Source organism: Epargyreus clarus, unplaced genomic scaffold, assembly GCF_041222505.1.
Source record: "Epargyreus clarus isolate Ecla_fem2 unplaced genomic scaffold, WU_Ecla_fem_2.2 ptg000007l, whole genome shotgun sequence".
Taxonomy (NCBI): Eukaryota; Metazoa; Arthropoda; class Insecta; order Lepidoptera; family Hesperiidae; genus Epargyreus; species Epargyreus clarus.
Genome location: NW_027332215.1, coordinates 2,081,148 through 2,153,236, shown reverse-complemented (window position 1 = coordinate 2,153,236; position 72,089 = coordinate 2,081,148). Strand labels below are relative to the sequence as shown.

The 72,089-nt window shown below is 34.6% G+C and overlaps 2 protein-coding genes and 1 non-coding gene across 3 annotated transcripts; all 3 read right to left on the bottom strand.

The window, feature by feature from the left end:
• Window positions 1-33,189: 33,189 nt before the first annotated feature.
• On the bottom strand, window positions 33,190-42,772 carry LOC140743181 (uncharacterized). The gene is made up of 6 exons (XM_073074236.1): window positions 42,765-42,772; window positions 40,653-40,728; window positions 39,968-40,292; window positions 39,195-39,399; window positions 38,313-38,463; window positions 33,190-33,414 (listed from the first exon to the last, which is right to left on the bottom strand). The coding sequence occupies exons 1-6, from the start codon at window positions 42,770-42,772 to the stop codon at window positions 33,190-33,192; spliced, it is 990 nt and encodes a 329-aa protein (XP_072930337.1).
• A 1,759-nt stretch (window positions 42,773-44,531) lies between these two features.
• Window positions 44,532-65,667, bottom strand: LOC140743227 (uncharacterized). The gene is made up of 5 exons (XM_073074346.1): window positions 65,531-65,667; window positions 55,648-56,348; window positions 54,349-54,553; window positions 53,995-54,148; window positions 44,532-48,436 (listed from the first exon to the last, which is right to left on the bottom strand). The coding sequence occupies exons 2-5, from the start codon at window positions 56,099-56,101 to the stop codon at window positions 48,233-48,235; spliced, it is 1,017 nt and encodes a 338-aa protein (XP_072930447.1). The 5' UTR covers window positions 56,102-56,348; window positions 65,531-65,667; the 3' UTR covers window positions 44,532-48,232.
• Window positions 65,668-66,863: 1,196 nt separating this feature from the next.
• Window positions 66,864-66,937, bottom strand: TRNAL-GAG (transfer RNA leucine (anticodon GAG)). The gene has a single exon. It is a non-coding gene; the product is annotated as a tRNA-Leu (tRNA).
• Between the last annotated feature and the right edge of the window lie 5,152 nt (window positions 66,938-72,089).

Here is a 72,089-nt window from a genome sequence, read left to right as displayed (position 1 = left end):
CACGTGTGCTGAGTGACTCACAAAGAATCAACAAGTGTTCAAGAAGTTTAGGGTCGCGACCTACCCCAATCTGTAAGAGGCATCGTAGGTCAGGATTAGGTCACGAATTGAGTTTCTTAGTTGTAATTCTTTGGGGATATACTAGCAATGACAGCGTAGTAGTAAGAAATTCGGACTCTCATTTGAAAACCGAAGTCTAAAACACGCTGTTATTTTATAAATACTTAGTTGATGTGTGTATTAAATATTAATTTGCTCAAGCGATGAAGTAAAACATCGTGAAGAAACCACCTGAGAGTTCTTAAAAAAACATATCACAATCGGTCGGTATTTCAAGCAGTGGAACAGTAATGTCTTGATGACAACCGCTCAATTTGAGATCTACATGTGAAATTCGATACGGTACCACATTCTCTCGATATATAGAAAATTGCAAAATAGAGCATAGCGTTTGTGTGTGTGTAAGATTTATTGTATGCGTTGTATGAGGGAATCAGTGTCAATCATCATGTTTCTTGTTTATTACTGTTAACTTGAAATTATTATTGGGCAAGATAATTAGATTTATTATTACCGATAAAGCTTTGTGTAGGCAAACGTAATGAACCATGTGCTTCTCTAACTGGTTTAGGATGGTGTACACACGTTCGTGTACCTGTGCCAGACCATGTTAACCAAAACCATTCTTTATTTTTAGTATCAGGGGTCGATAACGTGAATGAATAGGACGATATCCATGAGGAGATACGTCGTTCATTCTCCATCGAGTCTATGGGGGTTTCTCCAAACCTCGCGAAAACTCTGAGGATATGCTTGCGGAAACTCGTCTGGAACAAACGGCTACGCTTATCGACGGGAAGTGGTTTGTTGGTTTGCCGTGGAACGATGAAAAATTATAAGATGCCTGATTCTTACTCCAACTCTATTATCAGGTTAAAGAAGAAAATACAGAGTAACAGTGTATTGGTCAGAGGTATTTGGGACGCATCAATCACCTATTTGATACCGATTTCGCCGAGAGAGCAATCCTGTTCGTACATCGTGGTCTTGTTACTTACCGCATTCCGGATTTTAAAAAAAACCCTAGTAAAAAGAAGTTAAGGTTAGTGTACGAGGTGAAAATGCAATAATTTGGTATCATGGAACTGATCTGATGATGGAGCCAGGGATGATACTCCAACCCTTCAGCGACTAAGGGTAAAAACTGGTATGAGATCTACCATCCATGTCTTGGCTCCATCATCAGATCAGCTCCGAGATACCAAATTATGGCATAGTCATTCAAATTACATACAAATATGAAGTTTCACTTCAACACGACAGTTAAAATACTGTAAAAATTGACTTGAAAAATTGTATTACTTTGTTTGCTAGTTACTTACTTAGTTGGTTTTTTACAACTGAAGAAGGATATTTTTAAGTGTCTAACTAGTCAATGATGTAATTTTGTACTGTTTCACACGTTTTGAGTAGTTAGCAAGCATAATTTAAATAAAAACTCGATCATTACGTTTTAGTTGGTTTCGGTCCCTTTCATGCAAAAACAGCCTTAACTTTATTTCTTCAACTTTAAATAGTAAGTGTGGTACCTCTTTTAAGTCTCTATTAACTAGACATATTTTTTCGGTAATGTGCACTCATAGTTCAGTATATTTTTTTTTCACCGCAAATAGTAAAACTTGAGGATAAAATAGTAAAAAATTTAAAATCTAAAAATAACCCTATTTTTTTGATGGTATCTTTACATCTTTTAACCAATTTACATTTCATTGTGGTAGACCAACTGTCCGATAGTATTTAACAGAATAATAAAAACTGCATCATCCTGCGTGCATATCATCATTGTACACACAGTTAACGAAAGAAGCTGAAGAGGGCTGAATTTTTCAAAAAATGTAAAACAATTGATAGTGCAAAAACGGTGACACTTTTATTAAGGTATTTTTTTCTCTGAGAGGTCAGACCCTAACCTATGTTCTCCCCAAGTTTGTCGTGATAATTACGGGACACCCTGTATATATCTCTTCTCCTACCAATTGTTAAAGAATCAGATTACAACTTTTGTGAACCCCTAATATTGATTGAAAATGTTTTCACGGTTATCAATAGAGAGATTTAATGGAGTATCAGACATATGGTGACAGCATAATTATTCTTTTTATTTTATGGAAAAAATTACAAGAAATGAATGTTCCTTTTGAATTTATTAATATTTTGAAAATTTGGTATTGTAATGAAATAAAATCAATTCGGTGGACAGGATATTTCTCAGATACGTATAGATTGGAATTTGGGGTAATACTTGACCTGACCTCACCTACACTTGTCAATCTGTACGTAAATGCGCTTATCGTTGAGCTGAGCAAGAGTCATGTCGGTTGTCATATTGATGGTGTCCCAACAATATACGTTATGCTGACGACATGGTGATGCTGAGTGATCCGAATAACGTACCTGCTATTTAATTAAATGGGACACCTTTAAAACTAGTTAACCAATTCATTTGAATGATTAATAATTATATAAATATTTTTTTTATTTATTTAGGCCACATAGTTACCATTGACCTTAAATATGATCAAGACATTGAAAGTGAAATAAGAGCATTGTGAGTGAGGATCAAAATTACATTATTTAACACTTATTCCACGTCTTTTTATACGAGCCTTTGGACCACTACACCCGCAAATTTTACAATGTTGAGTATTCGTCGAATTCTTCGAGTTCAATATAATAATGCTTTCAGGATTCTGATGGGACTACCAAGGTACTGTAGTGCGCCAGGGATGTTTGCAGAAGCTCACGTAAACTGTTTTTACACCATAATGCGAAAAAGATGCAGCTCCCTGATGTACCGTGTCCGGGATAGCTCCAACAGCATCCTGGAGTTGATTAGCAAATGAGTAAACTGTAGGTATATTTCTCATTGCAGCTTTCTACATTTAACTTTGGCATTTAAATGTGGCGAGAATTTAACGAGAGTATTGTTTTATAATAATAGAGTAAGTGTCTGTCCATTGACATCTGTGATCAACCCTAGAATGCCCCAGATAAGATTAGATTCCTAACTGAATTAACAGATATGTCAATAAGCTGAAACGCCATGGAAAAGCATATCTCACTCACCACATCAACACAGCACAACACAGCACAGCAGCGTTTAACACTGCTGTTATTAGGCAGAAATAGGTGTGGCGATGGTTCTAATTGATTCGAGTCACAGGGGTTCTACCATCTTCAAAATATATACATTTAATGCCCGCTTTCTGAGGTACTTTTAACTGTGGTTTATGTATTTGTTATCCCTATTGGTTCGATAACTTGAGGAAGTGCGTTTCTGAACAGCACATTGGAAGCTAAACGTCGCTTATTCTACGTTTAACTTAACTGACCGATTTTGGATGTTTATCGGTCTCATAACTTTATTTGACGTTTCATTGGTTGGTTGCCAAAGTAAAGTCAAATATAATATTTAACGTTGACATTTGATTTTTTTAATGATTGACATCCGAACGCATACCTACAGCCATACAAATACATATTATTAATTATCTAAATTATTATATACAGAACTTTTTATATTTTGAAAAATACGAATAAAATCATAAATATTTTATATATTATTTTATATTATGTTTTGAAGCTAAAATAATGTCTTAAAACTAATGACAAAATCATTTATATAAAAAGTACCATCTAGCGACCACTTCGGGTACCAGTTACCGATTCCATAGTTATCAAACGGTGTATAGTGTACTCAGAAACCCACCAGTAGATAAACGGCAGTTATCGAATTCATAGCTTTATTCAATCAATAGCTATTGACCAGTTAACTCGAGACTTCAGAAACCGGTCATAAGTGGTCGAAAAGCAAAATAGGCTAGAAAAAAAGCGTCTACGATTTTTCGCCAACTTTCAGAGACTATTCTGAAATCCTCTAGCATAGGCATAAAAATACTCAAACAGGAAGACCTATTTTCACTGTTCCATTCACCGCTCGGCAGGAATCACACGGCGCCATTGATATACTTCCTTTACGCGCATAAGAAAGCCAAAGCTCCCACTATACCATAAGTATTGTTGCTTTACAATGAGAACATAGTTACTTGTAAAGTTGAAATATTCATATACTAGTGGTGCCCGCGGCTTCGCCCGCATTTTAAAGATATAATATGACATACATAAAACAGAAAATTCGTACCTTCATTGGAATGACAGTGGTGCCATCTGTCGGTCTTACCAACTCCCAAACCTTCGTGGGCTCTTGGACAACAACATTGCAAAAGATCATCACTTGATCAAATGCATAGTTTCCGATTTTATAAAATATACAGACAAATATTCATTTTTATATAAATAGATAGATGATCGACTAACATGGATAAGTAAAGTAACTGTAGGTAAATTATGAAAAAATCGAATTTCGATCTTCTGGGTTGAAAGATCGACTCACTGAATCGATCCATCACTGGAGATCGATTAAAATAATCGATTTTTTGGTTCAAAATATCGATTCTCCTAATAATCGATCTCAGATCGCCATCCCATCCGTAGTATGTCCTTTCTCGGGTCTCACACTATCTTTCTACAAAATTCCATTCAAATCGGTTCAGTGGTTTAGCCGTGAAGAAGAGACAGACAGACAGAGTTAGGTACTTCCACATTTATAATATTAGTAAGGATTAGTAAGGAAGTAAGGGTTTGCTGACGGATACATAATTTGTTTGATCCTGATAACCTTTTTTTTTCGCTATCCTCGAAAAAAGATCGAAGATAGAATCGATTCTTAGGACCTTGATTTTTTGTTAATCGATTTATTGCACTTCGATTCGAATCGATTCAAAAAACCATCTTTTTCGGAAAGAATCGCCACCCCTAATATAATCCCAAAACAAATAAAGTTGCAACCGTCTCCGATTGCAAGAATTGATATTTTTAAACTCGTAGTTATTTAGAGTATGCCAAAAGACCCACAAACGTAGGTAGGATCCATTACTGGAGACCGATTAAAAAAATAGACTTTTTTTCGTCAAAAAATCGATTCTCTGATTAATAGATCTAAGATCACTATCTAGGATAAAAACTATCCTATGTCCATTCTAGGGTCTCAGACTATCTTTGTACAGAATTTCATTAAAATCGATTCAGTGGTTTAGGCGTGAAGAAGAGACATACAGACAGACAGAGTTACTTTCGCATTTATAATATTAGTAAGGATATCGATTAAAGTAACCGACTTTTTGGTCCAAAAGATCGATTCTCCGATTAATTGATCTTAGATCGCCATCTCTAGTTCCATTGGGATTTCCGGGATAAAAACTATCCTATGTCCGTTCTCGGGTCTCAGACCATCTTTGTACAAAATTTCATTAAAATCAGTTCAGTGGTTTAGGCGTGAAGAAAAGACAACCAGACAGACAGACAGACAGACAGAGTTACTTTCGGATTTATAATATTAGTAAGGATTAACTACATGTACGAGTATGTACCAACGCTTAATCTTCTAGAACTACGTATGTTTCTCGTAGATTTATATAGGCTTTAAGCCGTGTTAGATAGAACGTGTGCCACACCAATCTTTGACTATTTGACTAATCGAGTTTATCAATGAGTTGCTGGATTGGTTACAACATGCAGGTTTTATAACAGTTTCGGGCGTTTCACACTATACCGAGTAATTAAAGAACCCTATAAAAACATTTAATAAAAAGCGAAAAGGTACTGTGCGTATATGTGCTTGCGCCAGGGTGCTAATTCAATTTTAACGGTATAGTAATAATAGTACTAGCAGTAGTATAAGTTTTACAAGAATGGGTAATATATAAATGATTACATAAAATATGTGATTATTGTTTGTCTAATGTAAATGTCTAAAGTCGCTGTCACGTTATTCCACGAAAACCGTGCTATCGAAATGGTCTGATTACATTTTTAAATAAAATGACCAGAAATATACTTATAAATGAAATTTTGTCCTCGATTTTTTTCTATCTTCGTAGTTAAGTTTATTATTAATGATATTTGTATTACAACAAAAAGTCGTAGAACAAGTTAGTAAATAATTCTATTTGAGATTATATTTGTTCTTATTTTTTTTTGTGCGACGATTTGATTGCTTGGTTGTTTGACTAACCTAACCTAACCACTCCATGACATACATTGAAGAACGTATACATATTATGTATATCTAACAAATCGACATGAACACAATCAGTATGTGACTGGAAATTATGTTCGACGAGGATGTCCACTTTCACTTTTCACCAGAAAAATGAAAACACTTAAAAGCTTTTTAAAACTTAAATTTACATCTGTGACCGATCTGGTCTCTTCGACTTGAATTTTACGTAAGAATATGGTTGTAGAGCTGTCCAAGGGCTGCAATTTCCACTTACCAACATCCTCGATTTTAAATTGATAAAAAACATGTAAGAAAATACCATCTAAGAAACATAAACAAGAGATTGGAAAAGTACTCTAGACATGATTGTACTTCTAAATTAAACATTTATTTACGTCGAGAAGACTTAAAAACGTTTTTGTTACGAGTAACTTCGCCGCCGGTTCCTTTACAAATGAAAATAAAACCGAAGTAAGTTTTTGTCGTTACTCACGCTACCTAAAACGATTTCTTCCACGTTTTGTTATGTCTACGTTTCAATAACAAAATACAAATTAAAAGGATTTATTTCTTTCAAAATAAACAACAAGTTTACAGAAAAGTTTTTTCGTTAGTAGAAGCCTTTGAGGTTCAACTCCGGCGGCACCTTAGCCACACCTATTTCTGCCTCACAACAGCACGTTACACGCTGCTGTGTTTTGGTTTAAAGGGTGTGGTAAGGGAGACATACTTTTCCGAGGCATTTCAGCTTATATAATCTATCTAATATATGTAATCCTATCTAGGGTTGATTACAGATGTCTATGAGCGGCAGTAGCCACTTACCAACGGACTGCATGCTCGTCTGCTACTCAAATATTATAAAAAAAGGCAAAGAGGGAAAGGTCAGGTCGGCGTGCTTTCTTAACGATATAAAGCGAATACGGTGTCTTGGCGTGACCCCAAGTTGTGAAAAGCGTCGTAGTTTAACTGGAAATCACGGGTTGTTACGGCAAACATTTACTTTTTACGAGTATGTGTAACAAAGTATATAAAAAGATATAGGAGATTTAGGAAGGACATTGTATTTACTTAAACTATGATAAAGGTCGTATTTACATAAATATTATAAGACATAAATATTACAAGGCTGTCTTAGTCTGATTCTTATGAAGTGGCAACGGATCTGCATGCGGCTTGAGATAGAGCCTCTATTATTATAGATATTAGATTTAATTTTATTTTAGTACTCAAAATAGAGATTTTGAGTACTAAAATAAAATTAAATCTATATATTAATACGTGAACCAAAAAAATTGTACCCCTTTTCACTTAAATTGCGCAGATGGACGAGTATACAAAAAGTTACAAAGTTACAGTTTATGTACAGAAGAAATCCAGAATGCTATTTTTTTTTTAATAAATCATAGAAAATATATTATATCAATAAAAAACATTACACATATCCACTGGACGCACCACGCATTTAACACAAACACATACATATATACTCTTTTGTTTTTATTTATGGCATTGCTTCCACTATCCTTAGTAGGAGTTTTCATAACAACTCAAATTTTTACGTTACCTTTGTTCAATACATTTTCCTGTGTTATTTGCTTCGGTAGTATAAGTTGTCGAAAGCGCACCACTGAGCAAACGTAACATATGACTGGTGATCAAGTAACGATGAACTTTTTGTCTCCCTGGCATTTTCGCAAAAAAAATGAGACAAAACATAAAGCGCCATTTTGTCAATTTAGACGTTTAATGTCACGTTTTTTTGTTTTACGTTATATGAACATTGGGCCAAAATCCTTATTAAATAATAATATAATGTATCTCTACAAAAACACATGCAACTGTATGTAATTTAAAAATAAATATATTTATGAAAAACAATATTATTACGCTTTAAATAAATACTTAAATAAAAAGATTTATGTCCCTGGCTTAAAATAAATGTCAAATACAAAGTTTCATTGAAAAGTTTTGAATTGTCAAAAGAATTCAAATACGTATAATCGATTAACATTCACAAGATCCAAGGGAAGAAAGCTAAATAAAATTTATTGAATGATAAAAGGAGAATAATTAAAATGAAGACAAGCACGTCACAATTTGAAGTAATGGTGGAGTTTATGGAACAGTAAGAACAATACTACTTTCTGTGATAAAAAAACTTGTGGTTTGAAATTTGTGTGATTCGTTTCCAGCTTCATAGAGATTTCCGACCGATCTTATAGTAAATCGTATTATTTGATTAGTTTAGACACGACGATTTAAATAAGTCTGCCCTTGGGCCCGAGGGCAGAATACGGCTGCTGCAGCAATGGGAGACGTTGACAAATATCTTAAATCTGGACGTGACTAGTGACATGAGGAACCGGGAACGCTGGAAAAGGGTAAATAATTTTCACGTATTATATTCCTTGGGATGACGCGGGAGGTGTAAATAATACACATGTATTCATTTAGCAGAGGTTGTATTGGAACTGAAGGCTTATCCTAACTACACCTGCAATGTGTCTTATAACTATGCATCAGACATCTAAATATGTAACGCTACATACCACATCTGGGGAGTATTTAAAAAAAAGAAAAATATATTTTTAAAAACTATGCATTAACTATGCATCGTTAAATGCACTACGATGCATATTTAAATTACGATACATACCACGATTCCTTGTTTTATTAACATTGCGTCATATTCATACTTTATTGATTTTAGTGAAAGGTTAATCCTAAAATCCCCAGCGCATAAAATAAACATGACATATCATAGCAGCTTTGCTTTACATGTATAGTTGTGGAACGATTTTAAGGCAAATATTAAAAGAAAAGTTGCTAAAATGCTTCACGCAGCAAATGGGACTGGGGGTGGGCCAGCTTGTAGGGTGGTGCTTACAAACCTGGAGCAGCGGGTCCTCCAAATAATTAGATTTCAAACTACAACAACTGTAATGTCTTGTGAACATTAGAGAAGAGGATAGGGGTAGATATAATATTTACTTAATAAATCTTATTTTTAGATTTTCAATATTTATTATCCCCTGATTTATAACATGAAAATATCATTAGCATTTGGGACTAAAGTGTTAATGAGTAAGTGAGCATATTTTTGCTTGTTTCGAATAAGTTTTTTGAACGAATATATTTTTACTTAAACAAATTAATACCATGCAATGATTTATAATTAATTGATAATTATATTATTATTATTGATAATTTCAAACATTAATTGTAAATAAAATGAATTAGGTATGTTTACCGAATTGTCCACAACACAACAAGAAAATTAATTTATTAAATAAAAACCGATCGATACGTAATGCGTATATTATTTTCCAGATGTCCACACATATTGTTTTCCAGATGTCCACACTTTATGTCTGTCAGTTGTAAATTTATAAAAAAATGTAAAGATAACCTTTTCGTGCGAACATACCGCCCACCAAGAACTCTCAGTTCCTTAAATATGGTAAAAGGTTTTCGATCATCAATTTCGAAACTTAAGTTCAATACTATTGTCTTCTCATTTTGTTGTTTTCTTTCTTTTATAGGTTCATTTCTCTCAGAGTGTAATAATGAATGATGCTTTTTTAATATTGCAAGAAGTATTACAAAGACATTTATTAGCTGAGCGATTTGGAATCAAATAATTGTAGCACATGTTTTTCTTTTATGCGAAATCAAACGGTTCTTGGTGTGATATACTCGTATATAGTGATTCTCATTACAATAACTACAGGACACTATACTCAATGTTTTTATCGCTGTGTGAAATATTCTTATTTTCATTGATTTTGACTCAATCATTTTAATGGATGTGAATCTTAGCTTTTTCAAAAAATGCAGTTTGATACATTTCTTTTGTTATTGTGACTGTTTTTAATGGTCTGATGGCCGACGCAAATTCGAACATACTTTCATTTGTTTCAAATCAAGTAAATTTATTTTCACGAGAAAAGTGCGTATATCAGACCCTATTATTTGATGCGCTACACAACATCCGAATTCGAAGGACCATTATGTGAATTGTCCACAACACAACAAGGAAATATATTTATTAAATTAAAAACCAATAGAAACGTAACTGTCTATATTACAATAATAGACCAGTGCCGAAGCCTTTAAAAATGGTAAAAAATGAAAAAAAATCACAATAGAATGAAACCCATTGGAAAAGGAGGGGAATATGATCAAAATGAAAGGAAAAATAAATTACGGTCGATCCGAGTTCGGGAAGTGGGAGGGGTGAGTTTTTAAGGGTAAAAAATGGTTTATCTTGATTTCCGGCTAAACTACACGTCGTATGCGAAAAAGTTCAATGGCAAAGTTGTAGGTAATAAAAAGATCTACAACTTTTGTATTTGCAATTTTTTCACATAACCTCAAAATTTGGGTGAAAAATTCAAAAAACCAAGTTTTTGGTTTTTTATTTATATCTTATTCAAAAAAAAATTTATTTTTACGAAATTTGGTGAAAACTTACCTTATTATGTCCCAAATACACTGTAATTTATTTGATTAAAAATATTTATTTTTTCGCCTTATTTTCACTTAATATCAAAAAAGAACCCTAATTTTCAATCGAAAATTCTGACGTCAAAATATCAGCTTTTTTCAAAAAGTTTGGGGGCTTTTTGTTCGTTGAAATATCTACTTTCTGGTGGTGTAAAAAAAATATACATTACTATAGGAAATGTTCTCAGAAAATGCAAAAAATTGAAAAAACTCAAATTCGAATTTTTTTTTATATCATTATGTACAATTTTGAGGTATTTATTAAAATTTACACTTTAATTACTGAAAAAACGTAAGATTTCATGTTTTATTGATAAACGAAAAAGTTGCAAATTAAAATATACTTCAATAATTAACAAACAAATAAGTTAATAAAGTTAATATTTAATAAGACATCTACAATATTTTGAAAAAGTTGTAGAATCTTATTTAAATAATATTTGTAGATGTCTATTTACTGCTGTTTTAAGATAATTTATATACCTGAGTGACCTTCGGTAAATTTTAGCCCATTGTAAGTTATTTCATAGAGAAGTGGGGACGGACCTAGGAGAGTCTGGGCCTTACTACATACCTGCTATTTCGTAGCAACTGTAAAAACCGTTAGCCAGTATTCGAGATACAGAGCAGTGTACAACATCGTTTTTAAAAATACACGTGCAGGCTCAGTTACTCTAAGTGAATTGTGAGAAATTTACTTTATTCAAAAAATCGTTTGGAATCTACATAGCAAGGTAAATACAATGTGTATTTAAATCTATATTAATCAACTTTAAAATAAAAATAGTAATATTTTCTTTTATAAATAGTATGTTTAACATAACATAACCTAAAAAATTAAAAATGAATGATATTTTAGTACAACAATAAAAAATAGTAATTTCGTTTATTTTATACAAACAAATTTAGTTATACTCATGATAAAACTTTGAAGGCATTATTAATTTAATTTTGTCTTTTCAGATTGTATATCAGTATGGATGGATCTGTTTGTATAATCTGCAATAAGTCAGATGACAAGCAAGTGTATGAAATAAAAAAATCAGCTTTGAATCGTTTAGTGGAGTCTAGCAAGAAGAGAATCGACAATAAATACAATTGGGTTTTTTTCAATTTTTTGCATTTTCTGAGAACATTTCCTATAGTAATGTATATTTTTTTTACACCATCAGAAAGTAGATATTTCAACGAACAAAAAGCCCCCAAACTTTTTGAAAAAAGCTGATATTTTGACGTCAGAATTTTCGATTGAAAATTAGGGTGCTTTTTTGATATTAAGTGAAAATAAGGCGAAAAAATAAATATTTTTAATCAAATAAATTACAGTGTATTTGGGACATAATAAGGTAAGTTTTCACCAAATTTCGTAAAAATAAAAAAAAATTTGAATAAGATATAAATAAAAAACCAAAAACCTGGTTTTTTGAATTTTTCACCCAAATTTTGAGGTTATGTGAAAAAATTACAAATACAAAAGTTGTAGATCTTTTTATTACCTACAACTTTGCCATTGAACTTTTTCGCATACGACGTGTAGTTTAGCCGGAAATCAAGATAAACCATTTTTTACCCTTAAAAACTCACCCCCTCCCACTTCCCGAACTCGGATCGACCGTAATTTATTTTTCCTTTCATTTTGATCATATTCCCCTCCATTTCCAATGGGTTTCATTCTACTGTAATTTTTTTTGGTTTCAAAAATTATCGACCCTGGTCTATAATAAAAGTAATACAGGAAACAGAACATATTGTTTTTCGGAAGTCCACGCTTTATGTATGTAAGTTGTCAAGTTATAAAAAAGCAAATATAACTTTTTTGTGCGAACAGGGTACTTTAGATTGTTTTGGTATATTGTATATTATTCTTTATTATCAATTCAAATCCATTTCTGTGTTTCTGATGAGCATGAGTTTCATCTCAGATTAAGAAGAGTTTATGCTAGAATCTGCCACACTGACCAGTACAAGTTGGTTGGTAAACATCCTCTGTGGAGCCTACTTTGATATCATTAGGCTATCACCGGTATTAAATATTCGTTATAAGTTTAATAATAATAATATATAATTAATGATACCGGATATGACTCCTCCCAGACCTACATCTCCCATTGTTAACCCTTAGCATGCGTTTTTACGTTTTTACAAAAATGACTGTTTTTGTATTTGTTTACACTAGCCTTACCCTAGCGGACTGTTTTGGAAATGATCGGAAATGTATGGGAAATACGTAAAAAAATACAAAAACAGTTATTTTTGCAAAAAACTCATACTAAGGGTACTGAACCCGTAAGGCAGCTTAGTCCCAACCCTAACGCATTAACGCCTTAGTACTTGCACATTAATTGAGTGATAATGTTTCCTGCAGTAACAAAGATGTCCCTCTTCCTTTTTTGGTTTTATTATTTTAAAATGGGAGCCATCGATGCATCCTAAGACAGCCGGGAAGCCATATGTATTGTAGAAACTAAAAGTAATTTAATAGGTAATTTAATTTAAAATTACATATATACCTAAATGTATGTATTCTGAGTAAATGATTAAATACTGATTTTTGTGCGGTACGCTGTCTATCTTCAGGCAAGCATAGATTTTATAAATTTGTGTATCACATGTGGGTGATTCAATGTCTCCGTGACCTCTTGCCCGTGCCGGTTAATTGCCTCTTGCGACAGGTAATTAGCCTCGCCAATGACATGCTGGTAACAATAGTAAAGCGCTAAGAACCTGGAAATAGAACAATTTGTATACTAATAGTTACTTGTCGTACATTGTATTGTACGACACGTAACTATTAGGTATCTATAGAAAACCGAATCTTATCTTAGTCTCCAGCGACACCCTTTGTGATTTCCTTTAATCATTTTCCCTTAATACTGTGCACAAATAGGTAAACCCCGTTTTTGAGAACCGGTATAACTGGATGAACTTCTCCGAGACACGGGATATGTTGCGCTGTTTCTTTAAATATAGCCGCTCTCTCGCCCGACGGTCTTCTTCCTCCTGCTGCTCATACATCCTCCCAGCAAAATTATGTTTTGTGGCAAACATTTTAAAACAAAATAAGCAAAACACAAAACTTTTTAATAAAAATATTAATCATAATCACGAGATCACACCGCAACTCGCGGCAGTCGACTGACTGACAACTGTCAAATAAGCAACTCATACTGCCAAATGGCGTTTTATCGACTGTTTCTGCCTCAAACGTACTTAATGTATTGAAAACCGTTTTTGTATCTCCTCCTGCTAAACTATAGTTCTGATACAGTCCGCCGGGGGCGCAGATTGGAAATATATGGGAAAATATGTAAATAAATACAAAAACAGTTATTTTTGTAAAAAAGTTAAAAAGTCATACTAAGGGTACAGTTGCGATGTGATACAGTAGATCTCCTGTATTTTTAAAATTTTATACCTTTTTTACTGTATACTGTATTGCCAAAACATTTTTATTTATTTTATTGATCTTATTAGAACGGCCGAGGCCACTTACACTAACTAGACAGATCTAACATACAGACAACTCACAGAACTCCAAGCATACAGACATGATCAGCTTCCAGTCATCAGCAAGCACATCACAGTTCGGATAATGATCCATGAGCGCGTTCAATGTCGCAAGTGTGCGCGGAACAGGTGATTTAGCGCGCGACACAGTGCGGGAAGGCGGAACCACAAATAACTTGTGCTTTCGGCTTCGTTGATAATTGTCTGGGACAAATATTCGGCAAAGCTGATTGTGAAGTTCCTAAATCATGTAGAAATCTATCGTATTTTGACAATGTTATGTTATTTGTGTAAATAACGTTACTTTTATGGTTTGGTCGTCAACCTTTTTTGTTTTTGTTGTCAAATTTGACAGACACAATTGCCAAATTTTTATTTACATGTTCTTTTTATTTTTTTTATTGCTTTTTGGGATAGTCAAATTTCGAACACTGCGCGACCTTAATAGTAATTAATGTTGCATAATATCATGATTTGACCCAATCGGCAATGCTTTGTTAGTTGATTGAAAATCGCCAAGTTATAAACGATAAATTTTATATTTTTTGACACATAGTTCAAAGAGCAAATCAAAAGAATTGAGAATGAGAAAAAACTTAACTTCTTCGTAAAATTACTGATGAACCGTACTATATTACATACAAAGGAATACCGATAATTAATTGTGTTATATACAACGGAATCATGATTAACCCATTATTGTCCCCCTGCTGGGCACAGGTCTCCTTTCAAAATGCAAAGGATTAGACCATAGTCCATCGTGCTGGCCAAGTGCGAATTGGTAGACTTAACATACCTTTGAAATTTATTTTTAAAGATTTCTCAGGTATGAAGGTTTCCGTCAATGTTTTTCTTCACCGTTTAAGCATGTGATAATTAATTTGTAAACCGTACATAACTTTGAAAAATCACAGGTGTTTGCCCGGGATTTGAACCTCAGACTCCTCGATCAAGAGGCTGAGTTTCTTAACCACTAGGTTATCACCACGAATGTCGGCGGCAATCGCCAGCTGTCCTTGACGTCCGCCCGCGTAAGTCTGAGCCACCATAAAACTGTGATTGTGTTTTATCATTAGTCGCTAATGATAGACGGTGACAGCCGCCGGCGACAGTCGATGATCGTCAGGGGCCTTCGACAGCGGGAGCTGTAGCTCGCATAAGCTTACTGTCATTAGCTCGTTACCTCCCTTAGGCCTTTCAACAGCAGCAATACACCAATCGTGGACCTGAAGTAGAAATCCCAACCTATTTTGGTTCGTAATTTCGCTTTCTAGAATGAAATTGGCATTAACGCTAACAGGTACAGTATTGTATGACGCAAGGCGCTTCATGACCTAATTTGATATTTTATAGGTCATGGCTAACGAGATCAATATACATGTATATGTGTTACATGAATAAGTAGTTGGCAAAATATAATATGCAATGTATAACTATAAAGATTAAGCTTCCATGAAATGACTACGAAGGCAACATCGCCACATCTATTTCTGCCTAATAACACTAGTGTTAAGTACTGCTGTGTTCTGGTTCGAACGCCATCGTACTAGTAATTTTAAGGTGTATTGTGTTATCACATACGTGTATCGCGCACGAATAGTATAATTCGCTCCGATGAAAACGGAAAATGAGGCTTCAACATAAATAAATATAAGTACTTAAGTTAAGTACAAAATGCCGAAGGAAGTGAGAATATCATGGGCACTGAATGCTTTTAAGTCTATGGGTGGACCGTTATGTACACATTTTAGTAACTCAGGTAATATTGATAAAAATATTATAGTCATTTTTACGAACACACGTTATTAATATTCAATTTATCCAAAATTTGTCTACAAAAAATTTACAATTTCTAATATTCAACAATTGTCAAATATCTGTGGTAGGCAAATGATCTTTTTTTAATACATGTACATATTGTGTAAGTCTATATGGTTATGGTTTGTTTATGTTATTTCAGACATTTATTTAAATGTAACTTAGTTAAATTTGACTTATGTTTTTCTATTTATTACGTGTCAATTATACAATTCACATTTAATTATTTACAATTTAATTTTACTAACAAAAAAGTAAAAAAATAAATAGGTTTTACATAATTACGAAAAATAATGAAATATAATAAGTTTTATCCACATTGTTGTCCTTTGGAAGAGTCCTCAAAACGCTGGCGACATTACCTCGCTGAATAGCAAAACTAATTCTTTGCCCGCGGTTAGCCAGCCCTTTGGTCTAGGGTGCACTCGATCAGATGCCTTGGAAGTTGTTTAAAAAAGATCGAGCGTCAGAATCCCACGGTCCTCATCGTCTGTACACTCATCGGCAGAAATATATAGTCTCGACTGAGACTAGCATATTTCTGCAGTTTGCGTATTTCCGCGTCGGTAGCACAACACTAGCTGCCCTAGAAGAAAGTTAAAGATGGGATGATACCATTGTGTCAACACACGTAGTATCCCACACAAGATAACTCCCATTCTTCCAAAGAATTAAAGTAAAACCGTCTGGCCTCCTACCATCGTCACGTACAACACCGTTCGGCTCTTATTGTGCCGGTACGTTAACGGTAGCAAGAGCCCTGCAGATGACATCATTGGGGGCAGTATGGCGCGATTGGCGACCGGCGCTACGGCGACAAGAGAGGCCGTGGTGTCCCAAATGGTCTACCTGAACTCCACAACGACAACAATGTGGATGAATTATAGGTATACCTAATAAGCTAGGCAATGGTAAAGTATCTATTATTATCTAATACGGTTCCTAAGTTATTGGACGGTGATGTATATTGCATTGCAAGCCAAAATCCTGATTCCTTAACAGAAACGGCAAGGAGACGAGTGCCCTCAGCAGAACTCACACTTGAGTTTTGCACATTCAGGTCTACAGGTAGAGAGAGATACACCAGGGCAAACTGTGCGCCAAGCATTCCTAGCTTCCTCAATCCGTATAGTGTTTATGTGACTAATATTATTAACGTCAATGATTTCCAATTTTAAGGTTGGCTCAATTGATAACGGGCCAATGTGTATATTGCTTAAAATACACACTGTTATACATGCAGGGAAGAAAACTGTCGTGAAAACTCGATCACAAACACATATGTAGTCGTCCTTAAGTATTCATGTAAACAGGTGGTACGTATCAAAACCAAAACACCAAATTCAAGAAATAAATGATAATACAACACATTTTCGTTATTTTACTAGTTAAAATACGTTTATAATCATTGACATGGCAATGTCATTCAACTTTCGTTTACGTTATAGTAATAATATCTGTGGCCGATCTCAGGTAGGAATATCTAATTTTATCTGGGGTTTAATACAGTCCATGGGCGGCTGTAGCCAATTACAATCAGGTGGACTATATGTTCGTCTGCTATTCCTATACATTTGACATTATTATTTACGTGAAACTCACGCACAATATTTTTCCATATGCCTTTTATCGGTCGAAACGCTCCAACATCTAATGGTTGGATGATATGTGTCGAATCTGGTAATTATGCTACGGGTATGAGTCCAGTTTGTTCGCAGAAAATACACAGTGGTAGCGAAATGTGTGAGGTATGACTATCCATAAATAAAGTAATTGGAATTTTTATTTTCTTTTCTCCATGTTCATCCACTCCGACTCCGTACATCCTACATCCCACGAGGCTAGTACGGTCTGACACAAGTTTTTTGGAAGGCTATTTTTTATGAGAATATATGTAGTACTACCGCAGGAGCAATATCTCCGCTAGAAGAAACATTAACTAATACAACTACTAAGATTGAGACAGTCAAATACTCTTTTTCATCGTTATTAACTTTTTTATATTCACGCTTCCTACCTTTTTTTTTTACTTTAGGACATAGGTATACTGCCGTTTCGTCGCAATTTTATACTCTTGACTCATATTCAAGCACATTTAAAATAATGTAAGATTACCTATTACTCTATTGCCACAATTTAGTGGATCTTGTAACAATTATATGATTTATGATACAATTTTAAGCATTATTCCCAAAAATTACGATATAGACAACATTAATGACTTCCATTATTTAAGAGCTGCGTTGAGGGGTTCTCATGCGGTAGTTTAGTATTCAGTCTATTAAATACTCATCTGTAATCGTACCAAGTAAGTTGAAACTTTTCTTTCGCAGTAGGGTCGTGGAAATATTTGAAAAGACCGGGAACTGTCAGTGGAGACGTGTACCTACTGATCATAACTCGCATCTCACGGAGCTGACATCGCATCAATTTCAGGCCTAGACGAGTGGTGGTTAGGCCCAGCATTTCTTTCTGAAGATATTTCTTTGTTGTCGTCCTAATTAAAAGTCGGAATTAAATTAAAGTCAATGTCGCTTTACACGGTACTCGTATTATTGTCAATGAAATACATACTGATAGATTTATTCAATTTGAAAAGATTCTCAAATTATTTAAGGCTTTTGTAAATTATAGGGGTTCGCAAGTATACCAATCTATGTCGTTTGGTTCCAAATATTATTAAATGTTAAACGTGTAATAATTTGAAATCTAATAAACTTACAAGGTGGATTACTTCATACGACAATAAATGAAAAAAAATAAGTCCTACTCTTTCCTTAGAACATGTTACAATAATTAACATCAAATTTGATTTTTTTTTTCAAACAAAATTATAGCAAATAATGGGGTTATAGGCCTCTCGGGGCTCGCAGCGTCTTAAAGTCTGAAGGCTTTATCAAATAAATCGAGGGCTTTTTAATTATATTTGGGAAGTTGAGAGAAAAACAGCATTCCTTTAATTCTAAGTAGTCAGAAGTGACACATAATATATTTTGTTTTAAAAATACAAAAGAGTATAAAATGGTAAAAAAAAATTAACAAAAAAATAAAACCGACTTCTATGTCACTACAAAGTAAAAAATAATTGATATTAATGTTGGTTTAGTACATATTTTTGAAGTTGCTTGACATAGAAGTCGGTTTTATTTTTTTGTTAAAAAATTTTTTTCACCCTTTTTAGTGATAATATGCTAACGTTTGTATTAATATTATGTAAAATTGTATAAAGGTCAATTGTATTCAGATCTTCTGAATTCATACGGATTGGATCCACCACAGGCTCGCAGGACGCTACCGCGCCCTTCTCGCTTAGTTTAATATTGTCTTATATGTTCCAACCTAACCTCACCAATTCAATACGAAACACTATAGGCGAGGCTCTATGAGATACTATATTATTGGCTAGGTTAGATTGGAAACGAAAAGTAATTAAATCCAACTAGGTGGTAAAACTCTGCGAGTAAGTCGGTCCAATTTACCTTAATTTAATAGTTAAGAAAAATTGCAACGTATTCATTAATCATATTTTATATTTGTAAGAAGTAATTGTCAAGTTACTGTGGTTTAGGCCAGCAGTGTCCCTGCGTCAATAGAATTGAAGATTGGAAGGTCAAACTTATCAGGGTTAAGACCTTGAAGGTCAAAATTTTCTTCCAATGTGTCTGCTTAGTCACGTAAATACATATATGAAAGCACAAAATGGCTAACTCCTGTGGTTTAGCTTGGAAGCACACCAGCATTATCAGAGTGAAAGAGTTGAAGGTCATTTTTTTCATTACATGTTCTTGCTTAGGACCTCTAAAATATGTGTGAAAGCACTAAATGGCTTATTCATGTAGTTTAGGCTGGAGGTACCTCTGCATCATCAGATTTAAGAAGTTGAAGGTCAAATTTTTCATCATATGTCTCTGTCTAGCAACTTCGTTACGACAAATGTCTAATCTATATACTTTACATGGGAGACACCTCTGCATCATCAAGATTGAAGAAGTGAAGGTCATATCTTCCATCATATGTCTCTACTCAAAGACCTTATCATATATTCGTAAGCTCCACATGCCTAACTTGTATGGATGAGGCAGGAGGCACCTCTGCATTATCAGAGTTGAAGAGTTGAAGGTCGAATTTTCCATCATATATCTTAGCTTATTGACCTTATTTAATATCCATAAGTTCCAAATGCCTAACTTGTATGGGTGAGGCAAGAGGCACTTCTGCCCCCGTCGTGGTAAAAGCTGTGGTAGGGAGCGAGAGATTCAATAGATAGATGGCTCTCAATGTTCATTTTAAGTTTCATGAGAATTGAGTAGGCAGAAGGTAAGTTGTCATAAAATATGTAAAAAGCAGGAGTAGTGATGATGAGTTCCACCCCATAACTTAAGTTCTAATCATCACAGCATACTAACGTCATGGTAGGAAAGTACCGCAACGAAACTCCTTTTCATATAAAAAAAAGAAAATTGAAATTTGTTAAGAAATACTCGACTATATGAAATATATGACTTATTGAACTTTATATGAAATCGGGTTTTTCCAATTTTCCGGGAAAACTGACGAAAATTTTCAAATTTCCTCAAAATACAATGGTGTATGAATCATGTCGAATCATCATACAATGGTGTATGAATCATGTGGAAAAAGTGTGGGGTGCTTTTCGAAAATTGATAAGTGGAGCACTCCACGCTTTTTTTACAATTATACAATTTACTGTTCCTTAATTGATTCCTAGATTGAAAATTATTTTCTACTTTTTAGTTGATTTTATCATAAAAGCGTGTTTTTTTAGTTTTTTGAACTATATTTATTATTTTTTGAATGATCTGCTAATTCTATTTTTGAATATCTCTTCCGACGCAACGATTTTTCATGTAAGCCCATATAAAAAGGCCATAGATGTGAGGTCCGCTGACCTCGCTGGCCAACGCGAAGCGAGGCATCGTTCCTCTTCCTAATTCGCACGCCCTAGATAAGTTACCTTTCCTTTCTTTTTCCTACCTTTTCTTTTTGTTTTTGTTTTTCTTTCGGCTGCGGAGGTAGTGGAGAGGATATGCCGGACTCTTACCGTCTAAAACCCCACGGTGTTCATCTGGACGTGCTTTGTTGGGACCACGGGTACGCTAATAGCACTCGTCCGCGGTCAGGTAGGTAATTCTAAAGCAATAATTATGTAATAAATATTTATGGTGAAAAAACATAACCATAGATAGATTGATTAGTAACAATGGGCGTAAAGTGAAATGTCCAGCAATCCAAACTACCGCCATTAATAATAATTAATGGAAAAGCCAATGTGTCAGGGGTCAAGTAATTCAAAAACACAAAAATACTTTCTTTGTGGATAATAAATGACCATTTTACTTCGTATTAGTTCGACAATGAGGGGCAGATTACAGAGAAAATTATTTGAAAATTTTACAATGGACGATATTTCTTGAAAGTTCCTTTGAATAGTTAACGAGGTAATTGCCTCCGTTTATGCCATCACGTTGGCTTTGAAATTGGTTTGACATTATATTTTCATTTGCATTTTATTTTCAGAAAGAAAGGCAGACTGACGCTCGTGTTACCCCCTTTAGAGCTCCATCAGACTGACCGCATTTTGCAGTTGATACGTTAATTGTACGTGGGCGGTTTTGAACCACACGAAGTCTTGAAGCTGGTAGAATCCTTTGTAGTTCGACTCTGGCGGCACCACCGCCACAACTACTTCTGCCTAAAAACTATAAGGGAACATACTTGTCCGAGGCCTTGCAACTTAATCCTCAACTGTGGTCGGTTTCGACCTCAGGTAGGAATCTTGTTTTGTTTGGGGTTGACTGCAGATTTCAATGGGCGGCAGAAATCACTTACTCGTCAGGTAGAATACATAATAGTTTGTTACTTCTACTCGTATATCATTAAAAATACGAACTCACCTGCACACTATCGTAGTCGTTGTTTCATTTCACATGTTGTTGTAATAATTTTTTCATCCTTTCGTAATTTCAAGTAGAGTAAAGAACTTAATAATAATGCATTTAATGATTTATCCACGTTGAATTTTTTTGTTTTTGCCTTCCATTAAGACACCGGATTACAAGGAGAATAAGTGACTCCCATCTTGGTGTCTATCTCCTAAATTATCCGCTGCGTGTAGTCGGTTTCAACCACATTCAATTGCATGAAGTTGAATCTAACGACTTCACTCATATAATTCCTTTTGTATCAATACCGACTGCAAACTGTCTGAGTGAACCTTTACCGCACGGAAAACTACTTCATTTCCGCTTGTGTCTCTGCTTGCATATATTCTTACTTATACTCCAGTATCAGGGAAATCAATGACGTTCTGCCTTACAAAATCTGAAACATTTAACAAAGATAGATTAAAGCATAGACAAAGTTTTTTTTAGTCAATATGCCATAGCAAAGGAGTGCCATTGTACTCTAACTGATATGATTAATTAAGATCATTGGAGTGCTACTAAGGTTGGTCGACCTCGTTTTCTTACCACGCATTTCAAGCCGAACAAAGCACTTACGGTCCTGTTTATACCTACAAATATTCAACAAAACCTATTTTTCTATACAATATTCTGACTGGCATGGACCGTATCTGTGCGGCCGCGTTACGGTAGATTTTAATAGACATTTATTGGAACAATATGATTTTATTTTGACATGGGCCAAGCCTGACACGTATCATGTTTGAAAATGTAACACAATATCGCTGCTGCGGCTATAATAGTCTAATCAACAAGTTCAAAAACGCGAAAATATGAGGTTCCATTTTTTTTTAAATAGCTCAGAATGACGTGTATAGTAATATGGATTTCAACGTAAATCAGTCAATAAAAATAAGTTTGTTTCTTAACAAAATAACTTGAAATAAAAAGGACGTAAGTGCCCCGAAAGTTAAAGATGAACAATTAAAGAATTATTGAAAAAAAAAGATTTTGTATAAAAACTTAATTGCATTTGTTGACGGAAAGTGTTTGGCAGTAATGATTTTTATTTCTTAATAATATAAATCAGCTTTAATATTATAAGAAAAGTCAGTATTGTTTTTCCAACCCTTAGCATCTGGTACCTGTGGCCGTCGGTACAAACTAGTTGGTATGCATTGACTTAGTTTGTACTAACGCTACCTTATCCCATACATTTTATTCATAAGAAAATAAGTAACGTCTGAGCTTTCACGTCATTTTGCTATTCTGACTTGTTTATCTCTTACATTTTTAGGATATATATCTGTAGTTTTCACGTATTTGAACTTCTTGTCTAAGAGCAAGGAACAAATGGCGTCGCAGCCGCACTACGAATGCTTCTTATAAAATACGCTTTTTACATTCACAGTCCCAGACTAGAATTCCCTATGTCATGAGTGCCATAGACACACACACATACGAATACACAAAAATCCAGAACCTTGAATACATTTTCAAATTTATCATTCAGATATCTGTGTGGCCGGATCGAACCCGGAATCCTTTGTGTGTCAGACCGGTATGGTGGCCGCTCCGCCTTGTGGGTTGTCAGTAGGGTGTAGTAGTTTCATGTTAATGCTATTCAATGCAAGTTAACTTAAAGATGGCGTCTGGAGATTTTCTTTTATATAATAGGAGTAGCAGACGAGCATGTAGTCCACCTGATCGTAAGTGGCTACAGCCGCCTATGGGCATCAGCAATCGACCCCAGATAAGATTAGATATTCCTACCTGAGGTCGGTAACAGATGCGCCTCTACCCACGAGGACTAAGCTGTAACGCCTCGGAATTGTATGTCTCCCTTACCACATGCTTGAAACCAGAATACACCACAGTTTAACGCTACTGTTATGAGGCAGAAATAAGTGTGGCGGTGGTGCCAATTCACCTACAACAAACATGTTCAGAATGGTAAACAAATTAAATCCGAGGACTACGTACGGAGCACGAACTGATATGCACATACATTAATACACAGTCAACAACAGTAGTCCACACCGTGTCATGAGTGTCGTGGACATAAGTAACGATGAATATACGATATACTCGTACAACAAACGTAGATTGGAAATTTAAATTAATTTAAGTTTCAGCACGGGGTCGGAAATCAAAAACTCGACTGCGTCGCAATTCCATTCGAAGAAATTTTCAATTGATTTTTATTTTTAGTATAAGTGATAAGATAAGTAATAAAAGGCTCCGAAATTAATTCAAGTATTAATGTATTTCTACAATCACTTAGTAATTTCACAATAATTATTTATCTCGCATCGCAAAATCATTATTATCTATTCTAAAATACTATAAGAACGTATTTACTTAATAAGTGGCCTTTAATAATAAACATACAGTAAATTATATGATTTAAGAATAATCATGTGTGATGTGATTGTAACATAAGTGTAAAAATATTTTTAGCAGAACATTGTAATTAACATTATTATAGGGCCGTTCATATTTTAGTCGTCGGTCCATTACTGTCCCACTGCTGGGCACGAGTCTCCTCACAGATTGAGAGGCTTACGCTATAGTCCACCGCTGGGAAATTGCGAATTGATTGACGGCTCACGCACTCTTGAGTTTACTCAGGTGTGCAATTTTTCTTATTATGTTTTCCTTTACCGTTTAAGCAAGTGATAATTAATTTCTAATATGCACATAACTTTGAAAATCAGAGGCGCTTGTCTGTAATTTAAACCTCGGCCCTACCGAGAGGCCGAGTTACTTAACTACTTACTATCATTGCTTTTTCTGCACCTGCGTCTTAATGTGAGAATTGATGGATGTGAAAATACATCTATTATTTATTGTATCCTTAACTGCATATTGATTTACTCGATAAGATTTAGTTTACTAATCCACGGACGGCACGTATCGGTCACGTACCAAATATTATTCTAGTTTTATCAATATCTATGCAGGCAACGACAAAACGTTATTTACCTTTTCTTTTTCCGTTTGCTAGCTACTGAAGAGTATTGAAACGATCAGATGGGATTTGAAAAATTCAATATATTCTGCCATGATCATCGATATTTACAATAATACATCTTTATCCACTAATATACCATACTTCCTTTACAAAATACATTGCATAAATCAGATGACATTTCATAACCAGCAAAGCGAGACTAAACATTCCACAAATATAAAAATGGAAAGAGTATTCAAAAGTGACTTAATGTGATATTAATAACCAATAATTATTGTTGTCTTTACATAAATCAGTGTCATGTGGCTGTATAGGTATAGGAAATACTGTTCGACATTTGTTCTTTAGTTTAGGGTTTAGGGTTGTACTTGTAGACAGTATGAATAATTGAGTATATTTCGAACATCACTATGTGATCGGTCTAATTTAAAAAAGAAATATATATATATATAATTTATTTCTCCAGAGTACCCTAAGGGATTTTAGGAAAACCCGTACTTGGGTCAGCCTGCTTTACAGTACCCTTCATAGTGAACTCAGCAGTATTTAACACTCAAGTTACATAAGTAGAGATCTAACCTTCGTGGAGCTGTAGTGAATGTTTATAAAAATACTATTTACTTTAGAAGTATCACTATTGATGTGGATGAAAAAAAGGTTACTTGTATTATAATGCTTGATGGAATAGAGAAATAAAACAAAAAGATCCACAAATATTAAACATTTATTTTTTTAGGAATACAATACAAATTTTCAGCATATAGTACAATTAACATGAGATCGTATTTACTAGAGCTTACATCGAGATAAAGTAGTCCTTACGACAGTAGGAGGAGCACATCAATTGACTGTCAATAATATCGATCGCTTTGTTTTTTTGAGCAACATTAGCTGCTAACTTTTAGGGCCTTTTCTTGTCACGCGGATTTAAATTCGCGTAATTGTCTGACGCGCATGCGTGAATTAATCAGCCAGTCTTTCCACGTCCCTTTGTGGCTTAATGAGAGAAAAAGTATGATGCTAGTGGCGGATCAAAACCGTATACCAATATAAACACGCGTGATAAATAAAAGGCCCTTAGTGTAAATGTATTCTTATGTTCACTAAAATATTTACTCTGTATACACAGAATTGGTAGCTTCTAGAATTTCTTACTTGCTTATACTTAGAGATGTATTTACAATTAAGGGCATTTTTCCTGTTGTATGGTTTTACATTTCCGTTAGTATCTAAACATATTTTCATGTCGCTGTTAGTCCGCGTCTCATACACGGGTGGCATCCGCGACAGGAAAAATATTTTTGACACGATTGAATACATCATATGCAGACAAGTTCTGCCCATGTGCGCAAGAACACGTGACAGGAAAAAGCCCGCGGTGCTTTCGTATTTCTTTAAATCTTTATTAAAAATGGATGCATAAAAATTATAAACCGAATTTCTGAATTTGATATTGTTGAAATAGCAAGGAACTGTCGGATCTGTAATGTTAATTTGTATTGCTCTAATGAAGTTAAAAGCTTCGTAAAGTGTAATTAAACAATGTCATCAATATCATTATGCTGAAACTTTACACTGTGATTAAGGTTAAACATTATTCTGAAGCCTTACATTTATAGCTACAACATTGATCCACATTTATTTAATATTAAATTGTCTTACCAAATATAGACTTCGGGTCCGTTATCAGAAATAACCGAAATAACGTGTACCTGAATATAATGTTCCGAATTTAAAAAAATATGTTTCAATAATTAGTCTGCAATTTTATTCATATGGCGTTACCTCAATGCCGATATTACCCTTAAATTATGTTACATCTGTTCATATTTTGACATATTTCCTCTCAACATTTTTCACGATCTAGACCCGACGTCTATTTATTTGTAAAGACAATGACATTATACAATTACTTATCTAAGGTTGATTCGATGCCGATCCGATGACTTTACCTGCTAGAGAATATTGATCGTTAGTGTGCACTATACGGAACCCTATTTCCTATTCACACGTACCAACCACACCACAGCGACTGGAAGTATGTAAGTAATGTTCTCATGTGAATAGTCTAGGTGCGTCTTCTTGTAGCTACGTTGTGGTCACTACTAAAACGTGTCTTTTCGATAGAGTTGCTGCGATGTAATCAGTATGATGACAAGTCAACGTTAATTTAAAACAGCTTATACTAGTTACAACTTTTAAGGACAACACGTGTACTTAAATACGGTATATGACTATTTTAAAAAATCGTAATAATAATATATTTAAATCGGTATATTTCGGAGATCACTTGATTATATTGTGTTTATAATTTAAGTAGGCACTACTAAATCATCGTCGAAATTGCTCGAAATCAATAATTTATCACAGACTTAATATGATTTTAATATGAATTAAGTAAAATAGATACCTAACCAAATAAGAAAACAAAGAATTTCCGTCGTTTCGTTAATCAAACACATTTTATTTAAAGCTTTACGAAGTTGTTTTTTGCTTATTGTGAAATGTGCTTATCCCTTAAAATTGACTTTTTAAACAATGTTTTACTTATCATTTAATTATCGTTTGTTTAACAGGTAAAAGTTAATATTTTACTTATTAAGAGCCTATTTATTACACATCATATTTGTATTATTGTTCCAACGAGAATATGTGTTCGATAGTGCATATTCAGAAAGGCAATATGGATGGCAAGATATTCATATTGCACGAACTCTCATAAATTAGGGGCGAGGCCGAAAATGGGTAATTAGTACTTAACAGTGAGAATTCATTATATACCGATCTAAATACAGCTAATTCTACATTATATCCGATTACACGACACCAATTATTTAGTTAATCATCAATTAATTAGGTCTCATAATACAGACTATAATTTAGCTAATTAGCATGTGCGAAATTCACGCCTCTGTTAACTCAAGAGTAATTACATATAACATTAATTCTCATGATGTATTATTGTAATAATAGTTTATTTTGATGTAAAAACATTTGCATTCGTACATTCTTTAATTAATATTATTAGTGTTAATCGAAGTATTTTTCATAAACAGAGTAGTAGAATAATGCTTATGTGTTTTAAGTAATACTGCTTCAGAAAATAAATTACACGATAAAAGTAATAAGCACGAACATTTGGACATTTAGAAAACGGAATAATAATATAACTTTTTTATGACGCAGTGTTGTAATGTTCTTCATGTACGTAACTTTAGAGAAATAGCATTAAATTGAAAGATACGAGTAAATATTTAGTATATTTTAGCGCAATTTTGTTTTTAAAGTAATTTTACTATTTTCATCTCTTTATTTCTCGATGACAGATCGACGCCCATGTAATTTTGTGTTGTAAGAAACTAAACTACTGCCGGATACTTTTGTACAAATTTATTAACTATAATATTGTATTACATATACTTATAATTAATATTTCATTACAAGATGTTACACATATAAATTTTTGATTGATAATGCCTACTTCTTTAAAATTTTCGAAGCTGTTGTAAAATAAGTAGGTTTTGGTCAGTAAATTGTCTTAGTTTTCTTACGGCGTAAGCTTTGTTGCATTTGTCTTTGTTCAAAATACATATAATAAATATATGCGATCGATATCATTGGTTATTTGGTCACAACACTACAAAGAACTGTCATCGAGAAAATAAAGAAATGGAAATAGTATAGTAAACAGAATTACAGTACACACTGTTTGTAATACAATATTTTACAAGCCCACGTCACTGTAAGTTAACTTACATCCGTTAGTTATAAAGAATCTAACCAATTTTTGCCTACGAACATCAATATTCTGACAATTTATGCTTACTACAAATTGCCAAATTTGGATTTCAGACGGAAAAATTGCTCTAAAAGTCTATCGGTTATAAAATCAAATATTTCTTTTTTATTTTAAAAATGTTCTCCCTTGCCTTTGTTACAGCGCAAAGCGCATTATGTAACGTCTGGTGAAAAATGCAATTAAGCGCGCGCCAAAATATGCTTAGGCATTCCCAAAATCAACGAACACGTTGTTTCAATTAGTATCGAATTGCGAACTCCATTCATTTAGCGATTTCTCTCTTTTACCGGGAAATTGAAGCGAAAAATTTGGACAATTTAGTTACTTCCGTGCCTATTACAATTTCGTCGAAGTAGAAAAACTACTTTAAATATACAAAATTATAAGCGTATAAAAATAAATATTTATAGACCCGTTTAGGAGTTTGATTAACTCATCTTTCAGAAGACGGTGTCTTATAGCCAGTGACTGAGTTAGTCTTATTTACACAGGTTAAGTAACTAACTTTAAATTTAAACCAAGTCAGTTCTGAACCGAAATTGACGTGGTGTAAAAATAATAATCAGTACTGAGCTCTCACGAATATTTTGAAGTCAGTCCATTTTCCCCACCACGGCGCCTGATTTTCGTTCGTTATTAATATTTAATCTATCCAAATGTTGTGCAGCAAAGATCGGTGTTTGTCAATTTCTAGTATAAAGTAATTGTCAAATGTCGGCATTTGTTATGCAAAGGCATGAGATAGATTGAATATGAGTAACTTGCGTTTGTGTGAACAAGTAAGTGCTTCAGTCAGTTGTGCTGCGTTGTAAATCTGCGTATCAACGTATATTGTGAAATCTGCCTTGGTCACGATATCATTTTTTATTTACTTCACTTCAATAACTTGCGTGCACCGTGCACAAATGACCACGACTGCATGTAAACATTGTGGTCAGTTTTGGAAGCCACCACTGGCGCGTGTGACTTACTCCGTGTAAACCAGATTAAGATCCACATGGCTTTAGGTTCATTGAAACTTATTTCAGTAGTAATGTTCGGAAGTCTTAGTCTCTTACTCCTGTTGGCATTAGCTATTTTTAAAGATTGAAGTAGCAAATTAGCATTCAGTTCAACTGATAGTAAGTCACTGCCGCCCATAGATATCTGTATACAACTCTATACAGTACCCCTACCATGAGTTTTTACGTTTTGACAAATATGACTGTTTTGGTATTTGTTTACGTATTTGCCCATACAAATTCCAATCAGCGGATCCCCCTAGCGGATTGTATCGGAAGTATAGTGTCAGTAACGTAACATTAAATGTCTAAATTGGCAAAATGGCGCTTTATGTTTTGTCTCTCTTTTTTGCTAACTTGTGAGGCAGACAAAAAGACTTGAGCAGAATAATGGCTTGAGTAAACGTAACGTAAAATTGTGAGATGTTTTGAAAATTCATGGTAAGGATACAGAATATTACATGAATTCGATTAAAGATATGTTGCCACTGTTAAGGCCTAAGATGGTCGCCTCATAATTATGTAAGCCGGCATCCACACGTAAAAGCCGCTTTACTCCCTAATCAGGTGTGGCGGTGGTACCTCCCCGGTCGAACATGATCGTTCTACCACCTCTTGAAAGGTCGCTTTTTTACTTTATCCGTCTCAGTTTATCCCTCAGCTGTGACTATTCTAATAGAACATTTTAATAAATTAAATTTATGTCTTCTCCATTTCATATCTAGATTATTCAGCTGGAAAATGTTAGGAGATAAATTATAAGTCTGATTTAAGCATTTAATTTTCATTCGCTGTCAATTGAAAGCTAAGTTCAAGATAAGATCCTTTAATGTAATTGCGTACTCAAGCCATACGATTCGATATCAGATCCAATAAAAGCAATATTAAGTTGGAGATTTGCCCCTAGACAGGTACTTATCTTAGAATTTTATTAAAAAATATAGTTTATTTATCTTCCAAGAAAATATGTTTTAATCAATTTTTCTTACCACGACGTTTCTTAGCCACATGGCTATCACTAGTAAAACTTCACAATGCTTGAATTAAGTTAAGATTAAAACTATTAAGTTAGGATTAAAAATACATACTATGCATCTGCACGCATCCTTTGTTGAAGGGTTGTACATACTGACTGGTTTTAAATTTCTACCATCATACATATAGGTAGCGGAATACTGCAAAACAGTTTTCATCATAACTCAATATTTTCATCAAGTAACGCCTGATACAATTAACTATGCTGGAATTAGTCTGATGACTAATTACTCTGTATCAATGTGGGTGCTTTGCACTGGCGTCAAAGGACAGAGATAAGTTATAGGATGCGATCGATCGGATGGTCGCAGGCTTAGTTCAGCACGTATTACGTTTCAGGAACCAAAGGCTGTGAAGCGAGGCCGCGAAGTAAACAGTGATAGCCTAATGGTGGAAACTCAGCCTATCGATCGAGGGGTCCGAGGTTCGAATCCCAAACACGCACTTTTCAAATGTGCGTATTAGAAATTAATGATCACTTGATTTAACGGCGAAGGAAAACATCGCGACAAACTGCATAACATTAAAGATCTTAAAAAAGTTCTTAAGAGTATATGAACTATACCAATGCGTACTTGCCCAGCACGTGGACCACGACCTAGTCTTCCTCATTCTGAGAGGAGACCCGTGCCATGCAGTGGAAAAGTAATGTGTTGATGACGTAATACGATTCACTGCAGTGACTTTTACAGGTACCTATTGTATAGTTTCGGTATAAGATGTCATCGTCAACCCTTTACTGTCCAATTGAGCACGAATCACCCATCCGCGTGAGATGAGTTTAGATCATGTGCCATCGCGAACAAGTGCATATTGGTACATATAATAAATACACCTGAGAGATGTTTTTAAGTACTTTCATACGCCTAGACTTTTCGCAATGAGTTCCTTTACTGTTAAAGCAAGTGATTTTATAATAAGTAATACGTATTTGATTTATTTATTTTAAACGTTACGTTTTTATTTAATTTTCATTAATAATACTATTTTAACGCATGTATATTTTTAATTTTATATGGTTAGTTTGAGTTAACCAGGAGACATAAATATTTTGTATTTGTTATTTTAAATATTAAGATTTTTTATGAATAAATCATCGAAGTCAATATCAGTTGTATGAAATTTTCATATCCACAACATTATACATACCTACATAACAGTTTCCATTGCCTACTCTATTTATCATTTTTTTTTTAGAACATTGCAAATTACGCATTCGTGTCCGATCCCGATAATTATTTACGCGATAATTATGTATTCTGACAATTAATATAGGTACATAATTTAAATTTTAACGATCAAGTTATTGAACCATGTAAGCTTCTCCCGTCAATAGCCGGTTTAACATAATAAGCCCGTCAGTAGTCAATAGCCAATTCAACGCCGTTATTTTATTTCGAATAGTTGCAGTGATATTATTGAATATTAATTTTAATGTTGCGTTTAGAGCGATACAAAAAAACCTAATAAAGCAAATTTTGTAGAAGTTACACGGGAGAGCTTTTAACAAATTGCAATAACCATCTAATATCCTATAGTAACTGGAATTATTCAAGTATAAGATAAAGCGACAGTAACAATAAATACATAAAGAAAAATAGTTTTCCTTTTCTTGCATGTTATCGGCAAATACTTAAAAAAAGGAACCAATACGTTTATACTCGTAGGTACGTCTGTGGCAAACGAGAAAGATTTTCTCTTTCAAGAAAGCATCTCGATTCTAGTAAACATTTATAAGAAATTCTTCATTGTAAGCATCATGGCAGATTGACGTGACCTACATATTAGAACACAATACAATAATGTGATATCAGTAAGCTCATCTGATAAGCCCGTCTGCTGGCCACGACAAGTAACCTGAATAAGAGGCTGCCGTGTTTACGCTTGATTCATCTTGATAACTGTAGGTTTTCATAAAAGTAAAACCCTTTTAAACTATAAAAAACTCAAGAAATATAATTACACTTATACCTAAACATTGTTAAAACATGAACGTATTAATGCTACAATGTTTAACTAAGTGTCAACCTAAATTAACTACGTGATTATTTTAGTACCGCGGTTTGAACCGTGTGAAACCATTTTTGGTCACTAAATTAGTTTCTTCATAAACATACCACTCACACGTCCAACATTTGTAGTCTTTAAGCAGTAGGCTAATTAAATGTGATCTATCTTAGGCAACCTATATACGGCCATTATTAATAATCAATCTATCCAATATTTCCCTACTATTTTTTGCCAATTTCCAGTAAGGTATACGAAAATTATCAAATTTAAAACTTCGACTATTACATACCTACTGGAGATTGAATAGATTGACACCGGATAGATTGAATAATATTAGGCGTTAATATTATACGGCCCCCAAAGTTCTTATTAGTGATCGAAGTCTCCATAGTAAGAAAATAGCTGAAATGGTCGGATGGTGATTCAATCGTAATTATTTCATTCCAACCTTGTGAAATGTAATGGAACAATTTTAAGTGATGTATACTTTACTAAGTGCCGCCCTCTTGATTCTCATCTTCCTGGTATTCGACATCAGGTATTTCATTGCGATTGTAACTCAGAATGAATTTGTTAATTGCTAACATTTGTGTCACAAACATGTGATCGGTTAGTACGGTGGCGACGCTGCGTAGTGTTGAGAGGAGTTCCCCGTCCTCAAAGCGGAGCACAGTGTTGACCTCAGCCAGCTTCGCCAGCACCTGCTCGGGGAGCACCTGGTCGGAATAGAAAAGTCATATAATCATCAGAACAAAAAACGAGGTTTTTTAGAATATTTTACACATTAGTAAACCTGATTTAAAATTAATCGCTGCCGTTTACCGACATCTGTAACCACCACCACCTGAAGCCAGGTCCTACCTGAAGAAGATCAGATGCGTTGCTCTCGTTGGATAAAGACTGTCACCTCATATGTAAGCACCCGGCATTTACACCGGAGCACAAGAACTGTTTCATCATAGAAATAGCTGTAGCGATGGCACCTTCTTCGGAACCATATTCGTTAGCAATGAACTATTATAGATACAATCCGGCTTACATAAAAGTTTTGAAATATTTTGTAATGCTCCAGATGAAGTTGGTACCAAGCGATTTATTGCACCTGATTTAAGTGAATTTTAACCTAAACTTTTTGCGTCTTTTACGTCCTAACTTTAACCTTGCCAATAGACAAATATTGGTTATATATGTATATGTTGAAAATTTCATAATTGCTTAGAAAACAAATGTGTTTGCCTTGCATAACCGCGGCGAGTCTCCAAGGTAATTATTTGCAACATAAGGGCTACTGCTATAAAGTATTAAAAATACACTACAGTCGACAAAAAATTATACCAAAACAGTTGATGACAAAAAGAAAATAGTGACAGCATTTTATCATTATGCTTTTGAGTGACATTTGAAGTAAGACTTGCTAACAAAATATAAGGCGAGCGTTTTAAACCATTTATTGAAATGCACGCAGCAGCCAGCGTTTTAAATTCATATAATTACATAAAATAGATTATAATACTTCATATACACCGTTCAGTAAATTGCGACGCATAACAGTAAGAAACGCGAATTAGTCAGAAATATAAGAGGCATTGCTGAAATAGGAAAATAGGTTTGGGCATTGCTAGCAACTATCACTAAAATTCAACATTAAAAAGTCGCTGAGCACCGCGCGCGTCTTATGCAATAAAAATAATCTTTAATTATAGTGGGCAGTGTGTGACGGTAGAGTTTGAGATGGTTGAAGAGTGTAAGGCCATGAAGGTAGCACACCTTGTTCTACCTAATAGCAGCAGTATTCAGCAGTGCTGTGTTCTGGTTTGAAGGGTGTGGTAGACATACTTATCCGAGGCGTTCCGTTCCAACTTAATCGTCAGAGGTAGCAACGCATCAGTGACCGATCTCAGGTAAGTTTACAGATATCCGTAGGAGGCAGTTACACAATCAGGTGTAGTGTAGTCACTTCTATAGTAAAGAAATCATCCTGGGAGAATACGAAAGTTTTTCTGCGTAGCTCCCTCATGTGTATTCAGATGGCACGGCTAACGTAGACACATTCTATCGTTACTGCACATACAATTTTCAAAAGCGCTCGCACTTATGGCATTCAAACTCGATCAGTGAAGCACTACACTCTAATATAGAGCTTGGGTCAACAAAATACAGCGCTGTTTGCAATATATACCAAAGCAACGCAATTTAATGAGACGCGGGCACGAAAAATTGTCAACTCTTTCAATTGTGGCGCAACATGATATGCAACGGTTAAACACCTTAGTATTGTGGTTATATTTATATGCTACAGTATTATAACAAATAATATTCGCGATTTAAAATATATTATAAAAAGTATATAGCGGGTGGTACGAATTTAGCAAGTTAAATTAGTAATTATTCTCACCGCTATTATTTCAACTACTTGTAAAATGTTGTATTTAAAATTAACTAGAAACAAATCAAGAGGAAAGAAGTGAAAAGAAAGAGTGATTAAAAAAAATGAAAGTCTTTGTCAAAAACACAATAAAATGTAAATCATTATTTTCTAACAAACCGTGTAATAATGTTTTGGTCTAATTTACGACTTACTATATACAATTATACATACATATACATTGTATATAGTAAGTAAGGTATATTGTGAAAATATGATTTGTATCGCTGTTGCAATAGTTACGTAATAAATAAAAAATATATGTTTGCTTTGATTAAATTTGCTATCAATCGATAAATAATTTCATTAAATTCGGTCGAAACAATTTCTTCATTCAATATTGAATTTATTGTTTGAATTTCTGTGAATATCAAATAATTAAAACTACTTAACATTAACATATCAATGCAGATTCAGTAGACATAGGCACATAACTCAATAAAGAATCAACAATTTCGATAATTGACAAAACCCCTTAAAAGCTTGAAGACACAGGATTTAATTATCCTCTTCGTCTGGAAATGTGTTGCATAGTTGCACTATCCCATCAGTGAAGTATATGATTCATACTAACCAAGATGAGGATCATAAATCATATATATATGGGCCTGGTAACAGTTTATTAACGCTAATAGAACTGGTGGTAAAATTCTTTGCGATACGACTCCGACGGCGTCACCGCTATTGCTTTTTCTGCATAACAGCAGTCCTATGCCGCGCTGTGTTGTAGTTAGAAAGGTGTTGTAACGCAGAGACACTGGTATGGGGCGTTACAACCTTATCCTCATTGATAACAACGCACCCGCGGCCAACTTAAAGTAGGACTCCAATGCTACTTATGGTCGAATACTTTTTTTTTTATAATATAAGAGTAGCAGACGAGCATGCAGCCCACCTGATGGTAAGTGGCTACTGCCGCCCATGGACATCTGTAATCAACCCCAGATAAGATAAGATATTCCTACCTGAGGTCGGCCACATATGCGCCGTTACCCCTGAGGACTAAGCTGGAACGCCTCGGAAAAGTCTGTCTCCCTTACCACACCCTTCAAACCGGAACACAGCAGCGCTTAACACTGCTGTTATTAGGTAGAAATAGGTGTGGCGGTGGTGCCGCCGGAGTCGAACCACAAAGGGTTCTACCACCTTCGAACAGATTTATCAGACAGACTGCATGCACGCATATTTATTATTGTATCAAAAACACAATTATTTTTCAAGATCTATTTATAACTGCGCGCGTGGGAAAAGACATGTGGGTGAGTCTATAGTGCGATTGCTGAATATTTAATAGATTCGCAAACTAGGTCGCTTCATTCGATAAATCGATTATCTATCGGTTAGTAATAGATGCCGGAAGGTGGCTCAAAATTTTCAAAATATATAATATATAATATAATATATATTGTATATATGTCGCTATATCGCATTTTTAACAGTGTTGCCGGTGACGGAAGGTAGACCGAAAAAAATATATTTTCGATGCCCAAACATGTTATAGGGGAAAATTAACTTACTCTATGTCACCTACGTTTTACTACACTTATCGCGATGAAACATATATTGAAAAATAATCATTGTTGAGGGGAGGCAAAATCGTAAAAATTACATCCTTTGTATTAATTGTAAATAAAAAGGATCCTTTTTATACTTCCTATAGAAACATATTTCAATCTCAAATTCCACATCCGGATGGGACTCAGTGGGTGCCAAAATAAAAATGATTATCCGTTAGTAAGAATCAATCTTAACTATAATTTGCCTACTATTGCTCGAAATTTGCCACTTTATATACTTATTAACATTTTTGGCGACCTATCTTGTAACGGTAAGTTGAATGACGAGCATTAAATCCACTGCTAGGTAAGGGTCTGCTCTCAGAAGGTCATAGTCTACCACTTTGGTTAAGTGCGAATTGGTAGACTTCATATACACTTGAGATTGTTTTTAAAATCTTGTAGGTACCTATGCCGGTTTCCTCGCCATGTTTTCCCACACCAATAAAACGAGTGATAATCAGTTAACAAGCACAAAACATTTTGAAAAGCCCAAGGTATCATCATCAACCCATTACTATCCCACTGCTGGGCACAGGTCTCCTCTCAGAATGAGAAGGATTAGGCCATAGTCCACCGCGCTGGCCAAGTGCGTATTGGTAGACATGCCTTTGAGATTTTTTTAATAAATCTCTCAAGTATGCAGGTTTCCTCACGATGTTTTCCTTCACCATTTAGGCAAGTGATAATTAATTTCTACTACGCACATAATTTTGAAAAATCATAGGTGTGTGCCTGGGATTTGAACCTCGGCCCCTTCGATCGAGAAGCCGAAGCCGAAAAGACGTCGGCTATTGTGTTAACTGGGACCGGTTGGCAAAAGGTAAGGGGTAAGGGGCTTTTTGATTATAAAACATTGTTTAGGTGTAGCCAACGCGGTGTTTTGAAATAGAAACAACGTTTCAATTGCAAATAACACGTTGATTTTATTTTATTCGTCATAAATATTAAAATTATAGTTAACTATACGTAAACTTTAAATGTTTTTTGACACCCCTTACTAATAGTAGACATGTAGCTTGTAGGACTCCGGTGGCTCGCAGCAACGTATGTCCAAAGGCTTAGCGAACTAATCGAGGTTTATTTAATTATTTAAGAGAAGTTTGATAAAACAGCGCTCCTTTTCTTTTAAGTAGTCAGAAGCGACATATATTTCTTTTAAAAAAACAAGAAGTATCAAAAGTTAAAATTATAAAAACCTATTTCCTTATAGTCAGCCTGCTTCGCCAATAAGGCTCTTTTTAAGCGTATTTAGGTACTTACACTTCAAAGTAGTAATAACCTAGTGATTGAAACTCAACCACTCGGTATTAAAAAAATATTTATCAGTTGCTAAGATGGAAGGAAAATATTGTGCGTAAACCTACACTCCTGAGAGTTATTCCCACAAAAGTTCTTAGATGTATGAAGTCTTTTAATTCGCACTTTTCCAGCGCGATGCACTTTGACTTAAATCCCATTCACTTTGAGAGGAGATCTGTACCCTGTGAGAATGGCTTTACGACGACAGTGACTTTTTAGGTACACGTTCATGACACCTAGAATATTGATGATCAACTTCCCTAAGGGCGTTTGTCAACCGCCATAGTAAATGTACACAACATAAAACATAATTAGTAAATAGTAAACTTACCGCGTCATTCTCGAACAAGCAGAACTTATACTTCGATTTCCATTTCTTGTCGCCAACGTCCATGAAGAGGGTGAACTCATTGTCAGTTTCACGTATTTCAAAAACGATGCCGGCTATCAGATAGCCATTCTCGTTGCGAGCCAGGATACTCCTAGAGAGATAATAGGTATCAGTACCGTGTAACAGTACTTTCGAAGTACACGTTGTGCAATTAAGACATTCTTACTGCCACACATCTTTGTTACAATAAAAGGAAAGAGCTGGTTTATGCAGGGGGGTTACTACCATCTCTTAACGCAATATTATTTTAATCATATTTTTACTTTTTTGCAGATAATTTAACTTTTTAACCAAAATATGACAATTTCAGTTGGTTTTATATAATGGATAAGCGAAAAATTAATAAGGGTTTAAGTTTGGTCAACTGTGTATGACAGAATATTTTACTGTTTTAATGAGAAAATAAAACTTTCCTGATCTATGATGGTTTTTACAGGATGGTGGTAGGCCCCCTGGTCTTTAGGCAAGTATGTATATTTCCTATGAAACGACTGTTAATTTTCATGATCGAAATCAATTTAAGTTAGCGGTTGGATTTAAGAAAATTTATATTTAAGATATTAAATAACCAATGTCGTTTAATTTAGTGAAAACTGACATCTGAAGTATCGGACTGGATGTGACTAAGAATTTTATGGGTAATTTTATGGGTATGTGATGATATTCTACAGTTTAGACTACTTTGAAGTATAATAAGATGTACAAGCCCTATTCGTTCAATTCATACGAATATTTCCTGTCCGTTTCTCTCTCTCTCTCTTCTTGTCTTTCTTTTCTTCTTTTACATTATCTGTTTTAAAGATATATAATTTACATACAAACCTGGTCTCATACACCAAGTTGCGGCGAATCGTGACATTGATGCCTTCCAAATACGGTCTGGCGACGTAGATTAGGGATGTTTCCATATGTATTTTACTGCCTTTTGTTTTCTTTTCATGCCATTCGACATAGTTGCTATTTATTTCATTAAATATATAGCAAAAGTCTTTCCGACACTTCGGTAGATCCAGCTGGGTGAACCAACCTGCGTGACCGGGGGTTTAGAAGTTTATATTTTTATAAGATTAAAGTAGGATACTTAGGTATGGCTGTCTAACTTAATTTTTATAATATAGGAGTAGCAGACGAGCATGCAGTCCACCTGATGGTAAGTGGCTACTGCCGCCCATGGACATCTGAACCCCAGATAGGATTAGGTATTCCTACCTGAGATCGGCCACAGATATTATTACTATAACGTAAATGAAAGTTGAATGACATTGCCATGTCAATGATTATGTTTCTCAGAGGTCGGCCACAGATGCATCGCTACCTCTGAGGACTAAGCTGGAACGCCTCGGAAAAGTATGTTTCCCTTACCACACCCTTCAAACAAGAACACAGCAGCGCTTAAGTGGTGTCGCCAAAGACAAACTATAAAGGGTTCTATTACTTTTATACCATTGAGTCATTCAAGATGTATTTACACCTTAAACAAATTTTGGGGGAATATAAATTTCTCGCGTAACGCTTTGAACTATGTCAACAAGTAAGCATGTAATTATTATTCTTTAGGTAAATGTCAAAAAATTCAAGAAAAGAATCATACTGACCTGTATGTGGATCCTCTTCGTCCATCATGACAGTAATGATCCGGGGCACATGATACCCCGGATCAGCCAGGATAACCCCCGGGCGACCGTCGATTATAACATTAACACATACCATGACATGTTCTTTATCTACTCTACTTATATTATCGGGACCTTCGGCTGCCACATATTCCTCAACCATTAGTACTTCTTGTTCACAGGAAACTAATATACTAGATTTTGAGAAATTAGGGAACTCTTCGTCTAATTCTCGCCATTTATTTATTAATTCTATCGCGAGCCCAACACACGTCAGTTTTTTACTTCTTAATACAGGTTTATATAACTGAAACAATTTAAACAAACAAATACCTTCCCGCTTATACTTGTTATAGAAACATAAAAGACTATTCACCGAATCATAATTTTCGGTGCATAACAACATCCTTAAAATGGATTCGGCTTTTTTAACAAGGCTCTCATATTTGGCGGAAGGCAACACCAAAGGGACTTGGACCTCGCCCCAGCGGGGTTTAGGCAGTGGGGGTCCCAACAAACATTTCATACTGCCCGCCGGGTGGTCATCGCAAAGGTGGAGTCAACAGCTTGTTTCCTGAATTTCGACAATATCAGGAGGGGTGGGTGTCATGTTATAGGTATTGGCTGAAGTGGACGGAGTGGGTTCGTCCTGTTTTGAAGTGTTAACCGGCTCTTGACGCGTCTCCTGCGGGGTGGTCTTGTCGTGGTCCTTTTCGGCCAGGGAAAGGTTTTCTAGGGATGGCCTGTCAAAGAGAATTAGTATTTTAACGAATAATATAAAAATGTGATAGGTGCCCAGGTTGGTTCCCTCATAATAATTGACGGAAGGAACGTGGGTGCTGCGGCGATAACGCACTCGGTTCTAATGCAGCCATGGCGTAATTAAATAGTATCATATCATATGTCAAGAGTTCGTGCGAATGCAGATTGAAATGTGTAGTGACCATCATTTTGTACGGACATTGTATATATATTTTTAATTTGCAATTCCGTCATGTGAAAATTTAGGGGGAAATAGTATTGGGTCATTGATGAGAACTATAGAGAATTCATAGGTGTGTCAAGCATACTAATAGATGCCTGGCCCGCGTGCTAAGCAGCGTCGTCCTGAAAGGATATCCGTGGAACGTGATGATGGTGATGGGAGCATGTAATATAGTTAAAGTAGCATCTAAATTTAAAACTAATTATATCATAATATAAACAAATTGATAAAAAAACACATTAGAAATGTCGTAAGAAATCCTTCCACGTGTGGATACAATAGCTAGAGAACTATATTAACAAATGTCAGGAAGAAGCTTTAGGAATGACCTGATTTTTGTTCATACCTAATTCCTAACCTACTCGTATATCAGTCAAGATGCTTAGGCGACAATAAAATAATTGGTCAAGTGCGATCCGTATTCACGCTGAGAGCTCCGTACCGGCAAATTGCTTTTTTTTATTCTTAGTATTTTTTATAACAGCCCCTACGAGTCCGAAGGTATTATGAAAATTTAAAGTAAAATCTACTACGATTCAATGGATAAACCGAAAAACGCCGAAAAATGAATGTGTTATCAAATGGGTATATTCTGCCACCGGAGACGAGAGGGTTAACCTTAATTATAGAATTACCACAATTTTTAATTAAATATCTTAATTATAGAATTATACCCCAAATACCTGAAAAACACCCAAACGGTGTTTAAATTGCATACATAATCTGCAAGTAGTCAATATATAATATTATCATCGTATTTCTTACTTTTCAAAGAAGTTTTATAAAAAAGTATTAGATTGATACGTAAGACGTTAAACCAGTTAGGGGGTGCCGCGGGATTCGTACTACGAACGGTATTAACATTGAACTTGTGAGAAACCCTTTCTTCACTTAGTTATAATTGTATGATACAAAAAAATATATAAAAAAATTGTTAAACACTATATTTTAGTAACGTCATTTTGGTTTCGTATTCTACTAAAAAAACCCTCTCGTTTGATATCCATATCATGGAGGTGCAAAACTATAATTGGCCCGCCATCATGAGCCGCTATATTGGGTTCAGAATGACGTCACCAAGCTAATCAAATATTGTCATCCAAACCCTATATCGATACCTTAATTCGCAAATGAGCCAAGTCCACTTTTTTCAAAATGTTGTTTTTTTTATTTATTTGGATAGTACATGGCGTTGAACTGTTGAATTAAGGTATCGAAATGTAAGTACGTATATTTTAAAGTACGTACAATAATTTATAAAAATAATAAAAAAGAATTGATAAAGATTATTCGTTCATAAAAGGATTTTTAGTTCGTGAATATAATTTTAATCTAAATACTTAATTTATATCAACTACAACAATTAAATATTGCTTCATTTTCAAATAATATTATTTCACCGATGCATTAAAACTATTTCGCGTTCTTTATCTGAAATATTATAATATTTTTAACTGTCTTAAAATTAGAAATATAAAGATTTTACAGAAAAGTAAAAATGGTTATCAAATTCAATTTTTTTCTACTGTTTACAGTTTTTAATTATCATCATCATAATTCCTGCTCCTCATCTTCAATAATATGATTTATTGAAAACCAAAACCCATAAACATCTAGGATATATTAAAAAAGCGACACGTATCTATCTTATTATTCTTACAAAAACAAATTAAAAAATAAAACAATAAAATAATAACACGTAACAATATTTTGTACCAGCGTACAAAGTAAATACAATACAATGAAAATTTTAAAAACTTTTTAGTAGACAAAAATACAATAGAAGTGACTTACATCTGCATGATACTAGTATAAGGCGCGCGCCGCAACTTTGACGACGAAAACTGGTAGCGCGAAGCTCGAACGCGAAACTTTATCAGGTACTTTTAAGAACCTTAGCACGCGTGTGACTTCGTAGAGGCCTGCGGAGCAACTGTAAGCCTGAAGCGGCTCTGACTGAACTAATCGATACGTCACATTTTCAGGCTCAGGGTGACCACAGAGAAAAAAACAAATTTTCCTGAACTTTCGAGTTTGCGAAAAATGGAACAATTAAAAAAAATGTACAACCCTCACTGCTTCCACCCGGCCGCACCCCTGCACCTACTTCAGCCTTATGGTAGTACTTGAGGAGCGCTGCCATGTTCTACCTTGAAAAGTTTGATAAGAGAGATTCTTACACGAAGTATTCCTTATACGTTTTTAGGGGTAAACGCTTAAAAAGTACCACGATATTTATAAATATTAAACCTCAATACCAATTTTTTCATTCCAATTCTCTTTGGAAGTCCAACATACGATCATGTGACGTGTCTCTTTAATTAATTCGAAAACCATAGTGACTAAGCCATACACCAAATTCAAATCTAATTTATTAAAAATTGATTCATATAAAAATCTTTTTGAACGTCTACAATTAAGCTTCGAAAAGTGTTTCGCACTGGAGAAGCGCCGAAAGATAGCCTATACGTGTGCAAATTTGTATATTTTAAAAAGTAAATCTATATATACAATTTGACATAATGGTGCATAGAATTAATTATTTATGGTAGAGCTGAAGTTGTCACACCATGCGGATATATTATTTAAGTAGAGATTTACATTCCAAGCTTTTCTACATCAAATTAATTTTATAAAATAATGTAAACCTTTTCTCGGTCGATGTTTATTGGTAATATTGTAGAAAGGAATACACTTCCAAATAAAATTTCTTTCTAAATTAGCTTTCAAATTGTGGGATCGCCAATGTATCTTTTATCTATTGTTTATTTATTTATTTTATTGATCCAATTAGAACGGCCGAGGCCACTTACTTAGTGTAAGTGGCCTCGGCCGTTCTAGACAGATCTAACATACAGACAACTCACAGAACTCCAAGCATACAGACATGTTATAACTATGCCTAATTATTATGTTTTTTTTCTAAAGAAAAAATCTTGCGTGTATATAAAATATTTTCTTGAATATATTGATTTGATTAGAATTTACAGATAACGTGTCTAAGATGTGTAAATTTTGTGTCCTTTTGGGTAAACATTTTGTGATCTTATCCAGCAATATTAGAATAATAATTCGGTGATATTTTATGTATGATGCTATATTATGAAATATTCAGAATTATTACTTGCCATATAGGATAGAAAACATACCTAATTACCTACTCATTTTAAAAACAATTTGAAGGGTGTCTAAGGTTAAGCGTGACTTATTCCAAATTCTTTCTAAATTTATAACTTTATCTTCTAGTACATTGGATTTAATTTTGGACACATTTAACTTAATGTGATGTCACATATTCAGTAGGTAAAAGTTGTCTGTCGAATTAAGATAATTTGTTTAGACGTTATATGGAAAGAGTTCAACATACATACAATCATACAAATATATCGGTCATAATCATAACCGTCCTTTTGGCTACACCGTAGTGTCTGTCTTGTGTGGAGATGTTCATAGAACATGGCGTAAGGTAACCAATAGATAAAGTAAAATAATACTGCCTACACATAATACTGCGTTGGGTACATACTGAAGAAATAAAACAACATTTTATGACGACATACATATATTTATTTTTTCAATAGAATCATTTATGATCGAAAGGTTTTTTAATTTTTAATTTCTACGTCCATACAGTATATTAAATTTACTTATCAATACGTTTCCATAACAAACTTTTTGAAAGGACTAACGCACCATCCGGTCGGTATAGATATCCAGCAATCTTATGCTTTAAGATTGTGTAATTGTTGGTCGTAAAATTCGTATGTAACAAGGATGATGCGTCAACCACTTAATGCATACCAGTCTTCAACAATCCAATGAAATACCCTTCCGTGCCAAACGCAATAATTTTCAATAATAATGTATGTACGCATAATTACATTCCTAATAAGTAAGACATACAGAGTGTTTGATTTTATAAAGTATGATTTTGTAATACGTTACTCCAAAGGGTAAATAGGGCCAATGTAATAAAAAATATTTCACATCTAGGCTAGAAGTTTTCAGACGTTTTTACGTTAGTCTTAGATTGAAACGTTTTGTTTAATTTAATATGTTTCATTTTTTTTTAATTAAAATTTTTTGGTCGTTCACCAGAAAACTGACGAAATACCCTTTGCCAATTATATATATTATATTTTTATACGAAAAAATTTTATACATAATATGTCAATATAAAATTGCCACGTTAGCCTGGTCGTGAGACTAGGCTCATCGAAAATTAGACGACCTCGCATTCAGTACGCGGGCGCCTTGTAAATTGAATTCGATTAGATACACGACATGTGTACTAAGAGAGGCATGTAGGGTCCCTTAAAACTTTTGAACACAATTTTGTCATACGGTTACACTATTTTTGTAACCAGTTTTTTCACCTAGATTTACTTTACTCAAAAATGGTTAATTAACATGTCATGATTTTTTGGAAAATGTTTCCACAATCATGTTTTAATATGTTATTTGAGTGTGAAAACTCCATTTGATCAAATACTTTTAAAAAACTTTAGATCAATATGCTATTATTAAAATCGTTGTAAATGAACACTCTGTATATATCTACGCAGGTGTATATAATGCGTAGAAGTCTTCTCCGAAACTTCTTAAACACTATTGTACTTAATATCTAAAAAAGTGTCCTTTGCACTTATGTATAATAATAATAATGGAAATATTATCCAATTGTGTTGAGCTCGAAGTACGAGTACGAATACACAGTAACTTAAAACTAGATAGATAAATTACAGTGAACCATTCTGAGATAAAATGAGGCATTTCTGTTTAATTTCATTCTTGTGCAGGCCGATTGACCCTTTTATTTTTTATGCTTCATAAAAATTAGCGAGTAAAGTTCTATTCGCATCCTTAGACACGTTATAGTACATACATCAGACGTAGCTTGCGTTGGACGAGCGATATGAGGGTCGAACAAATCAATAGGCAACAAAGCGCCATCGGAAGAGCATTGACTTCTTAGGCGACGATGGGCGGTTCTTCATTGACATACACGTCACCGGCTCGGTAGCATCGGCAGCATCGGTAATATTCAACGACTCCGACTGCTATCGACTCCATTGGTGTCGGTACGTTCAGAGTCCACGCGAATTTATAATTTCAGTTAAGCTTCATGACAAAGTGTATTTGTTGTGCTTAGTTTATTTAAGAATTGAATATTGGAGAATATGAAAGCCAGCTCACGTAAACTTGCGTATGAACACAACACGATAATTGTTTATGCTGTTGCTAGTTGTAAAAAACACAAGATGATACGCCGTGTGACAGCAATCGGTCCTCCGTAAGAAAACTTGCGACTACGCCGTTTCTGCCACGTACTATATCGGCAGATGTGAATAGAGCTTAAAATTGTTTAGTCGCCAAAGTAGGAATGGTTCACTGCTGATACAATTGAAATACAAGTAAGACAGTAAGTCCCACGCGATATAAGTGCCATTTTGCACTCTTAAAATTATACTTCGTCCAATTTAGTAGTTTCTTTTTGAAAAATTCGTTTAGCGATTAACGTCTTTTACCGGCTTGAATTTTTTTAATACATTCATGTATATTATTATAGACGATATAATTCGTACGGATTTATTTGGAATCAATATAGTATGTTTTGTAGGTGAATCTATAAACCTGTCTATTTCTAATAAATAAATGTGTCTTTAAAATTTTTACTGTCAAGAAATGCGCAAATTGAAAAGTGTGGTGTTGATGCATAGAAACTACTATAGTGGACCACAAATACAGATGTGGCGCTGAAGAGCTAACACACACTGCTTCTTAAACCTAGACATGGATTACATTATTATCCATAGTGGATCTTTCCCACAGTAAATACTAAGAAGAAGAAAATTGGAGATTATCCACTTACGTATACACGGTTAGCATAGACACTTAGTAAACATAGCTCTTACATGATAAGGATAGATAAGATATATATAGAAATTAGATATATTAGAGAAAAAGGTAAATTAAAAGCATACTTTTCCTTGCTGTCGGCCGTGGGTTTGGTACTAAAACAAATATCATTAAAGTAAAGGAACTTAACCTAAAATTAACTTAATATACAGCATACAAGGTCATAAAAAGGCTTAGCTATTATAAGTACGTATTTTAGATTTTAAATTTTCTGGCATCGTCGTAAAACTGCCGAGTGTGTTATTTCGATGTTCCGAATATTTTATTTATTTTCAGAAATCGTGAATTCTTTATATCAAACTTGTATTATTTCCTTAAGTTGTCGATGATGGTAAAAAATGACAAAAGATTTTTATATGGCGCATTGTGATTTTTAATGATACACTTAAGTTCATCATTAATAATATCAATGTCCCCAATTATTGAAATTTGACATGTTACAGAAAATGTATAGCTAAGTATTTTATTATGACCTTATTTACTCATAAACACAATCACAATGAATATAACACATTTTTTTATATTTATAAACTTAAATTATACATAGGACCTGGACGAGACGGATTCGTTTAGTAATCTTACGCCAAAACGATAATGTTTACTTAATTAAATAATAATAATAAATTAATTAATTAAATACATAATGGTAAAATGCAATTACATTAATGTTTTATTTTTGAGAGCAAAACAGTTTTTTAACTGCGGCCTTAATTAAATAGTAGACCGGCTCAAACTAAGAGAAATAGACTTAAATATTAATCATAAGCAGTCGCTTCCAGAGATATTACAATTGTAGACTATTTGTAAGTATTCGTGTTATAGCGAGTGTGTGCTTATGTTTGAAGTCGTTGCACATTTTTCATATTAATTTATAACGAGTACTCGTGATAAGTAAAGTCACAAATTACAACCGTTCAGCGTTCCATCATATTTAAAGGCATCGGCGTCAAGAAATTTGAACTAGAGAGGGGTAGGAGTCTTTCCGCAAACTGATGATTTGTGTACGCCACAAAAAGTGTTAAGTCACCAGCAAGTAACTACCAAATACTTGTTATAACGTGCTACTTTTAAATGAATAGGAACCAGTCGTAGACTTGATCAATGTTTCAATTGTTTGTAAAGGTTTCTCTCCTTATAGAAAGTTTGCAGCGGCCACAATACCCATATCATGCATACCCGATACAAATTAATACGTTTTTTAATGATTATCATAAATTAAGTGCTGAAGCTAATTTAACTTACAAATAAATCGGTACATACTAAAAGTTGACAAAAACCTAGCACTTTAGATCTTTTTTATCTGGTAGCGACTGCTGGAGTGTGTAATGAATATTGTAATAATATTACACGATGTCTTTGTCATGGTAATAACGAGGCCGGAAGCCACAGTACGTTTTTATGTAAGAATCGATGTGCAACATCTCAGAAACGAAAGGTTCATTCGCTAATAAGCGAGCGAGGCGGCATAGCATGTCGAACAGTTCTCCCTCAGCGAACCCTAGTTGACGATTGCAGCGAGAGATATCCAGAAGAAGATCTGCTGGTAACTTGGGGGAGAATTAAAATGAGATTAGTATAGTAGGTGATTGATACAATTATATCTACATAATACACGCTTGCAAAGTTATACTTCTTTCAAATTGTAACGCGGTCAACATTGAATGTTATTAGTGCATTAATAATTTAGAAATAATACGGCAAACTTCGACGTTTGCTAAGTATTTTAAAAATTTATGCGATAAACACTAGGTTTTGTAGTTTCACCTCGGTTGCATCTGTCGGTTCACGCATAAAGAAGTATAACTTAAATACAAAAGTAGATCATAAAAAGATGCAACTACTAATTCAAATGTTTAATTAAAACCGTAGTTGTAAAGTTATAAAATTATGATAAAACGAGCAAGCCTTGGGCTAACGTATGTTATTTTAAAATATCGATGAATTTATAGAGCAGATAAGAAGGACAAAAATATGATACAATTGGAGAATTAAGGATTGTTATGAAATAATATCAGAGGCCAGGCTTGATTTCATTTTTTACCAGTTCATGATATACAATCGCGCATTCTGTAGCATTTTGCAGGAAACCAACAAATATATAAGTATCGCGGAGTAATATATTTATGGGATATCCAATGCTGCAAATGTTTGGTTGGTGTAATATTGTTCTTATAATTTTATATAGATGTTCCAAACATGATTTTTTTTGACAGTACATAAATACATAAACGTACAATTAAAACATAAAATTTTAAAGAAATATGTGCCGCGTATGCATATACAATGTGTTATAAATATATAATGATATTTGATGTACAAAATTTCTTGTTTATTATTTAAGTTTTTTTTTGTAGAGAAGCAGCTATGGATATTCGTTTAATAATCAATATTATTAACTTCGTTATTACGTATTTTATACTTATTTAAAGGAATTAATGTTTATTTTTTAACAAAAAATCCAATTAATGTCAAATTATACAGAATCTTCAAATTATTCTTACAACTTTTACTTGATTGTGGAATTTAAATAATAATATGACTAGTGAAACGCTGTATAAAATTAACATAAAAATAAATCAATCGTTTAAAATTGTAAAGTATACACATAAAGGTTTAAAAAACGAATACTATTTTTCCTTCTTTCAAAAACAATAGGAATTATATGTAGCAACCTATTAAAAATTCTTTATTTTCTTAATAGAAAGGAGTCGTCAATTTAAAATAGCTTGTTATTGCAGACCGCTAGGAAGGCGTAGTTCACAGTCGCTATGCTACGTTATGCTACGCTATGCTTCGCTAAGCTAACGATTGAACATTGATTTCACTAACAAGTTTGTATCGTTATATTACTTCATGGCAGTAACAATAGCACTAGGAAGATGAAAGTTTCATTTGTGTTTGAAATATAATTTTACCAATACTTATTCAATATTACCCGTATATTTGATTTTAATTTTTTATGTCACTTTCGATCTGTTCATTTTATTCCGCGTTTCTGCCTATTGTAGCAGAGTGTGTGTTTATTGGTTGGCAAATAAATAAAATGTAGGTAAATTGCCTCATTATACGAATCTGTACCAATCCGTAGCGGGCTGACGTAGCAGTGTATTTGCGAGTAAAGCCAAGTCTAATAATAGAAAACTAATTGGTTGGTGATGATGATGATCTTCATTCAACCCATTACCTACTATCCCACTGTCACAATTGTCCTCCCAATTAATTTCTTCACCGTTTACCGTACCTGTGATCTAAGACCTCAATCGAGAGTGCGATTTTCTATATAAGCTATCACTGCTTACGCTTACTGCAATCCTGTGTTATTTACATAATATCGTATCCTCGTATATATCAAACAAATCATATTCTTCTGTCGATTTATTAATGGTTAGGTAAACTTAGTACTACTAACCCAGTTAGTAGTACTAACCCAGTAATTGAAATTTGATAGAAATGTTTTCAATTGTATTTATTGGAAAGCGAAGCTGGTGGCGAACCAAATAAAATTAAGGGAAAGGTACTGTACTGTATTATATTTTATTTGCTTATTTATTATACACAGATTTTAAGTTACTATCGATGTAGCCGAATTTCCAAGTTTACCTCCAACTCCCCAGCAAGCATATTTTAAGAGGATTTCACTGTTACGGATTGAGACCTGTCAATTTGAAGACTATATTGATATTGATTGCAAACTCGACTGGGTTCAAACTGTTTGCGTCAGATGAGTCTATATAATCTAGATAAATTGAGTCAATGGAGCTTAAGTAAATAGATGAGCTAAATAGTTGAGCTCTTTATGTTACATTGTGCGCTTTTCTAAGTTGAAGTCTTACAATCACAAAAGACATCTGAATTGATAGCTAAACAGATACCTAATCAAATGATGTTGAATACATTACAAAAAATGGTTAAATAAGTTACTGAAAATACTAGTAATCGGCAAAAATAAATTATTAACTTTTCTGAATAGTGAAAATTGTTCGACCTGTATTTTCAAAAAAATTTAAATACTTTTTAAATATACACTCACAGCAGTTAAAATAGGTTAAAAAATATCTCGAATTTGACCCTCAATAATGTTCTGTCATTCCGGTAGTAGGGAAAATGCAAATGGGGTACTTAAATTGAAATTCTGAAATCTAAGAAAAAATAATAATATTCGGTAATTTGTCGATAGAATGTAAAGAATTGTATTAATTTCGTTGGTTATATAATAGTTATAATGACTACGATTGAGGCGTTTAAGCTTATTGCTTATTAATTTAATTAATGTGTATAAGTTTTTGTTTTGCTAGACTAGCTGTGAAGATTTGCGATAAGAGCTGCTTTGCGGCAGAAATAATAGTAATTTAATGATATAACATCAGGCGAACCTGATTTAGTTAGGTGGATATTAATATCAAAAGTGTAAATTGTAATTATAAAGGAAAATGTGTAGGTATTAAGCTATCAATCCATTTTAAAGTGCCTAAAACGAAGGAAAGATTTTGTAAAAAAAAGAACTAAGAATTTTGAAATCCATGTAACAATATCGGAAAACGTCTACTTCGTGCATCTAGCTGTTTTTGTAATAAATAGTGAAGAAAACTTTCAAACAATGCGAAATCTATTAAAAGTTAGAAAATGAGACTGTTATTATTAAATGTCCTATTTATTAAACAATGTAATTATTATCATTTATGAGTCTCGTCTACCCTAGTAAGAGCATGAAAGAAGGTTTCATTTGACTCTCTAATATAAGTCAAAAATGAATCTAACAAAGACAGCTCGCGAAATATTAAAGAAAGCATCGACGCAGGTCTCAATTCATAAAATGTATTATTAATCAGACATGAATTTAATGAGACAGGTCTAACCTGAGATGAACTCAGGTCTCATTTTGTACAATTTATTATTAGTAAAATATCAATCTAATATAACAGATCTTTATTATTATTTCGGGCTTCAACGACGGCCCCATTTTAACCAATTTATAATTAGTCTCACAAAAATTGAATTGAACAGGTCTATAATATCATTGGGAGCGTGAACGCTGGTCTAATTTCATACAAATAAATTATTAATGAGACATGAATCTAACGAAACACCTGTAGTCCGACTGCTATTAAGGGTAGCATAAACGCAAGCTTCATTTTGTAGAAATTATTAGTCAAACACGAAATTAGTGTAGCTGATTTAAAATATATATACGCAGGCCCTTTACAAACTATCGCGAAGCAAAAATATCGCGGGAATCCCTAATCGCTACTATTATCTCATCGCCTCAGCATCCAATAAACACCCGCGCTGTTTCAAAACTTTCAAAACTTCAAGAGCTTTTGCAGCTTTAAATTTTCGCAGTGGACTGCGGTGGAATTATAACCATCTTTTATATTGAGAATTTAAATTCATAAGCTTTTAAATTTATGCACCTTATTATAGAACATTTATATATGTACAATTTAAACATTATTAATTTTAGAATGCAATGATGCTTAAAAAAACTATTTCATGCCTTCTTTACTTCTACTAGGACAAAGATTATGAAAACATATAACTATCACATTATTACGTTATGAACTTTTAGCATTATATACTTCATAAGTAAACAATGAATGTAATTAAATTCTAATAACTTCAGTTCTAATAAAGTATAGTCCACATTTTAGTTGGATTTGATTATAATAATTTTAGATACGTGGATGCTGTTAGATACTAAAGCGATGAGTAAGCGCTGATAAAAAAAAAAACCGTCGTTCATACCTCAATAGTCCATTTATATGAAACATTATTGCATTCGTAGGTACTCGGCCTGTCCGAATTAACCCGAAAATGTTTCCATGGATTTTAAACGCCCACACGATATTATACGATAGGGACCTTGTTCACATTTTACTCGAAATATGTGGTGCCTACAGTGTCAGAACAACTGAAGATGACCAGAGTATCCAGGATATATGGTAGTTGATACTACAAGCTCTTACGGTACCTTCAACACTGCTTACGAAGGAAGAGACGTCCTTAAAAGCTAAAAAAAATGAGTATTTCAGTAAGAACTCTCTGTCTGCTCCTAAGTTGTGTGACGATGAATTTTTGCCTTTAGTTTTAATACCTTATGATAATAAAAAAAATATTATTTAATATTTAAAATTGATATCTGCGATGGATTTGACGATTATGGTATTAACTAAATATTGGGATACTTTTGATACCAAAGTTTAAGGATAATAAATTTCGGTTGTTTTAATTTACAAATTTCAACATATTCAGAAAATTTTCGAATTTATCGTGTTTTCAAAGATATAGGATAAATTAAAAAGTAAGATAAGTACCACCGTCGCAATTATTTCTGCCACAAAGCAGCAATGCGTATAGCCCAGTGTTCCCTTATAAACCGTCCATAAAATTTGTCTAGGAATAAGAACCATTATAGTTCAGTATAATTTCGTAAAGCGTTTTAACTAAACAAAAAAAGTATAGAGAATCCAATTATTTGGAATTTAAAAAAATCTGTATGAATATAATTAAAATCGGACTTAATTATAATTTATTCAAACTTTAGGTATATTTTTATTTATACTCGTATTAACGCTTTTTACGTTTTATTAATTTTACTTTTCTTGAATCTTTTTGGAAATAAATCTTTAACAAAGAAAATCACAGCCAAGAGTTTATTTCAAGCTATTCATACAAATTATTCAAAATTTAGTATTTTGAATACTATCAACAAATATTTTGTAAATTAATTAAAACTGTAAAATGTTGTTGTTATGTATGATTTAAATGCTGAAAACAAATACACATGTCAACACACTAAACATAAAATATTTATAAACACAACTAATATTTTGGCTAGGAATTGAACCCAGTCATTTAACACAATAATATAAGGACTATAGAATAAAAAAATTATCTTCAATATGTTAGCTCCTATTGTTATTGTCAAATGATATTCCGAGAGTGCATCTTTTTGTACTATAGAGTATAAAAAAAATGTAACAATGATCAACACAGTTTGAATTTTCAAATCTTTGAAATTTATGTCGAGTTGAGTATTTATGTCGTAGAAGACGTTCAAATCAGAAAGTGTAGTCTCATATTTTATATAATAAAGTCATATACTTACAAATTCCGGGAAGAGGAAAAAGTCGAAGTCGACTTTAGTCCTGATGGGTAGACCGTCGTAGTCCACCATTATGGTGAAGTGCGAGTTTGTGGGTAGCACTCTGAAGAACAGTCCGGCCCTTACTTTCCCCTCAAAGTCCCGCGCAAGTACACTCCTAGTGAGAATAATCGAATCAGAATTATTTTATAAGAATGTAGTAGCAGATAAGCATGCAGTCATCTGATGGTAAGTGTGAACATTGTAATTGACCCCTTATAATAGACAAAGCTATCCATACACGAGTTTACACTCGTGTATGGATTATTTGAAATGTTTCAAAAGTTACTAAATTTTGAAATAAATATATACGCTTACTTCAGCTTATAAACGAGGTTGCGTTTTTCGGTGACAGGAATGGCGCTCAAAAATGGCTGAGCGTAATAGATCAAAGCGACCTCTTTGTCGGTGCGTCCATCTCTAGTCTTTAACTCGTGCCACTCAAGGTAATTGGGATTGGCAGGGCTCAAAACATATTGAATCTGTTTGTAAAAGTCAAAGTCGAACATCTGGAGGTGCCAACCTGAAAGATAAACACGTTTTAATAATATAATACTACAGAGGCTACTACTGTTATGGAAGCTCAATAGTGCCTGGAGTTGCTTTCAAACTAAAGAAGGGGTCACGTTACCTAATAATTATTAATATAATAACATATCGTTTAAAAAAGCGAGAAGTTGAGAATTTATTAATATATTTAGGGGTCGTGGTAGCAAGGCCACATTTCCCATTTTCCTTTCATATGTTTTACTAACTTGTCCTACAAAATGCTGTAACCGCGGTTAAAATATGAATTTGCCCTTCTTAAGAATGTATAAATATGGAATAAGAAACTATTTAATAAAGCAATAGTTTGATTGGCATACTGGAATATTAATTGCTAAGAAACTTGTGTGTTCTATATGTCAAAATTTTGCATGAACTGATTTATTATTTATTGTTTGTTTCGTTTTAGTCATTTTGTCTTGAATCCACACTAATCTATGACTCTAGTCAATTAATCTAGAAATTGGTGGAAGAGTATCGTTTTAAAACTTATCGCCGTAATCATAATTTATGATTCCATTATTACGGCTATTATTATTATTACGGCTTTCACGTTATGAACTTCTCCAGCTCTAAATGGACAAAATCGCAGGGAAAATGCGAGTAGGCAGAAGAAAAAAAATTTTGGCTGCGAAACATTTGAGAGTGGACCGGGATAGCGCGCAGCAACTATTGTGCCTCTCAAAGAACCGTGAGGGATGTAGAAAGCTGACTTTCACTAGTTAGAGAGGCACCTCAAGAAGAAGAAGAATATCTCCGACTTCCATAAATTGTAAATTTTTCATAGTCTTTGTATATTTAGCAAATTTTGCAAATAGAAACCAATATTGATGATTCGATCAGCGAAGCTTATATCTTAGGAGCAACCGGCAAACTTTTTTATTTACCGCAATTCGGCACTTTGTAGTAACATAAATTTATATAATTAATAGGCGTTTATGTATTTTTATATTAATTATTCTGCAGAAATCTGCAATTTCATATTATAACTCCAATTTATTTAACAATATCTCTCAATAATAGGTAAATTTAACACCAACTAATAATAATATGAATAATTTGGTAAGTCACCTGAATGTGGATAATTCCGGTCGGCCATGATAGTAACAAAATGTGCAATATGATATCCCGGGTCGGCGAGGATCACACCATAGCGACCGTCTATGTAAACCTTAGCGCAAATTACCACGTGCTCTTTTTCCGTGCGGATCACGGAAGCAGGTCCGGGCCCATCTATGACATAGCGCTCTACGTCAGATATGTTTTCTTCACAAGAGGCGAGCGCGAAACTTGAAGCATACTCGGGGAACCAACGGTCCAAATCATGGAGTCTAAGCATAAGTTGGAACGCAAGACCGACGCAGGTATTCCTGTTCTCTCTGAGCGATGGTTGGTATCTATTGAAGAAGTCATGTAAAGGCCCACCGATCATCATGTAATGTTCCGCCATCGTCAGAAAATTGCTTACAGAATCATAATTTTCCTCTGCCAATAGCATCCTTAAAATGTTATTGGATGCTTTCATTATATTCTCGTAATCAGTCAATGTAAGATGTATAGGCTCTCGACTGGGTCCCCAGTGCGCGGTTGGCAATGGCGGGCCAGTGAAGAAGCCGTCGCGCCTTTTAAGGGCTCCCAGGGAGCCCGCCGCCAGTCATGGAGCCCTCTCAGTATGGTGTGGACTCCGCGGGATGAATTCAGGGGCCTCGACGCGCAGGTTTTGTTGCTCTCCGTTGTAATTCATTCTGCTAGGTGCGGGGTCTTGCCCGCGGCTATGAAATCAAATTAAGCTTATTGTATTTATTAAGTACTTTACTTCTTACTAATATACTTACTTACTACTAACATTACTATACGTCTATTAAGAAAAATCAAGAAAATCGTTGGAGCCGTTTCGCGGTTGTTGATATAAATATACAATATACAAGAATTGCTCGTTTAAGGGCCGATTTCACCAACGTCGCATAAATCTTATTCCCAGAATAAGTCGTTAGTTACTCGCGAGTAAGCCTATTTTACGTTTCACCAACATTTATCCTAGTGACAAAATCTCTACACTGAAGTAAAGTCGTATACCGCCGATTTCGGCCGAATAAGCGGCTATTCTTAGATTAGTAGTGTCATTTTTCTGTCACTGTATTGTATGTAGTACAACTTGTATTTATTACTTATATCATAGATTAAAACCTTAATAATGACACGTCGTCTAAAGACAGAAAATCGGTTTTGTTTAATAGTACTTTATATAATTATATAAAACAATAATAAAGATTTGTTTAAAAATCGAAATACGACAAAACTAAACCAAAAAGCTCGGGATCACTGTCAACTAAACTGTCAAGATAACGTATTTTTCGAACAAATGTAAGAATATGCAGCGCTATTGTGCAAGTATACGTCAAACTGACTATTTTACTTGGATGCATTACGTATTTGTTCAATTCATTCGTTCAACGTCACAGAGTAACTATGTGAGAATTAGATATCCTTAGACTAACGTGGTGAAACGAAATTGAAGTTAACCATAGAATAAATTGACAGAGTAACGTTATACCGGGATAGCTACTCTAGTATAAATTAAGTGTTGGTGAAATCGGCTCTAAAGGTATTAGATAGATAGATAGATAGATATAACTTAGTTATGTATATAAACATACTTATATTTATTTCTGTATTTGTGAATTTATTTATTTTTATAATATAGTAGTAGCAGACGAGCATGCAGTCCACCTGATGGTAAGTGGCTACTGCCGCCCATGGACATATCCAATCAACTCCATGCAGAATTCCGACCTAACTTCCATCATAAGCGTTGTAAGCAAAGACGATAAAACACGTCAGAATAGTCTAAAATCATATATGCACAAACATATAATACTTGTTTTCAAGTAGTTATATAAAAAGTATGGGAAAAATGTATGTAAATTTTGTAACTATGTTCTTGTTTTAGTTTATACCTTAATTTAATATTCTTTTTACTGAAAATTTTATGTAATTAGTAAATTAATAATTATAATTAAAAAATTGAAATTAAGTAGTATTTTGATTTGGAATAAAACGTGTTAGTTAACAGTCGTATAACATTTTAAAAATTCAACTTTGAAAAATATTTGGATAGCAGGATATTTTTAAGGCACCAGAGCCAATGATAGGTGATGAAGGGCGGTCGTCCATTTCGATAAAGACAACTTCCTCAATTATAAAATCATTTATTGCCACGAAACAGCCAAAACAATAGTCTACAACTGTGCAGCAGTAATTCTACGAGATGTTACTCCTTCGAGCGACAAATATATGTAGAATAATTAATCCGTCCGTCAATTAATCCGTCGGTTAATTAGACGTCTTGAGAGAGTTGCAGTCAGTTATTAACTTAAATTTTCTGCCATACAAGAAATGCCGAAAATGTTTAATAGCACGTACCACTGCCAGTGTTGCGAGTTCATAGGAGTGGTACCTACTTTCGGCTTCTGTAGTTCGCACACTCATGTAAGCAATTTCCATGTTGCCTATTGTTTATAACTTGAACCAGTACGGCACCATAACCGAGAGAGCTTGCGTCGGTGAACATTTCTATTTGAACATCTTCCTGAAAAATAGTCAGAACTGGTTCAGCTGTCAGGCACTCGATTATAATGTTACGTGCGGTTTCGTGTTCGTGATTCCAATTCCACTTAGCACCCTTTTTAGTCAAAGCATAGAGTGGAATCATTATGCGGGAAAAATTGGGAATAAATTTCCGAAAATATACTGCAAGGCGATTGAATTACCTCACTTGCTTAACCGTCGTAGGAATAGGTGATTTTACTAAGGCCTCTATTTTCCGGGGACTAGGACGTACTTGTCCTTCAGAAATGACATAACCGAGATATTCCACGGACTTTTTGAAAAAAGAGCATTTATCAACATTGATTGAAAATCCACTTTTATGTAAAGCAATCATTTTTTTTTCTAAATTTATTAAACCTTCCTCGAAAGTGCTTTTACACAGTACATCATCGATGTATAGTTGGGCAACATCCCCTAGGATCCCTTTCCTAAGCTCTGTTAATACATCGTTGATATACAGCAGGCGCATTACAAAAGCCAAATGGCATTGTTAAAAATTCAAATAGACCGTCTGGTGTAATAAATGCTGTTTTCTCGATAGAGTCGGGAGAAACGGGTATCCGATGGAAGCCCAACGCCATATCTAACGTTGTAAAGTAACGAGTTCTGGACAGTTGATCTATTTGATCTGCAATTAAGGGCAATGGGTAATTATCATGAACTGTGTTAGAATTTAACTCACTGTAATCTTAACTAAAATTATGCGGCTATAAATTTAATTAAATTATTCTTGTGGTGGCGACCCTTAGCACGTGACTCCTATGACGGGGGGACTCCAATATGGTGCGAGTAAGATGAAAGGCATTTGTTAGCTGGTCTTGTACGGCCCTTGTTGCAAAGTTCGCGAACAGGGTTAATGGCCACCCCCCTAATGTCCTGGGGACTGATAGCAAACACGTGCTGTAGTCGGCAGGATAGCGTCTCAAGACTGGATAGCGTTCGTGGGCCATAATGGTGGCTTCTAGTATTGTGCACCAATAAGCTGCTAAGGGCAGGTGATTTTTTTGGGCTGCTCCCATCCCTGCCGAAAACCCTCCGGCTATGTCTCCATTGAAGGAAGGTATTGTTTGATTGGCCTCGCTTGACATTTTTGATACCCTTTTTAGAGCAGAGCTCACTTGTGCTCCTTTGAAGAAGAATTCCCTTCCGTATTCTAGCAAATTTGAGGACACCCATGTCTCCTCCTACTTGAGGGTTATACCTGCCGCTGTGCATAACCCCCATAATGTTTCTTGGGACCACTTAATGTATTCACCCCTTGTCATTCTGAGCTGCGTTGGGTAGTCTAAGGTTGAAAACTTGATTATCCCCTTGACCTGTTAGGGTAGCAATGGTTCTGCATCTCCAAGATGCAACCAGTATCAAGAGAGAGTCGCTAATGTCCATCCTTTTTGTCTCAATCCCTCCATCCAAGCCTTAGGACCATGTATGCATCTGGGGCCATTTTCTGGTAATCCATCGTGACCTTGCTTGGGCGGACAGCACCTGTCTTGAAACAGGAGTATAGATTCCAGCGGGAATTTTTGAGTATAAGCAAACACATTATCAATTCCTAGTAGTTTGTCTACCACTTCAAACAAGGGAGTTACACCCTGCCATGCCTGAAGCTGGTACACCAGCTTGAGAAGTCCATGGCCAAAAACATATATCCACCTTCCTCTATAGACGACATTTCAGACATCCTTAATATATGCTTAAATAAGTCATCTTCATTTTTTGTCAAGGTTTGATGAGGTATATATTTGAAAACATGCTTTATGTTGTTCTCAGTTGCAACCTGAAATAATCTCATCTCTAACGTCAGTTTCCCAAAGAACCGTGGTTTCCTTTTCTTCATCTCTCTTTCTTTTGCAACACCTACAGTGACCTTCCAACTTTTTGGGAAAGAACCCATAATTAGTCCTGTGGGCTTGAGCATCATACTCGTATGGCCAATGCTCCAAACTTGGTATAATAGCTTTATCAGCAAGGACGTCTGCAGTATATATTTGATAATCAAACTCCATAGTCTTCTCGAACTGTATGTTGCCGAACATCTCTACTATCCAAGGTTCATTGGGTCTTTCTCCCCAATAGCCTCAATATTAAGGGGTCAGCTCCTGGCACTAAATTAGGCCATTTCCTTTTCTGGTTATAATAATTTCTTGAGAATTCCAATACGAATGCTCTTCTCACAGTTTCTGCAACCCCTTTTAGACCTGGTTTCATAACAGACCCCTTCTCTATCCATGTGGCAACGCTTTCATCCATCACCACTTCAGGATGGCCAAAGCATTTTGTAATCCAGTCAGCTCAAGGGCCACGTGGGCACCAACTGCATCAGTAATTCGCCTTGTTGCTGTCTTGATCAGCATAGAATGTGGGTGTTTTTCTATAACTTCACACAGTTAATTCATAAAATGAGGATTTCCTTCTATGTCCTTTAGTATAGTAGTAATCACAAGAGCAAATCTTAAGAATGTTATAAGCATTATCCTTGTAGAGACCTATGACATGGAGCACAGAAAATATAACATTTGCAACCTCATTGTACAAGTTATATCCAGGATATTTCCGTTGGCACATATGGCTATAAGCCAATGCTGAGAACCAAGCATTTATGCAATCTCTTACAGCCAGAAAATGGCTGTGCGTCACGACATAGGCGAATTGGTCAGAGACCCAGATTACATGAAGATTTCCGTAGCATTTCCCTTTACACCCAAAGAATGAGTATCCAACAGAATATGCTTCACTGAATGTTATGTCTCTAACTATTCTTGAGAAAGTGTTCTTTATGTTGTACGTATATTTTAGGAGAGGAGGGGGTCTCAAGGCTGCTCCTTTTATGGACACACCACAGTAATCAATACTTCCCAAGTTTGTATCATCATTGGCTACTCTTATGTGTTTTGACAGATCAGGTGTTGTTCTCTTGTGGGTTTCTTACTTACATGGAGTAGAGCTCAGTGAATAAATTGGTCTGATGGCAGATAAGAGACCCCTTTTGTGTCCTTCTTTAAGAGAATGTGCTCTTTTTTCAGCCCTGGCGGATTCTCCCAGTTTTTGAACATATAGGCTATTTCTCCATTATGTAGAGCAGATTGAATATGTCAATTTCTTCTGAATATGGGTTTTCTCGTCGGTTGTATGTGGGGATCACTGTCCTTTTCCTCCATCCTCGCAATGGTCATTCTTAGAACCTGTTGTACTATGTCCAGGTGGGTAGCCTGATCTATGAAAGACTGACTTCCTAGATAGTTCTTCTGAACCTTCTTGGTCCTCTGGCCCATTCAAGTGTCGCTGGATACTTCGCATGGTTCAGTGTGGGCTGCCACAGAGTAATTCTCCCCTTCTATAGTCTTGACTTCTGAGAGTGCCCTGTCCAGTGTCATAGCCTCGGAAAGTACGCTAGGTATCTCTACTGCCCTGTTTCCTGATGTGGAGAACTGTGACATGAGGCTTCAGGTACGCATCTTGGTACTCACTGAGAAGTGCTTTTACAATTGGTGGTTCTCTGTCCCGGATTGTCCTTCCTCTCAGGTAGGCATCCAGTAGCTCTATTCTTGCATTCATATGACTATACAAGGAGGCCCTGTTATCTACCAGGTATTTCCATATTGTTGACAAAAATCCATCATTTAACATGGACGTCCTGCTGACTCGTGCACTAAAACCCCCCCGGTGGCCGTCCTCGGCGCTGCGTAGAGGACTCCGGGATCTCCAAAGGAACGCAACCGGAGTCCTCTTAGCGCGTTGCCCCATCGGGCTCTGCCCAGGTGAGCTTGACGCTCGCCACACCGTCTGGTGGGCACGACGGTATGCGACCACACATACCGCCGTCCTTCCCGGGGTCACTAGCCGGGCGGTTCGAGGTCCTGCTGACTCCTGCCAGCCCAGCGGCCCATCTCTTCATTCCGGCTGGTTGATTTAGAGCTGTGGGTTTTTTACTAATCCTATTAGATATGCAAGCCCTATGAATCCTGCTCCTTGTTGGCCAGCTGCAGTTGCAACTAATCCTGATGCTGCTCGCTCTATGTATTCGACTGTAACTGAATTGGTTACATTCATCACCCAGTCACATGATATCATGAGATTATCTGAGAGTGAAATGCGCTCCGAATTATCAACACTTGCTAACAGGACAGAGACCATTTTTACGGGTATGCGTATAATAGTAAAAACAAAAGATTTAATGCCGTATACTGTTCTCCCAGTAAAGCGTAAATAAAAGTCTTAGAGTTCTGGGTATTAGGAAGTTTTAATGGAAATTTCCATTTGGCTCTCCTTTTGAAATAACATAACTCGTAATTGTTTATGATTTATAACGAAAAACTAAAGTCATTTTTAACACGCTTTTATTAGCTTGGGTTGTATGTTTGTATGTATATATGTATGTAACAGTAACGGAATCTTTGAACCCGATTTCTATCCACTTTGAACGTTCAGTTTAATTCAAAATTTTGAAAAATTATCAAAAACCCATGACAATACACGATTTTAATAATTTTGTAGCATTGTCCTTATCAACATCCTCACGATTAACGATTTTCGAGGCGAGAGAAAGGGCCTCATGGAGAATTGAGGCAAAGTTACTAGATTGATTTTAGTTTCTAAAAATAATAATGTTATTTCCCTATAACTCAAATGTACTGAAACATATCTATAATGCCATCTTGTAGAATGATTTTTAGGATTCCGTACTCAAAGGATAAAACGAAACCCTACGCTGCCTGTTCGTGAGTCACAGGGCTTTATCTCTTAAACCGTAATAGATATACACTTGATTTTTTTTACAGACGAAGCATAATGATAGTCGCTATAACAACAAATACTAAAAATTAATAAAAAAAAATATAGTTCAAAAAAATAAAAACAAGCTTTTATGATAAAATCAACTAAACAGTAGAAAGTAATTTTCAATCTAGGAATCAATTAAGGAACAGTAAATTGTATAATTGTGAAAAAAGCGTGGAGTGCTCCACTTATCAATTTTCGAAAAGCACCCCACACTTTTTCCACAATTATACAATTTACTGTTCCGTAATTATTATTATTACATCTTATTTAGTTTACAAAAAAATGATATGCTGAAAAATCCTTGAGCTACATTTTTCTATACGTCATTCTGAATTTTCACGTTTTTTAACGTTCGATTAGACTAATACTGTTGTTATAAAGCAAAATAAAAGGTTATTTTCAAGAGACATTGAAGTCTTATACATTAAAGCACTGCGCTTCGGCCGTCGGCACTGTCGTAATTATTTTTGCAACGAATAGCATCACAAAATAACAGCATGTAAAGTTACTTGAAATTATTTGAAATTAATATGCACGGCATTTCTCTATATATCTTTGTTTGTGTATATGCGACAATATTTTTAATATTTTTAATGCTGGATCCTATAACGTTACGCATTTCTATAGGTCTCCGGCTCGGTGCCAAGATTTGCGAGTCTCACTTTTGTCCGTGTGGGCAGGAGGTGGACACGTTGGGTCGACATGGTTTGTCCTGTATCAGGAGTGCCGGCAGGCTATATCGTCACGGGACTCTGAACAGTTTGATTCGTCGGGCTCTTGCTACCGTCTCTATACCAGCGACTTTAGAACCCCCAGGTCTTTTTAGAGACGATGGCAAGAGACCTGATGGAATCACTCTAGTTCCATGGAGTCTCGGACGACCCCTGATATGGGACGCAACGTGCGTTGATACTTTAGCCCCCTCTCACCTAGCTAATACTTCAGTGAAAGCGGGGGCTGCAGCCGATCATGCCCAGACTCTCAAGCGTCGTAAATATAGTAATTTATTAGACAATTACTTGTTTGCGGCGCTTGCTTTAGAGACAATGGGTCCATGGTCATCTGACATGAAAAAATTCATGTCAGATATGTCGACCAAACTTGTCACTGCTTCCGGTGACCAAAAAGCTGGCGGCTATTTTGCACAAAGATTAAGTCTTGCCGTGCAGCAAGGAAACGCCGCCAGCGTTTTGGGAACCATGCCTCACACGGCAATTTTAGATGGCTTATTTTATTTATAATTTTCTTGTATATATTTTGTAAATAAGTCAATTTTTAGTTTATATTTAACATTTAATGTATTTTAGTAATTAAAAATGTATCAATAAAGTATAATTGATCTATAAAATATTTCCTTTTTAGATTTTTTGAAATATCCGAGTATGATTAAGAAGTTAACGTTATAAAAGTTTCTAAAATTTTGTTATTTTGTTTATAATAATATTATGAACTGTACAAAATGAAAACACTCGAAAAATGACGTCATATTACCTATATTTCTTGGAGAAAAAAATACGTCATTTTTACAGTACTTTATTGTTATTGATTTTAAAGTAAAATAACGAACTTTTAAAAACATGATCATTTAAAACAAATAATATATAAGAAAAGGTCCAAGAGGGGTTTTTAGATCAATTATGTCGTAATTATTTATGTCGCAATTTTTACAAACGGAGATCCGAAAAAAACAGTCATGTTAGTTAACAATCGTATAGCTTTTGTAAAGGCTCATACCCAGTAGTTAAACTGAGAAATCAACTTAAAAATGCAGTTTTTATGTATTCACGTGACAGAATAAATATATATTTTTTTTTAATTTTAAGATTTATATTGAATACTAAAAATAAACTATTATATGCGATATACCGTTTTCGCCAACGACGCGACCATGGTGTATCGGGCGCGCGAAAAAAATAAAAATAAAATTATAAAATACGTAATAGTTCCGGAACTAGGACTTTTTAATATAGATTTTCTATTTTTTATTACCTCCCTTTTTACGTTACTTAACTCATAACATTTTTTTTTATTTATAAATGAAAAGCTAAAGTCCTTTTAAATGCATGTCATTTTCTTTAAAATAATGCATTTTTATGTCCTATGAAATTCTTGAGATACAATTTGGTATACCTACGTCATTCTGAATCGGATGAACTATATTTTATATTTGATGAGCTTTCTCTTTATTTTTTTTACATTTTCGAAACATGTTCACTTAGACTAGAATAATAATTATACCTCTATAAAATTAATACTTGATTTGTCTCTCAAACCAACAAATATTTAATTTACAATCTAAAATAATTACGTCAACAAAATACAACACCAATATGTAATATTTATATCTAGAGAGAAAAAAGATTTAAAGTTTTAAAGTTTTAAAAACAAAAATCAGCATTTCTCATAATTTAAATCAAAACAATAATCTACTTATATTCAAATAAAAAAAAGAATGGGTAAATATAAAAAAATATTATACTTAATATAAAAAATGTTGTTTTTAAAACTTCAGAATTAAAAAAAAATATTAAAAAGCTACATAATGTTATTGAAATAAGTTTCTTACCTGACTCGAGACATACAATTTCCCACCGTGAGGGTTAAGCGACCGCGGCGGGGATACTCGTAAATCACACGAATTCGCGGAAACTTTGACCTGTTGAGCTGTTAGCGTTAAGAAAACACACGTGCGTACCCGTACCAGCTGCCCTCGCAACTAAAGCTCTTCGCGCCCAACTAGCCCGATCAATAAAGCTGTGTCATCCCCAAATAGTGTTGCCAGTGCTGCGATTAAAATTTCCCACACTCCTTAACTCGGTGTGAGGTGTTCTACATACAGTAGAAAAATCAGAACCGACAGTTTTTACGTGATTTTATTTAACTTTGATTTCCTAATTGCAGTAATGAGACCAAAATGAATAAAAAATGGGTAAAAAACATGAAAAATAAACGTTTTTAAGTTTGAGACTTCTAAATCACGCCTGAAGTCCATTAAAATTAACAATACTCTTTTTCGTAAGGACTATCGTTAGATGTCGCTATTTTTCATTTATAATTTATGCCATTAGTGCCGCCGTATTTTTTCAACATTGTTGCATTAATTGTTTTCAATATTGTTTTTTGAACTGCGCAAAAATAAAAAATAAAACTCTACCTTGCTAATGGAGCAATATGGAGCAAGTTTGATATTGTATAATGCATTTGCGACGCATGTCTACAATACCTACCATTTTTTTTCAATGAATGATAGGAAGTGTTTATAACAGTACTAATAATCTGTTTATATATATATATATATATATATATATATATATATATATATATATATATATATATATATATATATATATATATATATATATGTGTGTGTGTGTGTGTATATATACACATTTACATATATATCGTATGTTTAATGTACCATATGTCCCTTGCTATCTAAAAAAGAAATCTATACTATCTAATTTAGGAAATGGATCTTTCAATATTGTTTATACCATTAAACATGTGATGTCTTTTAACCCAAGCAACGCCGGGTTTCGCTGATAATTTTCTTCACACAGAGCCATCTATTAAATGTGGCTAAACGAATGAAAACCACGCATGAGGGTTAAACTACCCTTAGTAGTGACCTAGATTTCCAAATGATTCCTCATGAAATTGGTAGATGGCGTTGGCTACATTTAACAGTAGAAAAGATTTACAATTATATTTAATTATTTATATTTTATTACAATTTTATTACAATTTATATTTAATTATTTAAAATATTATAAAACTAAATAAAAAAAATAAAAATAAACATGATATGATTTATAAATAACAAAATTACAACAATAAAAAGACTAAAATATATTCAAAAGAAAATAACGAATAAAAAAAAGGCTCCGATCACATATCAATGCTCTCGGGTGGAATCGAACCACCGACCTCCCAGCTTCTCAGCCGAATGCGCTAGCCATTGCGCCACGAGAGCTCTGCGAATTATGGCGAAAAAAGTCATACAGTTAACACTCTTTTGACTGTCTGACAAAATATTGATTGTGTGTTTAGTTATAGAACCTCAAATTATATAGGAATGTAGGAATAACGCACAACTTAGTCCGCAGACTTTTTAACATGGGAATTTTTAGAAGTTAGTTCTTTATTCCGGTATGACGGTTAACATACCACCAGTGTTTGGTCTATATGGCTGTTATAAAGATGTGCCTTCCTGATTAGATAAATTTCAACGTATTTTACTAAAAATATGATCCTAACCAATCCTATATACTAGAAAAATATACTGGTATCATCGCTCCCGGAAAAACAACGTTTTAGTCGCTAAATTGTAAAAATTGTCGCTGGCTTAGTTTTTGTCACAAAATAAAGTATGTATTTAAATTTGACCTTGCAAATTAAATTTGTGGATAGATTGCTTGGAATATTTGTAATAAACATGTCAAAATCAGGTTAATCGGAGATATGGACTTTATGAAACCACACCACTACAGCCAACATGCCACGTGCTATTAATTCAATTCCATCCTCAAATGAATTATTAATTAAATTAAATATATAAAATGGTAATTTCAGTACGTAAATTTACAGTTTTTTCTATCATCCGCAACTCCGATCAACTTCCTGTTGGGATGGCAAATACCGATTGGTCTCCTGTTGTGCGTAAGAGAGTTTGGTCGGGGTGGGTGGAAGTGGGTGGTTGTGGATAGTGAAAATGTGAAATAATACTTATCTGTCCTTCTCTTACTAATGTAAATGTGAAATAATATATAAATGTCCATCTCTAACTCATGTGAGCTTCTGGAAAATTATAAAAAAAGTCTGAAATTATCAAAGAAAGTTTCAAAATGTATGCAATTGATGTACCTAATCAATCTAGAATCTTCTAGAAAGTTCAAAAAAATCCTGGAATGATCTAGACATTTCCAACATATGTGCGATGGTTGTAATCTTTCTATAGAGTTTTAGAGAACTTCTAGAATGATCTAGAAAGTTCTGAAAAATTCTGGAATGATCTAGAAACTTCCAAATGCCTAAAACTGTTGTAAAAGCAGTAGCCTAGCCTAGTGGTTAACCCTCAAGCAGGCGCGCGGTCATTTGTAGCGGGAGAGGTCGCGCGTAACCTAAAAGACTACTTGGACATTTAAGGGATTTGAAATACCAAATAACTACAGAATTGTTTATTATTATGTTCATAACACTCATCTTAGTATAAGGAATTAAAAATAGAAATGGAAACGTTTTACAGGTTCCTCTACACGCGATGGAACTTGTGCTTGGTTCATTAATACCAATCTGCAAACTATATAATGAATATATTATTTCAGTTTTCTTGCAATATTCATCAATATGGCTATTCTGTGGATGATATACTTTTGTTAATTCAATACGTAAGGCTCATAAGTACATTAGTTATTATATTACCACCTCATTTCCCATCAAGATTACCATGGTATTGATTCCAGCAATTTCTAAAAGACTGAGGAAGAGCGTCAATGGCTATGTATTATTTTTCCTATGAGTCGAATACATCTAACCTTTTTATTATTTTGAATTTAGTCATTACTTTCTACTTCAGAAATATGGTCGGAAGCCTTCCTCCCTGGACCAATCATCACTTAGCTCTAATTCACTATCTACACTCGCGGGCAAACGAATCGATTCACTCCCCAAGCGCGCACTCAAAGCCGCTGCATTTGAAAACGCAGATGTACTTTTGTTACAAAATTACTTTTTCTTAAAGCTTAAAAACCTAGCTTTCGAATGATATCATTATCATAAAACTCAGTACAATACTTTTTTTTAAATTGGTGCCAAATTGAAGTAGCGGGAATTGTGCTCGTTGTGATGGCCACTATTTGCGGACTGTAATTCCGTATAAAAGGCAATTGTGTTGTCATAAAGTTGTCAATCGCTTATCAGATGTTACCTGCACTCATTATTTGGACGACATCATGGATACAACACCGGAATAGAGCGCTCAAGTTTTTGCGTTGTTCCTACAGGGCCTTAGCCAGCGTGCAGTAGCTCGACAGTTTAGTTTGTCGCAATTTGCTGTTTCAAGAGTTTACAGACGCTTCCAAGAGACTGGCGGCTTTTTTCGAAGACCAAGAACCAGCAATAAACGTTGCATTTCCGCCGTTTACGATGGATTAATTGTATCGACGTCAATTTGAAATCGCCATTTGAACGCCGTTGATGTGGAACAAGAGCTCTGACAAGTACACGGAGTAGCTGTTAGTGAGTGAACAGTAAGAAAACACCTGAGAGAAGCCAACCTCACTCCAAAATGGGCTGCCAAAGACCCCAAATTGGCCACAAGACACCAGCAATCTCGACTTCAATTTGCTCGGTAGCGTCTCGAATGGAGCATCGACCAATGGCGTTCTGTCCTGTCCACTGACGAATGCAGAATGTGTTTGCATGACAGGATAGATCAGGTCAACAGGCGTCTAGAAGAATGGTTTGCGCAGTGCTGTTTCAATGAAACAGTTGCCTAAGGGGGCGGTTCTTGTATGATGTGGTTCGGGATTTCTTTTGACGAAAAAACGTAGCTCGTTTTCGTGCCTGCAGGACACCGAGGAGGAGGACTGACTGCTGACCTACATCATAGATGTTCTCTCGGATCATGTCGTTCCGTATGCCAGGTTCATTGGGGATAAATTTATGTTAATGCATGATAATGCCCGGTGTCACAATGTACGTGTCACTAGGGAATACCTCAATGAAGTCGATATACCGACGGTGGACTGGCCTGCGCTCAGCCCAGACATGAATCCGATTGAGCATTTGTGGGATGTATTGTAACGAAACGTTCGGACCAGAAATCCGGCATTATTAGAGGAGTGGGAGGCTATGCCCCAAGCCACTATAAAAAAAAATGGTCTGTTCGATGGTAAATCAAATGCAATCAGTTTTTAGCGCAAGAGGAGGTAACACCCGATATTAATTATACCAACTCAACAATTTTAAAATGTTCATAATGTCTTTTATTTCACTTCAATCACATCAATCCCTTTGGTAAAATTTCCTATTATCCTGCACTTTGGCTAAGATTGTTTTTAAAAAAATAACTTCCGTACAGATTTCCATGAAAAAGATGTCAATGGAAAGCTAGGTTTTCAAGCTTTAAGAAAAAATAATATTGTAACAAATTACATCTGGCGTTTTCAATTGCAGCGGCTCTGAATGCGCGCTTGGAGAGTGAGTCGATTCGCTTACAGCCGAGTGTATATCTTCTTCTTGCAATTGGGCGATTATCTGAGAATTGCTAATAGGCCTACAAGCCATTTTAGATAAAAACAATACAAATAAAACTCCAATCGTATGTTCAAATTGTAAAAAAAATATACACACAGGGTCGCACGTAAACTTTTCAACGACGGGCGCGCGTAGTGGTTTCGACTACTAGACTGCGAGTAATACAAAAGCTATTTGTACAACACGTGACAGGTGAAGACGGAAGGTATATGGCTCATTTTGTTTATAGTAAACATAAAAGAGGGTACTTAAGGCAAGAAAGAGTTCTAACGAAAATATTAGGAATTGTAGACAAAAACGTTTTAAGTGCGGTCGATTCGACGCCGCGCGCCTTCTTGAGGGTTAAGAAACTCGGTCCCTCGATCGAGGGGTCCGAGGTTCAAATCCTAGGTACGGACCTCTAATTTTTCAAAGTTATGTGCGCATTAGAAATTAATTATCACTTGATAAACGGTGAAGGAACAACATCGTGAGGAAACCTGCATACCTGAGAGATTTATAAAAAAAAATCTCATAGGTATGTAAAGTCTACCAATACGCATTTGGCCAGCGCGGTGGACTATGGCCTAATCCTTCTCATTATGAGAGGAGACCCGTGGGACAGTAATGGGTTGATGATGTTGAAATCGATCCGAAATGTTTTACAACTTTCTAGAAATTTCTGAAATGACCTGTAAAACTTTAGGAAATGGGTCTTTAAATATTTTTAACTTTCCTGAACTTACCAATACTACTACTATGGTACTTTCGTTTTTACAGTTAACAGTATGTATAAAATGTATTCTGGAATCTATTCGCGGCAGGGCACTCGTGACCTGTAATTTAGATTTCTACCCATTTCAGGCACCAGTCTCTCACAACGTAAGGCTTACAAGTAATTTTATTTCACTTTTGTTACTTGTCTATAGATTGAGTCCTTATTGTAAGAGAAAATAAATGAATTTTATTATTATTATAACTTTAAATTAAAACTACTTCCTTATTTTTAATTACATTGTAAATTATTTACAACATTAACCTTATAATAATAATAATAAAAAATAAACATCGGCATGACCAAGTAGCTGCAATAGTTCACCAACATTTAGCACACAAATATAACTTCATTCTTGAAAAGAGTCCATATTATAAGTATAAACCAGCCACAATATTAGAAAACCAAAATTCCAAAATTTATTGGGACCTGACCATAATAACAGATAAGACCATTCACTTTAATAGACCTGGGGGGCTAGCCAAGTTGACATTCTACAGTCGCTTGCGCTGTAGAAACGCTATAGAAACGCTAAAATGTATGAAATTATCAATGATCACGTGATCAAAATAGCGAAGTAGAAAAGTCGTAGCCAAGTTACACGATAGAATAGAACGCTAGCGATTCTACAATGCTCATGTCATTGCTTTTTTCCATACAAATGACAACCTTTGACAACCTTTTGACAACCTTTTGACAACCTTTTGAATTTTTTGTCAAATTTGGTAGCGAATCGTATTCTAAGATAAATGTCATAGTGAGCGATCGCGCCGACCCTGTAGAAAACGTAATCGCTAATAAAATGGCGGATTCTGTATCAACTGTTTGTCACTTCACTACGCGCTATCACTGCATTATAGACTTTAATTACTTTTGATCATTTGAAAATGTACACTTTAAATGTGTTGAAATTTGAATATGGCTCTCTATAACTAGGGTACCCTAAAATATTATAGAAATTAATTACACAGTCGTTTTTCTATTTAAAATTAATAGGAGCATATAATAAATATAATAGATAGATACGATAGAACTTAGAGTTATTCCAGTGTTTAAATAAAAATATTATATCAGTTTTAACTGTTTTATTGCATCATTATTAATGTTTCTCATA

Bases quoted from the DNA above. Each gene is read 5' to 3' on its own strand.
- LOC140743181 (XM_073074236.1), bottom strand. The intron at 39,400-39,967 runs GTCAGTATGATT...CCGGTCACGCAG, and splicing joins CGAAGAGGATCCACATACAG to GTTGGTTCACCCAGCTGGAT. The intron at 38,464-39,194 runs GTTTGTATGTAA...TTATCTCTCTAG, and splicing joins AACTTGGTGTATGAGACCAG to GAGTATCCTGGCTCGCAACG.
- LOC140743227 (XM_073074346.1), bottom strand. From the start codon at position 56,101: ATGAAAGCATCCAATAACATTTTAAGGATGCTATTGGCAGAGGAAAAT. The intron at 54,554-55,647 runs GTGACTTACCAA...TTTATCTTTCAG, and splicing joins CCGGAATTATCCACATTCAG to GTTGGCACCTCCAGATGTTC. The intron at 48,437-53,994 runs GTAAGTATATGA...TTCTCCCCCAAG, and splicing joins TTTTCCTCTTCCCGGAATTT to TTACCAGCAGATCTTCTTCT.